At 37.4% G+C, this 53,743-nt stretch overlaps 1 protein-coding gene across 1 annotated transcript; it reads left to right on the top strand.

The window, feature by feature from the left end:
• The first annotated feature begins 1,385 nt into the window (after positions 1–1,385).
• On the top strand, positions 1,386–27,839 carry LOC150077212 (carcinine transporter-like). The gene is made up of 10 exons (XM_090386108.1): positions 1,386–1,980; positions 2,962–3,065; positions 10,251–10,405; positions 12,023–12,191; positions 13,789–13,915; positions 19,765–19,877; positions 21,113–21,327; positions 21,699–21,880; positions 22,101–22,264; positions 27,033–27,839. The coding sequence occupies exons 1-10, from the start codon at positions 1,576–1,578 to the stop codon at positions 27,094–27,096; spliced, it is 1,698 nt and encodes a 565-aa protein (XP_090242234.1). The 5' UTR covers positions 1,386–1,575; the 3' UTR covers positions 27,097–27,839.
• The last annotated feature ends 25,904 nt before the right edge of the window (positions 27,840–53,743 follow it).

Consider the following 53,743-nt stretch of genomic DNA (forward strand, 5'->3'; position numbering starts at 1 on the left):
CTCCAAGCCAGTCACACAAATAGTAGGGGCGTCCCGCAATGGAAGGGGGGGGGGTCTTCTTGGCGTTCCTTTCTGCACAGACACTTGAGTTCTTCCTGGTGTCATATCGGAATTGCACCTTATACATAGACGAAGTAAAAGCATTCATTGTCAACAATTATCAACAGTGTGGCCTAACACTCAAATTACCGCAAACTAACAAATCAGAAATTTCGAGAAATGCCTCGATTTCATAGGCCCGGAGCTTAATCCTCACAAAAATAACTGGAATTAACTGTAACTAGAAAGCAAACGAAAAACAACATGAATCTTAAAATTAATGATCAAGCAGTCGAAGTTTCCACTCGCGCTGATTTAGGAGTCACGCGATTAAAAAAACTTCCTTGCAATATTTCGCTAATGTGAAAGTCAAAACTTATGGAGCGATTAGAGAGGAGCTAAGTGGCGTCAGAGACACCAAATCCAAAATCCATTACATCAAAGTTGTCTTCTGCCAATCTCACCCCGTCTATGCAGTAATAATTTGGTCCCACTTTTCAACTAAATTTTACGGAATCGAATACTGGATCCTGAGATGATAATAACAACCTCAACGGTCTTTTATGAGGTTTCTTCCAGTTGCAGATTAGGTAAGGAAAACGTGGGAAGATGCAAGTTACCATAAACTAAGTTATTACACGTGGTTGTCTACGTATTTGTTCATTCAATGGTCAATAACCAGGAAGCATTACGACTCTAACCTAATGCTAGAAATGAAATCCAAACTGTTTTTTTTTTTTTTTTTCCTTCTTTGCTAATAGTAGACAATGAGTAACTCTCATTTGTTGTTAGGGGAAAAAAATAATTAGAGAATAAATTTGGAAAATCAATCACTAATGCTTTCTGTTATTTTATGAATATTACAAAAAAGTTCTTAATATTTTTCTCATATCAGTAAATAATTTTAAATAATATTATAGAAAAAGAATTTTATAAATTTGCAAAATTCTGAATGGGAATAAATGATTTGTTCATAATTTAATGAGGAGAAAGAGAGGGTGAGTTAGAGATTGAGATATAGAATAACCGATCTCTACAGAACTGATCGAAACCATTTTGGAGATGGCGTGAGCTTTGCCTCGCTGCTTACTGTCTTCTGCTCACTTTATTTAGGAAGCTGGTTGGGTGCCAGGCAGTTCGCAACTAACCAGCCTTCTAGTCCGCCGTTTGCTTCCATCGATGTCAGGGTTACTCTCTCCCTCTTTCTCTTCATGGGTCGTTCGATAAGCGAAGCGATCTTCGCTGCGCACGTGTATGACGATAATGAGAAGCGCTGTGACGTCAACGTTCGCCATAGCACGTGAATGTGTGTACGCTACTTAATCTCTATAAAATGGAGGTTTGTAGTATTTTTGGTGAAGTCGCAAGAAAGTTGCAGACAGTGTGGTTCCTACAGGATCTTGTAGCTCGATGCCGTTGTGTGAGAGTGTGTGCATACGTGAGTGCATGTTCTGTCTCTGACTCACTTGTGAATCCTTTTAGCAGGTGGCGAAGAGTGGATTTTCCGAAGCACGTCCTGTTATTGAAGCTCTGAACATGGATTTTGAAGAAATACTGGTAGAAGCAGGAGACTACGGGACTTACCAGAAGTCTCTGGTCTGGTATTTCATGATTCCAACAACTTTTATGAGCGCTCTTTATGTGATGAATGTGATTTTCATGGTTGCAGTCCCAGATCACTGGTGTCAGGTGCCACAGTTTGCTACAACCAATCTAACGTTATATGAACAGAAGATGCTCAGCATCCCACAGGTGTTTATGCACGGAGAAGAAAGGTACAGCAAGTGCCATATGTACGACATAGACTATACGCAAATGCTTCTGAATACATCCGGAAATAATGGAGAGCTCCCGTCACCTCATCCGGACTGGCCAACAAAAGCTTGCTCCGATGGTTGGATGTATGATAGCTCCATCTACTGGTCAACAGCTGCATCACAGGTAAAGAAAATTTTCTCTCTCTCTCTCTCTCTAAAATTAAAAATTATCTGGAAAATTTTCCCAAAATATAACTATCAAAAGTTTAAACTAAAATGTTTAAAATCAAATTAATGCACAGCAACTTTTTCACTCTGTTCATTTATTTTAAAATACAGTGTCAAGATATTCTAATATAGCTAATACGATAAGAGATTCTCTCTTCTGGAGCTTTGAGTATGATTTATTTTCATATACTGTACATTGTTTAATGATGTAGATACAAAGATAAGCTTGAATTGAAAATAAAAATTATTATATTAAAAATGAAAATATTATTATACCTTTTTGAGTTTAAGTTCTTGGAGATATTATTTATGCTTTTGTTCATAAATCGGAAAAGTGAATAAACCGTTAATGTGGAACTCTTTTGAAATTATGATCATGTCCCCTTTTCGAACCGTTGCCCACCAATTTTTTGGAGATATATCCTGTTCTGTACCTTTGCCAAAAAAAAAAGGAAAACAAAAGTGAATTAATCGTTATTGTGTATAATTTTTTAAATCGTATTATACGATAATGAACTGTTGATTATATTAAAAGTTGATATTAGCATATATGTTAATATCAACTTTTCTGCTTGTGAGCAAATCCCCACAATCATATAATATATCTGTGGCTTGGTCCTAAAAGGGCCAATGTCAATTTTTATGCATACTGTGTTTATAATATCATTGAGTTAGTATTTTGTTTACCTTTCGTATGCTAAAATGGCCAATGTCTAGCTCTCTTCTGTTACTACGAATGCCAGAAATTCGCTGTCAAATCAAAAATCAGGAGGGGTACAACAAAATAATAGCTCAATCATATTATAAACACAGTATGAATAAAAATTGACAATGTTTAATTTTTAACCTTTCTAGAATCGAGCCACAGAAATAATTATTTCTGAATAATTATTCTGAATTACTGCCATTTTTTGATTGCCAATTTATATCATTTTAGTGGGACTTGGTGTGTGACAGATCTGGGCTTCCTAGTCTGGTTTTAACTCTGGCGAATGTCGGCAGTGTAATTGGTACTTTTGTGTTCGGGATGATTTCTGACAAGTAAGTGATCTTTCAAATTCTTCAAAGGGGCCCGTCTCTTCGAAGAGAGTAGGGACAAGGCTCTTAATTTACACATCAAGAAATTTAGCAATTTTGAGAAAAGTATTTATAAAGTAAATTCTTAGAGAAAGCAGGGGATATTTAATAGAAGTGGCCCTGTCATACAAAGTCAAGAACTGTTTGAAAACTTAATTTTGTACGGCGAAATAAAAAACACATGCAAAGGAAACAGTTTAAAAGGGGGCGGGGACACTGGTAACTTATACATGTAAGAGTGATTTTTCATGTTTCCAGAATGCCTTCATACTATTTTCAAGGTCAGGGTTAAAAATTCTCTCAGCTGTCAACCGTCCATCAGTAAAGCTAGTAAATAAAATAAAGACCTGAAACACAAATCTGCCACGTGCTGGTCTGTAGCTATTTTTGTCCTGGCCTTCGCCTTGTCAAAGCCATCCCCCAGTGCTAGGGTAATATCAGAAGCCGATATTCTTCGAACTGCGCTCTCTCTAGCATGTCAAATGGTTCTGTCTTCGCTTATTACACTATTTAAAGCCTGCTATTTATTAATGATCTCTCTATTAACAAAAGAGCAAAAATCGATTCTAATCCCTAAGACTTGAACAAACTTATTGCTTATATCTTTTGATTTGAAGAATAAAATGTATAGTAGTACAAGCCCTTGTTGTACCACTTTAATACACCAGCCAGCGTTTATTCCAGGTCAGTTCACTCTTAGTACTACTGGGCTTCTCAATTATCTTATGCAGAGACTGAAAAACCATAAACTGAAATATTCTTGTTATGTGTGTGAAATAAACGTAGTTTACAGAGATTGGGAAATAGTTGTTGAATTGATTTGAAATGTGATTAATACTGAGCACAGTTTTACGCTTTTGATTTTTTTTTTTTCTTCCGAAATATGAATTTTGACGAGCTGAATCCAGATTTGAAGTCAGATAGTGGCTAGCACTGTTGGATTTAGCGAGAAATGCAGGTTATGCTTATAGAAATTTTTAATGAAACTGTAACAAATATTGCAATAATGAGCATCAAAATGAAGTCAATTTTTTTTTTGTTTGCTATTTTTTGTGATGATCAGGAGCCTCTCTGATCAATGTCCAGTAGTAGTCCGTCAGCATGCAGAGTTTTCACCTTCCTAGGTAATGTTTTTCAATGATAGCAATATCTTGATGAAAACGTTCACCGTATTCATCATTAACGCACTGAATTCAAATGGAAATGGCGGAAGTGCATTTTTTGGTAGGCGTGTAAAAATTCTCCATCAAGATTTTATCGTTGTCTGCTCTGTTGTTGCCCAAAAAAGGTTCAAACATTTTTGAAGGATTTCTAGAGCATTTAAGATTCTCAAAATGTTCATCTTTCATTAACTGTTTGATCTGTGGACCGACGAATACACGTTCTTTGCATAGAAACTTTAATTTAAACATTGAAAGCCATCTCCACTCCTGTCCATAACTTTTACGAAATTCTTCATTAAACCTAACTTTGTGTGAAGCGGTGGTAAAAATGTTTGTTCGCTTAGCTAGTGACTTATAGATAGCATTTTTCTATCCAAGTACAAGATTCATATGAGGAGGACCAAATATAAGTTTGGTAAAATCCCATGCGCGCGCGCGCGCAAGCACACACACACACACACCCACAAAATATTTTGTATAGCCAGATTGTAAACCTAAAAGGATCTCGGTAACTTTGAAATTTCCGCAGTTGCGCCACTTGTATTTATCTTATTGTACTTTTCTTAAGAGAAATTACATGTTCTCATAGGGTTCTTTCATGTGGACAGCATGACCGGTTGGTACAGATGGATATGTACTGTATTTCAGTTGTGGAATAGCACAGCTTCTAGACTTAATTTCGAATACCGTCCGTTCTTCTAGTTTATGTTCTCATCCAAGGGCATCAAACGGTCCATCAACATCATTACAATAGCAAAGTGAATCTTCCATAGAAAAATATGGAGAAAGCTCTTTGTGGAAATCCTTCAAAACGATACATATACGACAGATATATCTGTATATTTTTGCAGTAAGTTCCATTCCTTCAGCCTAGATCGCAGAAGCTCTGAGTGTGCCTTAGAGAGAGAGAGAGAGAGAGAGAGAGAGAGAGAGAGAGAGAGAGAGAGAGAGAGATTTAAATCGCACACAAGATCATTTATAAGTCAATTAACTTCGAGTTATGAGCAGTGTTGTAACTAGAAAAAAAGTGGCTCCCAATGCAAGGTTTAGTGTGGACCCCCTGAAAATATTTGTTTTGGTAAAAATAAATCCTTAAAAATTGACCTGGAAGCAGCAGCAATGAAAAAAAATTATTGTTCGTAGACATAGTAAATTTTATCATAAACATAACTAAAAAACTTACATTTTTACTCAATTAAATTCTTTTCTGTTTCGGACAGGAGGGCAGTGGGCCCCCCCTTTTGGTCGTGGGTCCCAATGCACTGCATTGGCACAGTTACGCCACTGGTTATAAGTCAATTAAATGAATTAAGCGATGAGGCTTATTTGGGTTTGGGCATTTGTACTCTGAATTCAGAGATCGTTTAAACTGTTTCCATTGGATTCATCTGTGGTTTCCTCTTCTAATGGCCAGGTTTCTGGAGGAACAGTTACAGGTAGTCACTGTAACGAACTGATCTAATGGCTTTTGGGATATTTGGGTACTTTTTTTTTTTTTTTTTTCTTTTCTTCCTTCAATTTGGGTATGCAAAAACAAGTCTTTGAAACGATTAGCTGGCTCCCTCCACGCCGCAGAAACAGCGAATAACAGTGGTATTTTAAGTTAATTTTTAACAAGTCTCTGAGATGAGAAACACAATTAGTGCAGAATATGAGGATCCACATCTTGTCCTGAGCATCTAATTTGCAGCCAAAATAAATTGAAATGTTTTCTTTAATTGGGGACGCTAGAGACTCTGAGATTTCTGTAAACATCCACACATAATAAAAGCTATCTGTTGAACTGACGCTGACGCGCGTTCAACTGCAACTGACACCAAAAACTATGAGCATAAGATTACTAATATGTAATACCTTAACTCACACACACTTATAATTCTGACTTACTTATCTGTCTAGAAGGATCGCTTTATACTCGTATATACGTCTGACATGCAAGGAGCAGGTGGGAGTAAAATAGCCCAGAAACTGACCAGTGCAACGAGGTCTAGAAAAACCTGGATTACAGAACTCAAGTCAGCATTCACAACTAATATGAACAGATAAACCAAAATCTAAGTATGTTAAAACTAAATATTAAATATCTTGAACCGAGAATACTAGGGAAAAAAAAAAAAAAAAAACGGGCTGCACATGCGAAATCAGCATTAAAAAAAAAATACACCAATTCCGCCATATTTATATTGAAATACAATTACGACTGTTTTGATGCATAAAAAACCGGGATTATAGGGTACCTCGGGTTATAAAAAATAATGAGATAAGTAATTACAAGAATTAAATTACATACGAATTTAAAAAAAAATCGAAAACGTCTTGAATGCAAGGCCATTATTGAAAATATTTCATTGTGTTGTCTTGTGGTAAACCTTTATTTTTATAAAGTAATTCATGGGTATGGCACAAAATGTTTTGACTTTTAATATGCGCAGAACTACAGATGACAATAGCAGAAGCCCCGAACGTTGCTTGGTGGCATGTTCAGACTGTTTCTCGTCTCTGTTTACTTCGTTAATAAGTAAACAAACTCGTTTAAAAGGCTTCTCTCACCTCGCATCACCCCTGGCCTGTTGCTATCGCCCTTTCACTGAAAGTAGGAACTTATTTATCTTGGCAGAATTGGATCACAGTGCTTGGAAGAAGTCAAGGTCTTTCTAGCGTCGGAAATAGATTCAGAGGAGAAAGCGAGGTGCCTTGTAGGAATGAGAATAATGAACTACCCGTCTTTCAGTTTCCTTTCGGTGATGCAATCTAGTGTTGAGATGGAGTGATGTTAACCCAGAAATAGGTCCTATTTTATTCATAGTTACTAGTGGATAACGTAATTTTTGTAAGAGATTACGGTCTTTTCTTTTTCCTTTATTCCACCTCCTTTTACTCTATATTCCTTTTTTTTTTTTTTTTTTTTTTTAAACTTGGTATTTCGTACTTTTCTTCACCATTGGATCTTGTAGGCATAGCTATATTACTCTATAAAGTTCGTTTATTAATATATTTTTAAAATCCAGTCTTTATATCCTCGTTACATATATGAGAATGCTTTAAGGAGAGGGAGGGAAAGAGAGAATACTGTTGGCTATTCTTGTGTCTGAAACGTCAATCAGTGTAGGAGGTACAAAACAGACAAATATCACTGTTGCCAACTGTGCAACTGCAATAACAGATCAGTTTCTTTATTAAGAACTTGTTGACCTCCTATGAACAATTACCACTGATTTTGCTCTATTTGAATCCAACTGCGTTTCTTCTGGTAGCACACAAACACAGATACTACGTCATTCAGAAATGCTGTTTACTAGTGCGAATCTGAAAGACTAGAGATATCAGCATCCCATCCACTGATAAAAGTTCTAATATACTTTCCATCTCGGTAAGCAGATCAGAATTCGAGTTTGTTTCCCACCTTTTAAGTTTTTCAACAGTATTTTAGGGTCTAAAGAATGTACAAGTAGCACAAAACTAAATAAATTAATTACGGCAGTGATATTTATTAAGATATCATTTCCGCTTTTATAATGTCTGTAATACTGTATATGAAAAAGGTTTGGACTATTTATATTAATTAAGACTAATGATGTTACTTATTAAATTTATTAGTTACTAAACACAAATTTATTCAGACAAGTTTTTCTTTCTCAAAGATGGCGATTACAATTAAAAGTACAGTAAAGATTTTAACGTGATGTTTGTCACGTTACACCTTTTGGCCAGTTGTAACATGGTCTGGAGTCTCGACCTAAACATAGTACGCATACAGTTATTTTGTCGAATATAAGATCATTCTTGTGCGTTTGCAAAGATAAGGAATAATCTTTTACTAATTAGTAAAAAATAAATTAGGATTTTATTAGCTAATTACTTAGTTTCACATAACCGGTTAACTTTAGGTTTTAATCAGTCAAATACAATAATAATAACCAGTCAATCCCTAACTGGATTAACACCGAATAAGTTTTACATTTCCTCCAAATGCGCTTCTAACAGTAATGCTGTTGTGCAGACAATGGCTACACTGAAAAAAATGCCCAGTTGCTCTTGAAATATAGAGCCTGATGCAGTTATGTAGATAGCAAAACTTCCTTTCCACCTTACGAAAGACTAACCGAAAATGGCACAGAAGTTTATTGAGACCGGAAGTGATTGTGGAAGAAAGGTTATGGTCGACTGAACAACAGTATCAGTGACACAAATGTGAAGTATATACTCCATACTCAGAGTTTTCAGCAAGAAAAATTTGTGCATTTCTATACATAGTTTTACATATAAGATTTAGGATGCATACAAAGTGTGCAGATGGCAGAACAGCTAATTATCCCAAGTTCTGTACTACAGTATACCCAAATGCAAGAACTTCACAGTGAGCATGCTGCCTCGTTTGGACGAAGGTGCAAGCATTCCTTCCAGGCACACTTTTCATGGAAGAAGCCACCTTTCATGTTCCGGGAAAAGTCAACATGCACAATATGCTGATATGAATATGGATTCCAAACATCCTCAAGCATATCATGAAATTCAATGCGATTCACGGTGTGGGCTATTTCATGATTGTGTCACTGGAATTGCAAATAAACCAACATTTCACTCTAGACAGATAGTACATCCACCATACTAGCTTCCATTACGCATGTAACTGCCTCAATTAAGCACAGATCAGATGTAAAAGGCCAATGCCCTGGTCCCCCTCATTCATTTAACACAACTTCCCTTTCTTTTTTTGGGATAAGTTAAACGCCGACTTCGAAGAAGTCAAAATTACAGATACGAATGACCTGAAATGTTGATCAGGGCTACAGATTGTGCTTTTGAAATAAAGTGGATAGACATCAAGTACAGGTTTCATATTCTTCATGCCATCATTTTCGACTTTCTCAGATTAAACTTAGGGTCACTGGAAGATAAAACTGTTACCTTCTTTTTGGAACGCCATTTATTTAAATACATTTGAGAGGGGAAAAAAATTTAAACAATTATATTTGTCTTATCTAAATTAAATAGTATTCACACATCTTTAAGAAATAAAATTGTTTTATAAACCACATTGGTAAAAAAACAAACTTCCCCCCCCATAATGGATAGATTCAACTGACATGATATCCGAGAGATGCCTGGCTTGTCGAGTTTAGTTCTCATAAACAGATATAAAAGTTGTTTCCAAAATATGTACAAAAATTCTGGAAAGTATTCTATGGTCCAAAATAAGAGGCATAAAAAGAATATAGCTGCTTAAATTTAAAAAAATGGCTGTGGAGTTTTGAATGGAAAAAAATGAATAAGAATAAACAGACACATACTCACTATGAAAAAAAAAAATACTGTTTGCTTACATTTATTTATTTTTTACCAATCAAAACTTCGTAGCCATTTTTAAAATTCAAACGGCCAGAGCTCCATAAACGTTCAGAACTAGACACATTCCTATTCCTATGTGATCCTTTTCCTTTTCCTAGCATACTTCCCAGAATTCGTTTTTGCATACACTTTTGAAACACTCTGCATACAGGGTACCAGTCTGTTCTTTTTAAACTAAACCCACTCTTCCGTTTAATCTAGAAAACTCTGCAGTTGTCAAATGACATTTTGGATAGGGAACTTAACTTGTGATCTTGGGAGGAAGAGATTTTAAACGTCAAAAACTTGTTTAGTTTAAGAAAAAAAAATACTAAAACTCAAAATCATTGTTTCAGAACTTGTGTTAAAGATCATAGAGGTACTTTCGAGCAGCCAACTGAAGACCCCTGCTTCAGGTGAAATGAATTGGCTGAGGATATTTCTGAACCTCAATTTGTTTACAAAAATAATTTTTAATTGTGCATATTCAGAGTTTTGAGATAGGTTTTTTTACCCCTTTTTTGAGAAAGCCTTCTATGTACACTTTAGTTGGTACATTCATAAATGTTTACTTTATATTAAAATAACTTTTTTTTTTTGGAGGGATGAGCAATTTTGAATTTAACGAATCTAATTAATGAACTGTACTATTTTATAGGTATGGTAGGAGGATGGCATTCTTTGTTAATATCGGCATGGCGTTGGTGTTTGGGACTCTCTCCGTGTTCTCTCCAACATTTACCGCTTTTGCTATTCTGAGGATGGTCACTGGAGCTACTTCGCCTTCAAACTTCCAGATGCCGTATATCATCAGTAAGTAAATATTGCTAAAGATCTCTCTATCTCTCCCTCCCTCTATATATATATATATATATATATACGGGTATTCAATGTAACCCCTTAAAGGTAATGTTTAAAGAGTTACATATGAAAAGAGGTATACGTTGATGAAATTGTTTCAGTGAATGCAAGATTAATAAATCAGGTATGACAGATGCACCGAAAAGCGTAAAGCAGCATTAAAGGATGCAAGAGTATATAACTTATATATATATCAATTATTATATATATCAATATATAATATTGAATTAAGTATGGATTAAGTATGGAAAAGTTACACAAAGTGCCAGGACTAGAAAGGTGAGGAATGTAGGAAAAGAAGTGGAGCAGATTTGTGAAAGAATATTAATATCCTAGAGGTTATGATGAATTAAGAAAATTATGGGCTGAATTGGAGAGCCAATATAAAGTGGGGGAACTGTAAAGTAAAATTAATACATCAAAATACTAATAAAATGAAAATAGTATATCTGTCATCAGATATGGGGGGGAAACATTATTAGTAAATGGTCTAATATAGATAATGCAAAAAATGCTTGATCGATGTCAGCTGAAATAAATATTAATACATGATCAGGTATTTGATCAGGGAACTACACCTAACCATGTATCATGAACTGCGTTTCTATACTTGTCCACGGTAGGAGAAGAAAAGTGAAAGGCCAAAAAGGAACGCGAAAATGAAATCAGCACTTTCTAATACAGTATGGAGAAGGTAGAAAATAAGTATCGAGTTGAGATAAAAATGATTAATATCAATACGTTTAATATTAATACAGTATGTAGAATTTAGTGTAGGATTTAATTTTGTATAGATAGGAAATCAATGTATTTTAAAAATAGCTTGTCCTTGTCCATACATGTATTAGAAAGTGCTAATTTCATTTTCGTTCCCTTTTCACTTTTCTTTTACTACTATGGACAAGTATAGAAACGCAGTTCCTGATACATGGTCAGGTGTAGTCCCCTGATCGTGTATCAATATTTATTTCAGCTGACATCAGATCAAGCATTTTTGCATTACCTATATTAGACCATTTACTAATAATATTTCCCCCATATCTGATGACATTTTATTACCATTAAATGAAAATTACCATTTTCATTTTATTAGTATTTTGATATATTAATTTTACTTTACTCCCACACTTTATATTGGCTTGGCAATCCAGCCTATAATTTTCTTAATTCATCATAACCTCTAGATATTAACATTTTTTCACATTTCATCACAAATCTACTACACTTCTTTTTCTACTTTCCTCACCCTTCTAGTTACTGGCACTTTGTGTAACTTTCACATCCATTTATCCATACTTGATTCTATATATATATATATATATATATATATATATATATATATATATATATATAGAGAGAGAGAGAGAGAGACTATTAATAATTATATATAAAAAAATTTAGATTTTTAAGTTTAAAGTAACACAATATAATATGGAAATATATTTTGTAGTGGAGTTCGTTTCCATTTGTCAGTTTTTTCTTTAACTTAATTATTATAATTTTGCTTTTATTTATATATATAAATTAGTGTGTCGCAGATTACAATATTCCTCCCTTGTTTAATTACAGCTGTGGAACAAGTGGGACTTAAAGCTCGATCTGTTTTAGTGTGCCTATCGTGGGTGTTGTGGACTTTGGGAAGCTGTTTCTTAGCTCTGGTTGCGTATATGACTCATCACTGGATTACCCTTGGACTTGTGAGCACGCTTCCTATTGCGTTGTTCTTCTGTTACTGGAAGTAAGTACGAGTCATGAATTTTAAGTGAATTACGAAATTAATGCACTAAGAATTATAATTCATGATGTCACTGTATTTACAAGCAATTAGTACAGTTTTTTTTTCACATAACAAAGGGGCTCCTAAGAACTCTTTCATTCTTTCAATATTTTAAAGTATACAGATCTCCGGTCCCCCGAACAACTAAAGGGTAATTTAGCACAACAGGCTTCAGTGTTGCGAAATAATCTCCTCTTTACTCTCGCTTTACTCATTCAAAAGAAATTTCGCTACTTGTAAAGCCTACTGTGAAGTCAGCGGCGGTCACACTGATCAAAAGGACGCAAAATGACCCACAAAGGTCAGTGCTCGTCAAGAGAAGTGGGTTATGGAAGGGCGCATTGTACAGCTTGTCCCATTTCTTCCCCTGGCGTCCTTACGACCAGTGCCACAATGCTGAAGATATTGTATACGTTAATTAATGTTTCGTGTTATAAACTTAAATTATTGCCTGCTAACCTTTCACTCCACCGACCCAATAATTGAGTGACATTTCCGGTTCAGTTACATTTTTAGCTTGAACTTTAAACTCATACTCTCCTCTGATCGACTAGGTACTTTCCTCTGATCGCATGTTTATTAGCACTCTTAGCAGCATACAAAAGAGACGAAGTTTGTATGTTTCAGTCAAATACTTTTATCACTGTTGTACGCCACACTTTTGTGCTGAAATGCTCAGTACACAGTGAGATCTACATTATTAATTAAATACCCGCATTTCTTCATCTTTTTAAAAAATGATTCCTGGACGTCATAGAATCTGCTAGACTACAAGCGCTGCTGGAAATGCTGCAACCTATACGCATCCCTCAGTATGTTAAGTGTAGATATCTAAAAATCAATGATGGACACCAGCTCGAGCTCGGCACTAAGTCAAGTGGTCAAAGTTTAAATACAAAGATAACTATCCCCCGTGGTTGAATACACGTGTTACCGAAGTATAGTAAATATCTTATAGTCCTATTCTGTAAATTCCTCTGACCGTTATGTGGCGTCAGAAAAACTTCCGCTCAGAGAAAGTATAAGAATGGATATGGACTCATATTCTACAGTTAATAGGCAGTCTTGGTCCGGTGGTTAGCTGCAAATATGCTAACTACCAAAGTCTGCCTAAAAGATTTAGCGAGTATGTCATTGAATGTAGAGTCCAAAATAGCTTACATCAACATAAAGATAAGATAATGTCACATGAAAGCACATTTTTATTTCTTTGAAAATGCAAACCTGAAGTTGCTATTCATGTATTATCCAATAACACAACATTTTTTTTTCATTTAAATACGGTTCGGGAACTTTTTTTTGATCGTATCACTGTTTTATTTCTGTATTGCAATGCAAACACTGTTGTTGACAGCTGGTAACCAGTAATACTCTGGGAAGTTGCTATTTAAATAAGATAGGAGGCGGAAATTGAGGTGTCTCAAAGATCCCCATAAGGATCATAGAGAGAGAGAGAGAGAGAGAGAGAGAGAGAGAGAGATACTTGTTGGAATGAGATTTGCACGTTTCATCAGGTGGCTCGCCCTTATTATTTTGACGCTCGTCTCTCTATTTATAGCACCCTTCCGTCTTCTCCGAGATTTCTGCTGTCTCAAGGCAAGTACCAAGACGCAGCCTTGGTTATAGAAGAAATATGTAAGAAGAACAAGAAGGAAGTACCTCGTGACCTCGTAGGAAAGTTAAAGGTAAGCATACGATGTATTTTTTTACTCAGCTTAACTGATCACCAGACTTTTTTTTTTTTTTTTTATGATAGTGTTGGACTGAGCCAGAGGTTCCCAACCTTTCTCGGTTCGTGGCGCCCTTAATGTCCAAGTAATTTTTTCACGGCACCCCTAGGCAAAAAGAAATACCTAACACAGTGGTTTTAGACCTTTTTAATATATACCTATATATAATAATTTTATTCTTTATATAGAGGTACTAAATAAAAGATCAATTATAGATCACCACAAAATTAAAAAGATACGGTACAATGGATATTGTACCGTACCCTTTATATTGTATCCTTTTTATAATGAAATAAATATATAAATTTCAAAATAATAATAACTTTAAGTAACTTAAACCCAAATTACACGGCACCCCAAGAATGTTGTTCCGGCACCCCGGTTGAAAACCACTGGTCACTGAGCCAATCAGCAACCTATTCTTATAATTAGGCTTAACTATTTGCTGCCTATGCAGATTGTCTAACGATAATGATGAGCTCATAAAATTTTCCTCTTTTAAAAGCTGCTGCTAATCCTTTTCAGTAAATACAGGAAGAAAAGAGATCGGTTTTCTTGCATTTAGAACAGTATTGCTGCCACAGTTAAATTTTAGTTAAAATAAATGCTTATTCGGGTTTTTCTGTCATTGAAAAACAAACACCCGCTGCCAACAAAAGCAACCGAAAAGCACAGCAGGCTGTAATGTGAGACAGTGAAGGAGTTTCCTGTCAGTGCATACAGAAACTGTTTCTTCATGGCAATGCTTTATTGAATTTATTATTTTTTTTTAAGTTTATTTCTTCCAACATTTATTGCATCATTAATCATTATTCAAAGATTATGCAACTGATACAGTTCAGTGGGAAAATTTCCTCACAATTTCAGTAGCGCTGTGAAGCGATTCCGAATTAATTTTGGTTCTTTAATTGAATAATAATTAAAATCTTCAGTAACACTGCTTTAATTAAGAGTTATGATACATAGTGGATGAGAGTGTCTACTGCGCTATGATAGTAACGCTATTAACAAATGTCTTACTCAGATATTTTTTGAATAGTTTATAAACTTAGAATACATTTTTTAACATACATAATTTAGTACAGTAACCTCTTCTCGCAGTCTGAATCATTTTAGCCCTAAATCCTATATGTATCAAACTACATCCAAATTGGCATCTCTCATATTGTGAAATTTATTCCCAACTGGGTTGTTAGCTATTACACCATTGAGATACTTACCTACTAACCGATGAGGGACCAAATAGCCTTGAAACAGCCGTCTGGGTGAGGGTACCCACTACGAATAAGTAATAGTAGTCTTCTCTACCGAGAAGTATTACTTATTCGAGATAAAATGAGACAGGCAACTCGTTATGAAGACATTCACAATCTGAGATGTGATGTAATGATGCCACTTCCCAACCCCGGTTAGTTTACGAGTGTATAGAAATGATGTTACGCACCAACCTTTTCGGGTGACACTCAAGTCAAGTGGACCTAATTTCGGCGAAGTCCGGACGGTCTGTGACAGCCGAATCCTCTGCTTGCACCTTCACGATGGTGGGACTGTTAGTAATCCTGGGTATAACCTCCATGCACAAGTACATGGTGGGTGACCACCCAAGTGTGAACCAAAGTAAGCAGGGTCGAGGTGTGGCGCCCACACCACATGGAGGAACGCCGCCCCTCTATGTTACCAGACAGTACTAGGTGGTAGATGACTCTCATCAACCGGTGCAATAGCACCACTTTGCTTATTGGAAGCTTGAAGTGGTGGAACCCATGTTTAGTCTCTAGAGCTAAGTTCCGGTCAACTCTTCCCTATCTCTTCCATCATGCAGTATGATTGATGACTTTTGAGGTTATGATGAACATCGTGGCGAGATCCAATCTTCCTTACATGTTGAGGGTACAGCTCTAAAACGGTGTTCGCAGGCCGGTTGCTAGTTAGTACACCGGACCGAACCTATTGGTAACTCTCTAGGAGGCTTCCGGATCAGCTAGTATATAAACTTGCTGCCTCTACTCTGCGAGATAGTGACTGGAGGGAGTCCGGGTAGTGTGTATGCGGGGGGCATTGTCGAGGCCACGTTATGTCAAAGAGCTGGGTATATTCTTACCATGTGTACGCCATATCCAAAAATTTCATTACTTCATACAGCATGTCCCACCCCCCCCCCACATTTTCTTACTATTGAATACACCATGAATTGTCAAACTAATAGGGCAAGCTTATCTGCGAAAAGATCTAAACCTCCCAAGCACTTCCTAATTCATTTCACAAATATACGTGGTCCCAATTCTAATCTCAACGATGTCCATTTCCACTTGCAGTCTGCCAAATCCCATGTACTTTTTCTGACAGAATCTCAGTTATCGGTTGATTCAACTACTGCTCATCTCAGATGCCCAAATTATTCGCTTTATGATTCCTTTCGCCTCAAAGGTGGTACTTTTTGCATATGTCTGTTCTGATATTCCCTGTCAGAGACTTGGCAATTTGGAATCTCCTCTCTTTGATCTTCTCTGGCTCAAAATCTCTTTACCTCATTGTGTCAAATTCATCTGTTGTCTGTACCGTTCTCCCAATTCCACTAATTACTTGGAGCTCTTTGACTTCCTCTCTTTGCAACTTGACTTTCTCCAGTCCAACTTTCCTAACAGTGAGCTAATTTTCTAATTTTCCTTGGTGATTTTAATGTTCGCAACTCCAGCTAGCTTCCGTTTCCTAGTCACACCGACCCAGCTGGTCGAGAAGCTGAGGCTTTGGCAATTACTAATGACCTTGCACAGATTGTTCATTTACCTACAAGAATACCGCACAATCCTAATCACACAGCCAATACGCTTGATCTTTTTCTCACAAACAACCCTTCTAAGTACACGATCGAAGTGAGAGGTCCTTTACGCACTTCAGATCACAACTTGGTGATTGTCTCTTCTCCAATGGAGACTTTATCTCATGGTTATTCCCAACCTCGTGTTGTTTGACATTACAAGAATGCAAAATGGGATGACCTGCGAGACTTCTTTTCTTCTTTTCCTTGGTCGGATTACTGTTTCAAAACTTTTGATGTCAACGTTTACTCAGATCGTGTCAGCGAAATTATTCTTGCAGGAATGGAATCCTTTATCCCACATTCCACTTTAAAATCGCGTCCTTTATCTACACCTTGGTTTTCCTATAAATGTGCTAATGCTGTTCAAGAGAAGAATGTTGCATATCGTAATTGGCTTGTTTCTAATTCTCCAGTTTCATTTTCTGCCTACACCAAAGCTCGCAACAATTGTAAAGCAGTTATTAATCAGTTCAAACTAGAGTTCGAACAGGCTAAGAGTAGAAAACTTGCTTCTTGCCCTAATGGTAGCCGAGCATTCTAGTCTCTTGCCAAAGATATTGGCAGCAACTTTTGCCCATCTCTGCTCCCACGTCTGTCCAAACCAGATGGTTCTGTTGTCACTTCAGCCAAGGATAAAGCTGACCTGCTAGCATCCCATTTTCTTCCAACTCATGTATCAATGATCTTGAAAAACACCTCCCACCATTCCCAACACGCTCCATTCAGTGCCTCAAAAGGATGTCAGAAGGATTTTGACGAATCTTGATGCTAAGAAAGCTCCAGGTCCTGATGGTATTTCTCCACTTGTTCTCAAAACCTGTGCTCCTGAACTTACTCCTATTCTTTGCGGCCTTTATGCACTTTCATATTCCAAAGGTGTTTTTCCTTCTGCTTGGAAATTTGCTTATATCCAGCCAGTTCCTAAAGAGGGTGACAAATCCCTGCCATCCAATTATCGTCCCATTGCAATTACGTCTACCCTTTCTAAAGTAATGGAGAAATCAATTAACCGCCGACTCTTAAACTACGTAGAAACCTTCTGTCTGATCAACGATCGCCAGTATGGATTCCGTCAGTGTCGATCCACTGATGATATTCTGGCTTGTGTTACCCATTTATGGACTAATTCAATGGAAAGGTTCGGGGAAACACAAGCAGTTGCTCTTGACATCTCAAAGGCTTTAGAACGTGTTTGGCATAAAGGTCTTCTAAACAAGGTTCCATCTTATGGTTTGCCAACTGGTTTTAGTAATTGGTTATCCAGTGTTCTCTCTGATCGCTCACTGAGTGTGATGGTAGATAGCTCTCTGTCTTCTAACTTCTCCACTAATGCCGGTGTCCCCTAAGGTGCAGTTCTTTCCCCCACTCTTTTCCTCTTGTATATTAATGACCTTCTTCCATTGACTGGTAATCCTATCCATAGTTTTGCCGATGATAGCACATTGCATTCCACTTTCCATTTTGAGAAACCTTGTCCTGCTCAATCAGCTTCAATTTCTCGAAAATCTGCTACCAAGTCCTTAAACGTCGATCTTCAGGTAATTCTCCACTTGGACAAAGACAACTTTGTTGATTTCAACCCTTCTAAAACTCAGTCTTGTCTTATATCTCGCAAAAAGGATTCTTCTGCTCCTATGCTTATCTTTAGTGACACTCCGATTTCTAGGCAAAATGATATATCTCTTTTGGGGAGGTACTTTTTTGCATATGTCTGTTCTGATATTCCCTGTCAGAGACTTGGCAATTTGGAATCTCCTCTCTTTGATCTTCTCTGGCTCAAAATCTCTCTACCTCATTGTGTGAAATTCATCTGTTGTCTGTACCGTTCTCCGAATTCCACTAATCACTTGGAGCTCTTTGACTTCCTCTCTCGGCGTTACTTTTCTTCCAAACAAAACAGCTGCTCACTCTGTATAAATCGCAAATCCGCCCTGCCATGGAATATTGTTCCCACATCTGGGGTGGTGCTCCCAAAACCTCTCTCAGGCTTCTTGATTCCATTCAGAAGAGGGCAGTTAGATTAATTAATGATTAATCTCTAACAGAGTCTCACCACTCGCTCTCTCATAGACGTACTGTTTCTGCTGCATGCCTCTTCTACAGATACTTCCATGGGCACTGTTCTTCTGAATTGGCTTCTATAATTCCCGCTGCCGACCGGGCTAGCCGAGTGGGTAAAGTACCTGCCCGGCAACCCAAAGGTCGCGGGTTCGATTCCCGCCTCGGGCTTGGATCACTGTACTGCAAAAACCTTTGGAGGTGCAATATGGCCACAGAAGCCGATGCGCCAACAACTACCAAATCAAAAAAAAAAAAAAAAAAAAAAATAATTCCCGCTCTCTCTTTCAAAACAGTCCGAACACGTGCCGCCTCCAGCCAACATCCATTTACTGTCCAACTTCAAACTCACAGAACCAACTTTTCATCTTCCTCATTTATTCATTCAACTGCCATTTTTCTGGAACAACCTTCCTTCATACGTATTTCCTGAAAATTACAGTCTGCAGAAGTTCAAGTCCAGTGTCAACAAATATCTTCTTTCGTCTTCTCAACCTCCAACCCAAGCATGGTACTAAGTACTATAGGTTCTAATACCTCTCGTGTTTGGCGTTTACATAAACAAAAAAAAAAAAAAAAAAAAAACCTATAAAATGACATTAAATGAGTTATGTAATTCTTTAATTAAATTAATTTTTACGGTTAAATAAATGAATAAATTGTAAAGTTGCCTCTGTAAACTGAATGTGTTCTAAGATTGCCTTAGTCTGTTGAGAGTAGTAATAAAATAGCATATTTGGAATACGGTGAAATGTCACTGGGGGTGGGAATTTAATTTTAAATACGAATAAGAATAAAAACGTGAGTTAACTATACATACACATATGTACATGTGTGGTTTTTGTTTTTTTTTTTATTTTGAAAGCTGTAGTTTGTTGAATGTATGACAATAGTCATTAAGGTCTTTTTCTGCATTTTTATTTAGAAAATCTGCAACAGCATGAATACGGAAGAAAATGATGATAGCCAACACTCCGTCATAGATCTACTGCGCTACCCCCAGCTAAGAAAGAAATTGTTCGTAGTCACATTGAACTGGTAAGGAACTTAAAAGGTTATTTCATTTGACTTTATACTTAGGAAAACGAAAAGCAATTAATAATTTAAAGATATAATAAAGATACCTGATAAGAAATCCATACTTCAAAATGTGAGGTGTGAATTCTTTAAAGAACTGAATAGGAAAACGAAGTAACTAGACGCACTGGGCCAACTCGTAGATCCAGAATTTTCGGGATCTTGAATCTAATCTGAAACTACTTGACCAGTAAAAAGGCGGCTATCAGGAATTCTGAATTACACACATTAGAGCCCAAAGCTGTAATCTATTATATTATCAAAACTATTCTTGCATATATATTTATTCACGATACTGGCCTCGAGTTGATGATATTAACCAAGATTTAATGAGTTAATTTTTAAATATGAAATCAAGTAATTGATGAGGTTACACAAAGTACTAACTGATACTGTAAATCATGACATTAAAGCACAACGATAACAACCTGTAACAGGATATAATATCCTGTAATGCATAAAGGAGTTTCATTGCGCGTTTTTATAATTTCGGTTAGGCGTGGTCAAATCCAGATGCAGGCGTTTTTCTTTTTTTACTAATCATTCTTTGATTCTTCTGACGGAAAAAAATTGAACGAAGTGATATACAGTGTATATAATAGATAGATATAAATAAAAAAGCATTTCACTGGGAAAGAAGGGTATTTACTGATTAAACCAACCGCCGAGATCCTGATGAATTGCAAATTTCACAGACAAGTCGATCATAATCTGGCACACTTCCGGATAAAATAAAATGGCTACTTTGCATTTGTATTATAGAAGTATAATATATATTCAATCATGTAATAACTCTTAACTTTTATAACATGCATTTTCAAATATCTTTGAATACTATTATTATCATCATCATCATTAGCCATATGGTGCAAGGAAGCCTGAGGAAATTTCAGAGTTACCCTGAGAGAGAGAGAGGTAAAAGGGAATCACAAGGAAGAGAAGAATGTTGATATCCAGCTCAGGACCCTGAGCTGGATATCATCATACTCACAAAATGTGAGCCCCTGAGGTTACAGTAGACTTTTCAAAACATTTATTACCAAATTAAATCATCACAATGTTAAACCGGGCAGAACGTCAGGGTTAGGTCACCTTATTTGAATATATAGTTCATTAGCATATGTATAGTACATTTCATATAATTTAGGATGCGGAACAAGACGTTCAATTTTTATTTATTTTTTTCTCCTGTACAGGACTGCTATTGCTGTCACCTACTTTGGACTCATGATCAACGCCACCAACTTAGGAGATAACGATTTTCTCAACTACTTTTTCCTGTCAATTATCGAACTCCCGTCTTTTCCGATTGGTTGGTACGTGATGGACCATCTCGGACGCCGATGGGCCAACACGTGTTTTGTCATGCTGGCCGGTATTTCGTGTCTGGTTCCAGCCTTTCTCCCTCCAGGTGAGTAGAAAATCATATAAAATTTATTTAGAAAATCTGCCACCACATAAAAACAGTGATGAAATAACACTCCGTCACTGATCTACTGCGCTATAATAGTAACGCTATTAACAAAATAATGTCTTAATCGGACATTTTGTGAATACTGCAGTTTATAAACTTGGATACATCATTTAGTGCAGTCTTTTTTGCAATTGCATGGGTTAATTTTTTTTTTCTGAGTAGTGCACTCCCCGCTATAATAATACTGCCACACATAACATCGCTACGCTTCAAGAACATTTATTAATTCGCGTTATGTCGAAAGCATAATTGTAAAAGTATCAATAATCGACACCAGATGTCTCTTTTTTTTTTTTTTTTTTTTTCAGAAATGACAGTGATGACCATAGTTGCTTCTCTGATTGGAAAATTCGGTTCGGCCGCTGCTTTTATGGTGGTCTATCAGCAAGCAGCGGAGTTATACCCCACTCCAGTGAGAGCACTTGGAATGAGTATAGGGTCCACAGTGTCCTCCCTTGCTATCATATGCATGCCCTACGTGATTTATCTGGTAAGTACATGCTGTCTATTTTGACTTTGACTAGAAAAATGGAGAATTTTAACTGAATTAATTCGTTATAGTAGCACCTAACTGACTAACTTTTTCTGAACATTTAATTTTGAACTATCTCTGATAACCAATCAGAATTGTGCAATATTTTCTTATTTCTGTTGTCCACTCTTTTCTCTTCCCTATTGAGCCTATGCTAATGTCATGTATTATATTTCAGGGTGTCTACAACCGAACTATTCCATTCCTCATTATTGGAGGTATCTGTGTCACTGCTGGGCTTGTGGCGCCATTAGTACCTGAAACGCTGAATGAACGTTTACCGCAGACCATCCAAGATTCTGAAGAGTTTGGAGTAACACAGACATTTTTCCCCTGTTGTAGGTAGGTATCTGACAGTCGAAATACACACTTATATGTATATATATAATTTATCATTATCTTTAATTGCTTAATTAATGGTCTCATTAAATATTTCTTAACAGTCTATAAACAAATCTTAATTCCAAAGTATTTTATGAAATTTATTTAAAATTTTCTACCATTTCATTTAACTAATCTAGTTTCCTCCTAGACGAAACTAGGAGAAAACTAGATTTTCTGCGACTGCATCCATATCATATTGTAGAGGCACCTTCACCACGCTTTAAATAAAAAGCACTCCACCAGTGGAAGAGTATATGCGATTTATTTAAAATGTGTCATTATCAGACCGCAATTTTGGAAGTAAAAATAACTCCAGACCTCGAGGGGGAAAAAAAGACCTCTGACAGACAGTGGACGAAAGCAAACAGTTTGAAGATAGAAAAAAGACGGAAGGATAAATGAAGAAATGCAGCGTTAAATAGAAGAAGCCAAACTCTATCATCTCAGTTTGTAGCTAAAGTGACAGGTTTACTACCACGATTTTAATTTCAGGATAAAAAAACAAACTGCAACGTGCAAAAGCAAACAATTTGAGAAGGAAAGAGGAGATAGATACGAGACGAGAAAACGCACCATGACACAGAAAAAAAAAATAAAACTCTAGCAATCCAGTTTGTCTCCAAAGTTAGAAGTCTGTTATCATGGTTTCAACATTTTTTCTTTTAAGTTAATATGACCGAACCCCACTTTGGCTCCAAATTTATGAGTCTACCCAGACCTGGATATCAATTCTGTCTGAAATCTCAAGTAGGTACCAAACCTACTTGCCCACCGATGAGAGGTTGTCAGTGAAGACCTGACATCCGGAGCTAAGACAAACAAATAGTAGGAAGGCAAAAACGTAAACAAGTGCATTATATGCCCAACAATTTACAATGGCGTATGAGATGTAAAAGTTATTTATTGTATATAGATAATGTCCTAGTATTGATCTGGATGATTTTTGCTCTTTAAATTTCTGGGGGAAGCTGTAGGCATTAAATTTTATATAATTTCAAAGCATGTATTAATTAAGACTTAAAGCCTCACGTCTGTACGTAGTTGTGATTAAGTTAGGTTTACTACGAATTCATTGATCTCTTATTGTCGAGGCACCTTCACCACGACTTTTCTCCGGTATTGTACTACTAACTTTAAATAAAAAGCACTGCTCCAGTGGAGTTCCCGCGGTAGCACAGTTGGTAGAATCACCGTGTCCTCCCTACACTTGACGGAAAACACCAGAGTTCGAATCCTGTCAATAAAACGAGGAATTATGGACCTGTTGTTTTACAGAGTGACCTAGTTAGTTGGTCTCAGGCAAAGATAGCATGGGTTTCTTTTTTTTTTTTTTTTTTTTCTCCCCCCGAAGCTGTTGTTGTTGGGTTTTAGTTGCTGATCCGGCTAAAACTCAACAACAGCCCCAGTGCCGAAGTATGTTGCTAATTATTAAAAATACTTGGTATTACTCAAACCGTGATTTCGATCCTGGCTGGGCTTTCGTCGGTGGATGAGTAAGTACCGCATAGTGAAGACCTTGAAGACTCAGGTCTCGATGCATTCGTAGCAAACCTAGTTTGTTCACAGTTATGTACAAACTGTGAACTTGATTTTCCCCTAACATATACTATATAATGTTATGTGGTTGTCGTGGCTTGAGACTTTTGTCCTAAATATTTATTTGATGGATATTTCTCATCATTGGGTACAGGTTGTTCAAAAGTGCAATTACCTATCTGCACGTTCCGAATCCCCTTCCTGTCCTCCCCATAAAAATGAAATGTGCTAACCGTGTGATGGTACCAACTGCATCATGGGCAGTTTATTTCAGCTCCTCATCTATGCGGTCTTTGGGGCACTTTCTATTTAATGAACTTCGATAAAACATTATCACATATCTGGGCTTTAGAGCAATCGGTGACGAGGGGATGGTAAAATTTCCGAGTAATCGCCAATCTACTTTTCTCTAAATACGATATTAAGATATTGACGACCATCCAACCGGCTTTGTCTAACAGTGCAGTGTATGACCAGATCAATCATAACATTATGGAGCTATTAATATACTTAGAAAAATTAATATACTTAGAAAAATCCACAGAAGACTGTAAAGATGGTGTACGCTCTCAAAATAATCACCTACACTCGTACATCCAGAACTAAATGGCACACCTATCCCAATTGTCACAACTCATAGAGATCTGGGAATAATATCTGACACCAAACTTACGTTCACGGCCCATGTTGACAGGCTTGTAAAGAGATGAAACTGTCTATGTTGGATAACCAAACAACACCTTTTGCACGTAAAACAAACTGCGACAATCGCAAGATATATAAGATATACAACCCATATTAGGAGTATATATGTGACTGAATTCTGGCTCTTGAAGTGGGCCAATAGTAAACACCATCTCCTCAATCAGATAAGGACCACGCAGTTTGCTGAACAGCTGAAAATACAGCGTTTACCAGACATTATTGCCTGTAAACGACTGATAATCACAATCAAGATGATGACTGGAGTGATAACATCACCGTGCTTCTGGCAGCTTTGTGAGTGGCACATCCCGCTATCTGGCCTAAGAGGCACCAAATCACCTGAGGATGAAAGCGAATAGGCTGAAAATGACCGATAGGTTCATACCAGCCAAGTCGTTGGAATCAATCCACAACTTGTCTCAAATTGGAATTGACCTTGCAAGGCTAATAGAAGATCCGAAGTACAAGAAACAAACCGCGATGTGGCTCGCTCAGGCTACTGTCGCCTAACAGTTTTGCGCGTTCTGGAATCACTGTGACTCAATGCTGTGCTTATGTGAACATGCGTACACGTATACATACTGTATTCAGTGGTGGTGTTGTTATTCCTTTATATTGCATTATATGTAAATCCCCTGGCATATACTGCCGTGAAGGGAATTTGTCTCTCACCACTTATGTATCTTGGTAGGACAAATAAAGATTTCGTTATTTGTTTATTGCTCCAAAAATTCCCCCATACTGATGGAAAAATGAGCCGTTTCCCATCTTGTTAACATCCACGTGATCAAGTGGATCTAATATATTAATATTATTAATCTCAACCAAACATCGTACTGAAATAAGTTGTTTGGTTGAGAGGACAAAAATGTAAAGTGTGTTTAGAGTCAAACGGCACCAAGGGTTCCTCCCATCTCCGCATAGTTTACATTGTCGTGTGATGCAGTTCGCTGTAAAGGCCAGAGATTTAAAAGTGTGTGGATCTTGTGGTGAGTTGAGAGGACAGTTAGAGAAAGACAGAAGGAACAAGATAGATGTGGCGGGCATTGCAACCCATATCACAAACTGTGGTGGGCTGCGTCTCAGAGACTCGCAGAAGTTCTGTCTCCAAAAACAAACATTCTTATTTCTACGCTACGGTAAACTGCACGTTCGTCGGAGAATAATTTTTTAAGTGGCAGTTTAAGAGATTCTCAAAAATTGTTGGAAAAAACTTCCAGAAACGTTGACAGGTGTCATATTGTTTCTACATTGCTTAATTCATTATACAATGAACGTCTATATAACTTGGGGTTTTTAACTCTAACTCACAACTTTAATGTGCTTTCATATTGAAATAGTTTGCTGATGTGCTCTCTCATTGTGTACAAGGAGACACCATGTTCCTCTGACCGTTTCAGAAGTGATTTCTTCGGTGAAAGATCTACAGATGCACTTACGCCTGTCTATTATTCTTCTCTTGTTGACAGTCGGTACTGTTGACATTCTTCGCGGCCGTAAACTGGACCACTTTCAAACAACTTATTTCCCCAGGCGAAATACTGCATAGTTCTTTATTTGTATGAAGGTTGCGTATGCAACCACCTACCGTTAGGTGGTTGCATACGCAACCTTCTTGGGTGCTTGGAATGGACGTCGGAACGCCTTTCCGGTTCGGTAATGTTAGATGTGTTTACTGCCCTCTGCATGTATTGTCCTAACGAGTGTTCTGTTTCTTAAAATTTTCGATTTCGAGCCCTGAACGAAAACAATTAACATCTAGATTTGTCATAAATTAATTTTTGATGACAGTCACAGGACTTTCCGAACATTCTGTACAAGTACACACAAAAAAAAAAAACTTATGTACTGTTCAAGTACATAAGTTTTGTGGAAGTGTACAGCAATAATCCGTGCATGCACCAATAGAGTAACTTTATATAACATTACGTATTTGAATTTAAAGTAATATAAAGTAAATTTTAAATTCTTCCAATAGATGGCACTACAATACTTTCAGCATAAAATCAGATTGCAAAAAAAGAGTAATTAAATACTGTAGTATCAAAACGGAGAGGAAAAGCAAAATGTATAATTACTATAGAGATAAAAATATTATTAATATTTTATGTATAATTACTATAGAGATAAAAATATTATTAATATTTTAAATTCCTTTTAAGTTTTTTTTATTTCATCATGAAAATACTCTAGTATTACTATACTGTATATTACTTATATATACTATTTTTTACACTATATTCAAAAAATTAAATATGCCATCTTGATTTCATTTTGCATTTTCACAACAATACGCCATTTACGCTTGCCGAGTGCTTCACTGTTGTGAAATGTGACATATTTCTTTACGAGATCTCGTGTAACATGCGTATTTTATCTCATTATTACGCCCTGTTAACACATGCGCGCGTTTATTTATTTTTTACACTATCTCTTTCAATTGTCTTGAAATATCATCAAAACTTCCTATGTTTTATTCCCACAGACGGAACAAAGAAGGGGAGAATAAGGTGAGGCAAGACGTTGTCGACCAAATACCACCAGTGTAGGCGAATATTAAACCCACCAATAGGAACGCCATTTTTCAACGAGACAAGCCACCGCTGTACCATTATCATAAAAGGATATATCGTCACCTACTTTGATAGGATGAATGGACTTTCTCCGAGCAACGAACAGGAGAGTTGAATCCCAGCGTCGATAGTATCTGATCTAGTGTATCACTATACTCAATCATCATTGGAGTGAACTCGTCAGTTTATTTGATTCTGTAAGGTAAACAATGCTTTTCGCTAAGCATTGTTCAGAGTTCGTGAGTTGCTATTGCATAAACTCTTCTGGGAATGGCTCACAGGAATAAACAAATGCATGCACAAGTGGAGGAAGCTCGATGGTGATTTAAATTTCATTATTTTACAGGTTAACCCAGTTAGTTTTATAGTTGAGTTAACCTGGTTTCTCAGTCCCTTATGTAACTGAGAATAAACGTTGTTGTATTCTGCGGCGTTATTTTCCTGTTACATAAGTCCATTAAGATGCTCAACCGCTTGTTTTTTCAATGTTTGCCGATTCTAAGACTTTAACAAAAGGAAAAATTCCACCGAGGCAGAAAGAAATCATTATTAATAGATAATGCCTGCGTATAATTAGCTTGATTGCTTTATATCTATACAGAAAAGAGTTGCAGGCACCAAAAATATATCTATTAAGCAGCTTCTACTGAAGAACTATTGTTTTATCTCTCTGTTTAATACCATATTAGGTGATGTGTGATGCAAACTGGAATTTGCATTTATTAGTATTATTTTTTTTATATAAAAAAAGATCATTCTTATATTTTCGTTGCCAAGTGTCGAAATAATGTCTATTATATAGACATTCTTTCTTTTTAATATCTAAGGTCTGGTACCTACTATTTCACAAAGAAATAATGTAAACTCTCGCGGTTGTTATGATCTCTCAAAGTAACCATTTTATTTTTTAATGGTAACATAAAATGTAATTTATTTTTTTTCTTGATAAGTTTTTATATTTTTAAATATGAAGTTTGTATATTTACATCTTCTGTGATTGTGTAAGTGCTATGAAATGCTGCTGCCAAATATTTTGTAATACAAAGTTACTTGTACATTTTTTTTTTCCAATAAAGTCGAAAAATTAATATTTACCTGTTCATGATCAAACACTTGTTTAAATGTTTTCTTGCTCAGGTGATTAACTTCAAATGAGAATTTACACAAAAGTTCTTGTTACAGAGGGCAATAATTCTAACAATCAAACTATGACACTCATTAGTCACACTCTGAGTACCATGCTATATTGTGAGTGAAAAAAACCCCACACACAAAAAACAAATCAAATCAAAACGTACTTTCAAGATCGACAAGCAATACGAATAACTTCAGCCCTATAAGAGCACTAGAAACGGATATATATGGTAAAATTTCGCTAACCACAGGTCTTACCTCTTAATCTGAATACTTCCTCAATTGCTACAGTAATCATCTTAAGTTAGCTTTCATCGAAAAGAAGAACAGAGGAAGAAAGGCAATTTTAAGAAATTAATCCTTTAAGATGAAAATACCGCCCTGTAATAAGATAAGTAATTTTCAACGAGAATCGGGAGGGGCTAATAAGAAATATTTCTAAATAAAAATCAAAATTATATTTGGCTTCGCATGCTTTTTCATCAGGCATCACAAAAATTCGTAATATCGCACGTATAATCGAAATTGTATTTTACCATTAGTTTCAACTTTTACTTAGATATTTTTCCGAGGCCCATACACTCAGCGACCATTTTATTAGATATACCCACCCTTTTCGTTAAATGGAGCGTTCTTTCACTAACAGCATCACGTGTTCGTATCATGCAATGCAAAGCAAGAGGGCAGATGCCTAGGGATGACTTGTTTTTGACTTATGTAGGGAGACTCCTGAACAAAAAAACGATGTGCTACCCTGGAAAATGACCAGAAATAAGCACATGTATAGTGTTATGTATGTGTAGTATGCATCTTGTTGCGTCGTTTCTGGCCTCTTTGCTACCAGAAAAAGGTGGCGGGCCGCAATTATTCTCGTACTGTCCTTAGTAGAATAAAATCCAGCACCCATAAATAAGTAGCAGAGCAAGTCCTATAGGTGCCAGCAAACCCCGCACCATTGGTGACCGATCATGGTATCAACAGATGTAGTGATGTAGACACGTATAGTATCTTATGCAGGGCGGCTCCAGAATTTTAGTTCAACTCCCCCGTAACTGTGATGATACAAAACTGAAAAAGGCCAGAAAGGCGTGTAATATTGTGTTTGTGAAGTGAAAGTTTTGTTTAGTTGTTTCTGGCCATTTAGTCAAAAGGAAAGCCTGCCCAGCGTCCGTCTACACTGCAGGGAGGTGGGCCACAACTAAGTATGTACCGTAGCCCACCTTAACAGTCTCGTGTGCCGGTCCTGAAAGGGACAACATCCCGCACCTACTGGAGATATTGCAGTACCAGTGGGTGACAGCCATCGCGCAGTTAAGACAGACATACGTCTCAACTACCAGCGAAAAAATAAATAAAATTAAAAATTAAAAATAAATAAAAACAAGATGAAGGAAGGAAGGAGAGAAAAGGAAGAATGGAAAGTTATATAATATAAAAGCCATGCGACTCGCAGGCGCAATTAAGCGCATTAACCAAACCAATATAGTAAAATAAACAGTCATTAAGTAGGAATTGCAGTCATCAGGTTTACATAAGTTATATACAGAGAAATGGAATAAGTCCATTGACTCAGAGCTATCATTTCGATAGAAATAATCAAATCAGCAGGCTATAATAATAGAATTAACACACAAATCTCAAAAGTTATGTTCTATTTTGAAAGTCAGAATAATCGTCCGAAACACGCCTAAGTACTTTTCAGTCAAAGCTACAAGTCCACTTACAGTTTATGAAGGTTGTAGGTTATTGGTTGGTAGAATTAGTGTCCTCCGTAATGAGAAGACCTCAAGAGCAATGTCTTGCAGTGCTTGAAAGTTATTTATAGAAGAGATATTTTCTTGACTAGGTAAGGCAGGACCAGTTCTTGAAAATAACCTTTGTCTACTAGAGGATTCGTAAGTTGGACAGTAGAATAATAGATGGGGAACATCCTCAGAAGCTCCATAAAAACAAAAGTGTGTTGTGAAAAGACTAAAATAAAATAGCTTGATATTAAATGAGCCATGGCCGAAACGGATTTAAAAAGTGAGAGAGCTCAGAGTGAACCACTGCAAAGTAGCCTTCCAGAAAACGGAGACAGACGAAAAAAAAAAAAAAAAAACACTTACAAGTAGTTTTACCTTTGGATCAGAAAGACCAACGTCCTTGCCCACGAGAAATTAAAATTTGGAAACAGCGAGATTTTTCTTCTTTAGGAGTTGCTTCAGGGTAGTTGAAAATTCCATCAAATTCATAAGAACGACCTTGTCGGATATAATAAGAAAGCCTTCTGTATACTAAGAGAAGATCAAGGGGAAGGGTACCAGCAAGAATTTGAAGTGCGGGAGTGGAGACCGTGCAACAAACACGAACAAGGACAAAAGGAAAAGTTAGTACGCTGAATAGAATTAAGTTTTGACTGAAGGGTAAGTAGCCTGTCACGATGAAACTAGGCTCCAGCCCCATAATTAACAATAGGAAGAACACCTGTTTTGCACTAAGTCTCCACTCCTGCCTAGAAATACGAACGAGCACAGCTATAAACTTTTTTAATTTTATCCGCAAGATGAGTAATACAGGGTAGAAACGTTAGTTAATTGTCAATTTTAAGACTCAAATATTTAGTTGTTGCCACAAAAGGAATAAGCTGATTATTTTTATTATTTTTGGTAGTTGTTGGCGCATAGGCTTCTGTGGCCATAATGCACCTCCCAAGGTTTTTACAGTACTTTGATCCAAGCCCGAGGAGGAAACCGAATCCGCGACCTTTGGGTTGCCAGGCAGGCACGTTATCCACCCGGCTAGCCTGGTCGGCCAGCTGATTATTAATTTTCATTAGTGCAGATCTATGTGCAGAAAGACGACCCCTTCAAAACCATCATACAAGTTTTGGATGGACAGATTTTTAATTTTTTAACAGAAGCCCAATTAAAAAGATCCTTTAAAACATAGTTGGCATTAACTTCCAGCTGAGCTCTTGAATTACCATAAAACATAGGGAAATATCGTCATGAAAGGCTAACAAGGAAAAGGAAAACGTTCATACTGTTTAAGAAGTCACTAATTGAGGATTAGGTTCCAGAACAAGGGAACTACAAAGGAGCTCTGAAGACACCCACAAAACAATTCTAGTTATGGAATAATCATGGCAGCTAGTGACAAATCTGTTTGAAAAATTAATCTGTAATGGTCAGATAGAACTGCTTAGGACACTGAAGAAGATGAGGACGTTTCCCCACCAAAGGGTATCAAAGGCACCCTTAAAATCCATAAAAACAAGATTGTAAGTATGGGTGGTAAGGTGAATGAGTCTCAAAAAAAAAAAAAAAAAAAAACATCTTTAGATCCACGAGCAGAGAAGAAGCAGTTTGATTAACAGCAAGGCAACAGTTGTTCAGAAAAAGTGTGAAAAGTCTAAAGGACAGCAATCTTTCAAACACCTTCCCCAGGACAGAAGAAGCTCTGCTTGGCAGTAATCATTAACTACTCTACCCATCTTTACTTTACATCATCTTCAAATTTAGACATCACGCCCTATATCCCTTCATCGATGTCATTTAAGAAAATCAAAAACAACAGTGGTCCCACTACTGATCCCTGTGGAACCCCACTTTTTACGATAACCCAATCTGGGGAATAACCATTTACCACAACCCTCTGCCTCCTGCCTTGAAGCCATACTGATATCCATCTAAGATTTTCCCTGTGATTCCAATCTGTTCCAGCTTATAAAGTAACCGCTATGTGGTACTGAGTCAAATGCTTTACTGAAATCTAAATAAACAATGTCGAAATTATTCCGTAAATCCAGCTCATGAGTGATCCTGTCAAAAGCTAACCAGAATTGTTAAACATGATTTTCCCTTTACAAAACCATGCTGCGTATCCTTCGGAATTTCATTTCTTTCTCAATGATCCTGAATTCCACCCTTGATCATTGCCTCCATAATTTTCCCTACTACTGAAGTTAGACTGACCGGTTGGTAATTTCCCACTGCACTCTTAGACCCACCTTTATGTATTGGCGATACATTGGCACTTTTCCAATCCAACTGAATCTCTCCTGAGTCCAGTGATGCTTTCATAATTAGCCTCAATGGTTCAATGCACTCACTTGCTGCCTCCCTTAAAATTATAGGGTATATTTCCATCAACCTCAGGTGTTCTGGATCATGCGCAGACTGATCATTAGAAGGGAACAGGGAGTCGAGAATAATGTTTACTATATCACGCCATGCAGTCGATTCCATATCGTTGGAGATTACAGTGGAGATTGTAACATCCGCTCAAATCAATCTTTTCCTCGCAATTTTATAAATTACACCCCAAGGATCATTGTTACTCGAATTTGAAACAAATTTTTGCCATGATAATATTTTACTTCTAGTAATAGCCTTTACATAATCCTTTTTCAGATCACGATAGATGTCCTTCAATCTTTGGACGTCGTGAGGAGACCGGGTAGCTCTATGTCGTTGATAGGCTTTTCGTGCACGATGAACAGCACGCCTGGCAACCGAAAGTTCCGAAGTCCACCAGCAGTTGATTTTAGAGCGACGTATTTTTAATTTCGAAGTGCAGTTAGCAGTTTTAATTAGAGCAGCCTGAACAGCAGAAGCAAAAATTGAGCAGCAGATAATTCATCAAAAGATTGAGTGATAGTAACTAAATCAGTTGCAAGAAAGAACTCTAGAAAAATTTTCCTAGTCCAGAATTTTCAGAGATTAATGAGAAAGGGATTTCAAAGGTGGAGGTACAAGATCTTTGAAAGTAGGAAAAAATATGCCCGAACGTGCACAATAGCGACAAGAAGGGGAATCAACAGAACATGACTGGATCGTGTGGCCAGACTACCAAAAAAATAGAAATAATACGGAGATCAGAAGTAGTTTTTTTCATCAGTTTTTTCAGTTCTCAACATGAATTGAACATGTTGGGAAGATTAAGAAAATTTAACTTATTATTAGGTATTAGGTATATTGAGGGTCTGACGGCTCCTGGGATTTCTCCCATTTCCGCGTATGTTCTATGTATCGGACAAGCCAGGGATTTAAAAATGTGTGGGGTATGTACTAAGTAGTATGTTGTGCCCATTATTCGTCCGGCCTGTTAGCCGCCGGGCCCCTAGTGAGACCCGACGTTACCAATACCGGCCACGGGGAGGCTGGCCGGGTGTTACCAATATTTGTACTCTGACGGGTCCTGCCACTTACCTTCCTGAGATTTCAGTGGCTAGGACAAAAAAAAAAAAAAAAAAAAAGGATCGCGGTTGAAATTAATGATACTTAACAAGTTAGTATTAACAGAATACGACATGGGGCTGTACGATAAAAAGCGAGTTTTAAATGCCAAACAGGTTCGGGCAAGAATTTTGAGGGGTTTTTTTTGACGTGTAAGGCTAAACGCTGTGGAAGACAAAAGTTTGGGGGGTTGAAGACTGGGAGAAGAAATTGGAAGTAAGGGGCCGAAAGAGTATCCGCTCAAGCGAGTGCGGATTTGCGTCACCAATAGCTGTCCCGATGGGAGAGCGCCACCATTTATGGTCTCCGTCAGTTTTGCAGACCTTGAAAAGCGGGACATTCAGTCCCGTCCAAGTAGGACACTAATTGAGGGGTTAAATCTGAGATGTCATCCTTCCAGACTGCGTGTGGCTCGGGTCCTATTATCTTGGGCTCATAATCAAGTCTACTGGCATCACTATGGGGATTTATCCCTTCCGTGATGTTTTACTAGTCTTTACACTACCTTCTGTCGTTTTGTAGTGGGTCTATACTACAAGGTCTTGGAGCAGTGTCACTTTGTTCTGATGTCATGGCTATTTAAAGATGTTTTTCGCTTCCATTGGTAGCAATTATGCGCCTTGTGGTTAGACAATATATTGTCACTTGTTTTTTCTAGCGCATTTTGTAGTCAGTCCAAGGTCTGTATAGTCGGCTCCTCTGTGTCGTTCACTTCTATAAGGTTTGGTTTATCTCATAGAGTTGACCACAAGAATCAGAATAGGAGCTAAACCACGATGGAGACTTAGCATTAAAGTCACCGCCAATAAAAACTTTTGAAGCACTCAGCGTTCTTAAAGAATAATGAAGAAATGTGAGATTAGTTTCGAGATCAGAATATGGCGGACAGTAGACAGAAAAAAGTAATCATATCCGGAACAGCCAGTAATGAGGGCGCATGTAATGATCTGATTACAGAAACCAGTAATGATTGTAACATTCATGCATTGATTGAAAACGATAATAGCAGAAAGAGGTGCAGGAGGGTAAGCCGTAATTATCCTGGCAGTGACTGGATAATCAGAGAATCAAAGCAATATCAACAGATTCTCCAAGAGAATATTGTCGTAGCACGTCAGAAACAATACTAGCTCGGTGAGAGTAAATTTGAATCACCTTAGCAAGATCACTAGGGAATCAAAATTGATAGCTTGTTGGAGGGGAAGGAGTAACCTACGAGTCATGTTGAGTTCTAGATCGTACGTTATTCAAAGCTCGAAGGTATTCAGGGAAACTGACATCCCTTACATAACGCTTATAATGTTCTTGTTTATACTCCGTCACGACCACCAGGTCAGTGGAGTTTACAATAAATAATAAATTAATCGTATTTAGCAGTCAAGGGCTTGAACTCCGATCCACCCAAACAGTGCGTGCTACTGCACTCCCGCTTCTGACCACTCATCAACGTCAGGCTTTCTTTTTCTTTATCTTGCAATTACAGCAAGTGGGTGGTTGATCTTTATTAGAGCACTCGGAAAAAGTATGAACTGAACATGCACAATGGCTACAAGAGGGGGAAATCAATAGAACACGACTAGACCGCGTGGCCATAGCCCAAACAAGAATACCAGCGTGTAACTATTGTAAATCGCTTTCCGATGTGGAGACGCTGTTGGTTCATTGCAAATGTATAAAGAGAAGCTGAGAGACCTAGAACCCAATTAAGTGATTGAGTGGATCGAGAAGTTGAAAATCTGTAGACGATTTGTCCTTTAAACTGTTCAAAGGAGAGACCAAAGTCTTTAAAATTCTTATAATACAAATCGTCAGTTATGTCTTGCTTAGACATACTTTTATCCAAGTCATAAATTAATAATGTAGGTTTAAGTTGTCTAGTGGTTTCAGTGTTAATTCCTTTGTCAGATAGTATAGCACTTGCTGTAATTTTATCTAAGCATTTTGGGAAGCAGTTTCCACAAAAACACCTTGTTTTCAATCAACTTGTGAGCCTTTGCACTTTATACTTCTAAACCCTAACAATTTCTTCTTTAACATCAAAACTGGATTTTAGCGAGCTGTCCTCAGACGCATTTAGAAGGGAGACCTTAGGTTTTGATTTAGATACAGCAATATTAGGAATAGCATCACAACTGTGAACATTGAAGGCAAAAGGACCTGCAGCATTGGTAGAATCAGTAACTAGAGTGGGACACCGAACAGTATGTCCAATATCCAACCTTGAAGAAGAAACGGTGGTAGACGTTTGCCCAAGTTTATTCGCATAAGTACCATTGCATAGCGCATTAGGAACAGTTTAAAAAAAAAAGAGAAATTAAGAATACTGACAGTTCTTTGTAATTCTTCCACACGTTTAGACTTCATTGTAAGTTATTAAATTATTTGCAATAATTTCAACTTCACACCATCTCTCCATAACAAACTTTATAGCAGCTTTAGTACCTCTGTTCTGTTTGTTACTTAGGTATCCATTAATTTGCTTGCAGATATGATATACCTTCTGTCGGGTGTCAAAAAGGGAGCAGAGCTGAAGAAACAGTTACTCCAAAGGATTTTCTTTAATTTGAGAGGTTTCTTAGAGTTAAAGGGGACCTTGCTCGCTATTCATAAAGTGGCTACTCGATGTATTTTGATTCATTAAAATGAATATCTTCTGCACACAGACGATCGTGTTTTATAAGCCACAAACAACTACCCCTCAAATTTTAAATTAGTAACGGAAATGCGCTGTTCAGAAAAAAAATATTTAGACCAGTCATTGGTATATCCTTTGTTTTATCGTCCCATTCACCCAATTTCTCCCAGGAATAAAACCATTTCATCGAACAATAAGTTTTATCATGAATTTTACAATAACTCTCCTTGCAGTCGTGTCTTCCATCGGGAAATTAATGTCTGGTTGCCATCAGAGAATTTCTTGTGTGTTGCTTGTTGAACTCCAGAAGAATCGATTTTTTAGTTATTCGGAGAGATTTTAAAGACCGGAGACAATTGAAAATGGGAATATATTTTCATCAAAACGAGTTTATCCATGTGGCTCACAGGAAGAAGAAAGGAAGGAGACTCGAACGGAACAGCAAACCCTCCCTTCAAGAAAATTATCACGCATACTATCTCAGATACGAGTTATTCTTAATTTTCCTGCAGGATTTAAATGTGGAGAAGTAAAAAGCTCACGTTTCACTATTCATCATTAATTTTAAGAAGAGTTTAAGAAGCATTATTTCTCAGTAAAAAATGAATTTGATACAGTGTGTTCAGAGGCAGTAATCTGCTCTTTATTATTCAAAGGGTATACAAATGAATGCGCGATCACCCTTTAATGCATGTTGTAAGGAGACACAGTGGGTGACAGTAACGTTATCAGATTACCTATAGAAATTTCACGTAATACAATCATGAATATGTACGGAAAAGATTTCAACAACTTTTAACGATCGTTTTACACAACCGTAATTCTAGATGGCGCTCACATCCTTTGATTCATTCTTCCCTCAGTTAGTTCCAGCAGTGCAGGTCTACCAACCGGAACACGACATAATAGTCCCCATCCTGTGTAAAGCTTAGGTGTCCCGAAGTTGACTGTTGTTAAGAGGCCGATTTCCTTGCGCGGATTGTGGACTGATGACACAACTGTTGCAATAGTCATTGTATATGACGAACTGTTATGTATTAATCTTTTTTTGACTATTAGAAATCTGGTGGCAAACATATTAAGTTTACACACGTAAAAGTGACGTAGTGTGGAAATCAATTCATCACTTACAGCAACGTGTTGACAGAACCCAACAGATGAATGCGAGTTATTGCATCTGGGACATTGCATCGGTAATAGGAAACTCATCGAATTCGAATGACTATGCAGTTTGGCCATTCTGGGGGACTGAAGCATAACTTCAGAGTTTTGTGTCAGCATTGACTGACTCGCAAAAACTTCGTATACATTACGGTGGTAAATTAATAAATCCCCCCCCCCCCAAGGATATAAATACCAATTATAGAATTATATTTTCAAAACAAAGACGAGGTTTACCGTTCAATATCATAAAAATAATAATAATAAAAAATAAAAATATTTCGAAATGCGCATAAAAACTCAAAGCTTCTGACAAACTATGATTTCTTAAAAGTTATAAATAAGAAGTATCTCAGACCTCAAATGATATATATAAATAAATAAATAATAAAAACTACAGATACGTCAGAAGTCCAATGAAGAATTCGAATTGGCAACGGATGAAATAAATTGCTCTATTAACTACAAGTGAGAAAGATTTAATAAAATTGAAAATAACAAACCATGAATTACTGATATTAGAAATAATAGAACTAAAAGGATAAAAGAAAACAGTACATAAATATAGTGAGATAAATAGCTAGATAAAAAAAAATATGGAACAAAAAAAGCAACAGAACAACTGGCTAAAGAAAAACTGAAAACAAACAGAAGACTCAAAGGCTAAACCCAATGGAAAACTTGCATATGACACTAAAAGAAATGGCTCACGGTTTCAAGATAAAAATAACTATACATGTAACTAATAAGACGGTGAAACTATAACTGACTTGGATGGGCAAATAATTGTGAAAAAAATGCTGATGAGGAAAAGCAGTAAAAGAAGATGAATACTACCTTACTGACAGGTCCACCACCGCTGTGGGTCCCGAGGAGTCGAGAGGTCCAACGGCTGGTTTTGTATGGTTTATAAACATCAGGTGGAGCTGCCTGGCATCTGGTGGTGGGAGGAGAACCCAGAATTTATAGTTTCGATCCTTTATTTTAAATTACGAAGTAGAGAATGTTATTAAATAAGTTAAAAAATGAGAAGTGGAGCAGGTAAAGATAACACCAGTTCTGAGTATTTAAAAGCATTAAATTATTTTAGAATCCAGAAAGTTTGCAAAATAATAAATGAAATATCATAAATTCATTCATCGAGTACGGTATCTACTGTATGCTGAAGGTTGGAGATCACCACATATATTTAAATTTTTTTTTATTATTTTTTTAAATTATGATATTAGGGTCCCCAGTAAATGATTACATCTACCCCTATATTTATTTGTCCGTAAATTGCGTGTATTCTCGGATCGATTTCCTGTTTGCTGGACGAAAAAAAAACCCCAATTTCTGGGGGAAAAGATTGCTATTTAAGCCTGAGACCGACTAACTCAGCCACGGAGTGAAAAAAGCCCACTAAAGTTCCTCTCGTCATAACATATGATATATCTGTCATAAGCTCAGTGCAACCGTCTTCCGGTATCACTCTCCGTTCAGACTTTTATATCATTCAGCCACGTGCTTGTATATCGCCTCTTTCCTGTTGCTTTCCTTCTCTGTAGTTTCCTAGTCAGAATTACTTGTGGAGAGTGTATTCTTTCTGACAGTGAATATGATCAAAATTTATATCAGCTTAATTAATGCTATCATATTGTGGCATCTGTGTACTCTAATTGCATGTTCTTTGGTTGGCTTGCTATACGAAAACCCCATTCAATCCTCGCCGAAGACAACTAATTCAGCAGTGCTGCGGGAAAAAAAAATTCCAGTAACTGATGGGATTCGAATTCAGACCATTTCCACTCGTTGTGGGAGAACGGTGATTATAGTGCCACCAGTGCCATCTTGCGCTTCCGTAGCCAGGTGGGAAGGAGCAGCAGTGCCTAGCACACGCTTCTTGATTAGACCGGGGTTCGAGCCCGTCACCACCAAATACGGAGGATGCGGAAAGGTCAGGGAATGACCACCGCATATTCCCGGAGCAATATGGCCTTAGTTGCTAATGCTCCTAAAAACCAAACAACAACAGTGCCATCTTAACGAAAAGGCGTATCCGCTGGTCGCCAGAGACATTGCTAGCATCTTATACAAGATCAGTATTTATAAAACCAAAATTTTTTCCATTGTTTTATAACGTTCTCTCATGTTAACAGAATGGCAGGGGAGTTCCAATCATTGCTCTCTTCTGCTTTATAAACTTGTTAGGAGTTACTTTGCTGATCGCTCTGCCAACGTCATCACTGAAAGCCAGCTAATCAGATAATTCACAGATATACCTTCCAGGATTATCCCCAAAGATCCATTTTGAGGTTCCTTGGTTTGGAACCTCATTCTTGATGATTCACTGCTTAGAACTACTGATTTTCAAAGTGTGGAACATATTCCACATGCTGATGTCCTTGTCATTTTGGTTAACGGAAACTCAAGATCTGATTTAGAACTGTACGCCAACAAAGTATTTCTTGAACTGTGTCCTCTGAAAATAAACTGAAATTTTCCCCCAAGCAAATCCAAGATAACAATTTTTAAACGTAGATTATTATTATTTTATTATTATCACTAGCCACATAGTTCAAGGAAGCCTGAAGCTTATGCCTGAAGCACCAGCCAAAAAAAAAAAAAAATTCCGAGTTATCCTGAGAGAGAGAGAGAGAGAGAGAGAGAGAGAGAGAGAGAGAGAGAGAGAGAGAAGTAGATGGGAATAACCAGAAAGAGAAGAATGATGGCAGACCACCAGTTGTAAATTTAACAACAAATCATTTATTTTATAAAGCTGCAATAATCCCAATCACAACCTATGCTGCCAGTCTTTGGTTTAGACGTAATGTATTTAAAATGCACAAAGTTATCCACTATTTAGTGTTGTCTTCTTGTCATTCTTCATGTTTGCCGAACAGTAACAACACCCAGCTCTACAGATTCTTGAGGGCACTTTACAACTAGACCTGCAGGTGGCATTTAGAAGCCTTTATTTTGACATCTGCGGAAGCATCTCGGAATTTCAGGGAATTATTGTTAATCCTCAAGCTGATCACAAAAGTAAACGAACCAGATGCTGGAATTTATTACTGGACATCTGGCAGCAAAGATGGAATTCTAATGAAAAAGGAACCATCACCAAAAAAATTGTTTTCAATGTAACTAAACTGCTTCCACCATTCACCAGGAAATAGTTTTCATCTTCACTATTTACCTGCTATATACTAACTGAACATGAGTGTCCTCTTTATGCGAAACTTACCAATTTAGACTTTATATTACTGTTTTCTATCGATGCGAGCTACCTGAAGACTCTTCTCATGTCCCTTTTGAATGCCATCTTTATGAGGACCTAAGATAGGCTCTAAAAGTAACAGTTCCAAACTTGCCTGCTGGATGCAAGTAGCTACTCATTTCTTCTAATAACTTCCAGGCCCTTCAAACATTCTACAATGCTGCTTTTAATGGTAGGAAAACCTTCAACCCCAATGTTAATGCAAGCAATCAAACTGAAAGCACATCAGAAATGTAAATACATCTTGTTGCATCGAAAGTCGTATTGACGTTTTCTGGTTTTTCAACAACACGCGAAGCAGATTTTTAACAGAAGTTATATTTTTCTAGATCTTCCTTTATTAAGCGACTCCCTCCGCAACTCAATCCTTCCTCTGCATAGTGATACCGTTACCAACTAGTGAGTTTTGATAACATTCCCGGTTAACATCTTTACATTTTAAACTTGTTCCTGACTTGCTGGACTTGTTTTTGGTTGTAACTTGACTGCTGTTTTTAATTGAAGACTTTTATCCTTTGTGATCTGCTTTTGGCTGCACTGGATAAAGACATTGTAGTGAAGTATCCTTTATCGTATTCCACTTTTTTTCTTTTTTTTTTTAAATGTTATTTTCTCTTCTTTGTTTTCTGCTGTCCTGTCTTCTGAGTGAAAGGTAATGGCTGTGCATGTGTATCTGTAGGTGTTTATTTATTTATTGTATTAGGCGGTCCGAGTCAGCTTTACAACCACTAATTAATTAATATCCACTCCATTATAAGACTGACTGTGTGTGTGTGTGTGTGTGTGTGTGTGTGTGTGTGTGTGTGTGTGTGTGTGTGTGTGTGTGTGTGCGCGCGCGCGCGCGCTGGTGCCGGCTTCCCAGCACGGGACTCTTTCGAATGGTTCCAAACTCGCTTTGGATACTCAGTACGTGATAGTCGAGGTCAGCCATGGTATATTCGTAGTTGTGGTCCACCTCCTCGTGGTGTAGACGGGTACCGGGCAGGCTTTCCAGATAATCCTGGTTGCAAAGCTGATCCTCAAGTGACGACTAAACCACACACATAACACTGCCCAAACATAACATTAGATCAATTTCTGGCCTTTTACAGTTCTGTATTCATCACAGTATACCAAGGCGGAGTTAAATGGACGTTCAAGTGCCACCCTATACAAGGTACTATATATGCATACATGTTAACAAAATCGTTAACTTCTACTTGTCTGTCAAATTTTCATCCTGCCAAACTTTTTCTTTGCGTCGAGATTGCAACGTAGCCGCAGCTCGATATGTTGTTTGGTAGGCCGTACGAAGATCCATGTGCCACTTTTCCAAGTACACAAGGGCCGAACAGTTATTGAAACGCTTCTGATTATTACTATTTACTATTAAAATACAACATTGCGTTTTTGGTTTGTGTTTGGGCTTTTGAGCACCAATGTAGTTAAACATTAATCACTTAAGGATAGTGGCAGCGAAAGGTGGTGCTGCTTTGAACAATTCCTATAAACAAAATGAGATCATTAGCATCAAGATAACGTGATTTGGCCGAGGGAAGAGCTGGAACGTGTGCGTCACTTTAATATGTACTGTCTTTGTATCTCATAGCACAATGAAGAGGAAATATTTTTGGTATAACGCCTGGTTCTCTGATGCATACAGCAGTTATTATAACCATTTAGGAGATTTGGTTGAGTACGTGTTCACAGTGGAACAAGACACCAACCAAATAAAAGGGCTCATTTGTTACGTCTTTATGTACTATATCTTTATGCGGCTATCTTTCATTAGCATATCGCATAATAACACAGCACTGGACACAATGGGATTTTATAGTGATGTCTGTAGTAAGGTTGATTCCAAATGACGTCATAGCACCTTTATAAATTCAACACATGATGGAACTTGAATGACGGAACTGAATTACGGCGCGTTTATGGAATTATGGCACGTTTTGCTAGTATGTAATTTTGAAAACTCTCATTATTAAAAAGTCCAAAGATATACAAGCCGCTTCAATGCATCATAACAATTGGCATAAACGGAGCAACATAATTCTAGAGAAACCTGATGATATGTCGACAGAACCTAATTATACCTCAAGGATATCCATGTACTTGATTTGGATTAGTGGGGTCGAGTCTTGATTGTTATTTAAAAGTTATAAAAAGGAGGAGATGGCTTAGTTACCCCTTCTAAGAAAGAAGTGACTTAGGGTGATGTCTCATGAGTTTCTGTCTAGAGTTAATGATTACTGATACTGAAATTCATCTAAAACTATATCCAAATGGATACTACGATGAGCTGATAACTTCTAGATGTGATCAAGACAACTGTGAATTTGTGGGCAGTAGAACTTTTTCCAAGGGAAGCATCACGTACAGGATCTCGTTGAAAGAATATCAAGGTACATGACAACTACACTTATGCTCAAAAGCTAAGGAAAAAAAAACGCGAACAACTTTAAATACAAATAAAAAAGAGCCCAATGTCATTATCGAAGCAAAAAAATGTGTCTGGGTCCGTAAACAAAGTTGCGGACGCAACACGTGGAAATATGCATTTCAACCAGATCCAGCCTGTTGTAGGAACCTATTTTTTGGTTGTCTTTCACACTATTGATTTAAAGATGGCCATTATAGTGAAAATACAAGACATCGTTTGGATAACTCTTTGTGATGGATAGAAACAAGGAAAGTCGAGATAGGGCAAGTCAAACCTCTGGCGCAGTGATTTAATATGACTCGCTTTATTGTAAACGCATCATCGTTTCAAACTGTGCAAGCAGTTCCAAATCCCACACACACAGTCTATGACGTGTCCGAAGTTAGATGGTTAGGTGTGTGTTAAGCGCCAAAGCATCACTAATGATACCATCCGCGCCAGATGCCAACAGCAACCAACCATTGCCGAACAAATCCAGAAGCGAAGGCTTAGATGGTTTGGCCACGTATGTAGAATGGGCACGAACAGAATACCATCCACACTCCTTTGGAGACAACGACCCACCCAATGGAGCATCCAACGGACCGCGCCTAGGAAAACGTGGGCCAAGGAAGTGGAAAATGACTTGAAGAGCCGACGTTTCAACCTTAACCAGGCCAGGGCTGACGCCATGGATCGTAAGATATGGAACATCACAGAGCAAGTCCGAAACCCTGCGGCACCTACAGCAGCATACTGGTTGCGTGGCCAACCGCCTCCCCCAGCTGCCAGCTAAGGACCAAAGAAGAAGAAGAAGAAGCGCCAAAGAAACTAAGTAGGAAGTGCCAATATTTTGTAAATAAGTGCTATCCTTGGTCGGTTTGCTCGAAAAAAAAAAAACCCTCGGTTTTCCGAGGGTTCGTGGAAAAACCCATAAAATTCCTAGAATCATTGACAGAATTTGAATTCATACCTTTTTCACCTATTGGGGCAGGACTCCGATTATAACCACTGTGCTACGCACGCGAGGCCATCCTCTTGTTACCTCCATTCAGCCACTTTCTTCACAGCTTGCTGGACGTACAGGAGGGCTTGTTTAGGCACACCGTCCATGGCTTCGAGAGGGTGGGGAATCTTTATGCATGACGATCAACTTCGTCACTTTGATCTCATTACATAAAACTGTCCGTTTTGAGGGCGCACCGGCGCCGACGTGTTCTCGCGAAGAATTCTTACAACTGTAAGGTGTCGAGTCGAGATGAGACTGCTGATAATGTTCGTCCTTTAACAGGCACAAATAGTCCAGCTTTCTTTTAATGGATAATAATGCATATCTTCACAGAGCTTTTCTAGGGAACCAATGCTTTCAGAAGAGATTAAAGCCCATATGGAAGAGGTAGCCAGATCAAGGTTTTTTTTTTTTTGTTCCTCGGCTTTTAAGGAAAAAACACGAATTTTTATTTTTTAAGCATACTTGAACCGTTAGGCCCAATCGTCTATAGTTTATATATTACAAAACAAATAGAGTAACTTCTATGGGCTATACACAGCCAGAGTGCTTCAGTTTGGGGACTACTGGTGTTTATATATACATGTACTGCATTTTGTTAAGAAACACTAGGATCCCAATCCACATCGACCAACCCATTGATGCTGCATCTTACTCAAACTACTTCTTTGCAGGCCAGATTATACTTTAATTGTAAATCACTAAGAATTTTGCAAGGATGGCTTGAAGAGCACTCCAAATATATTCAACATTTTGTACCAACCACAATCTCGGGAGTGAATCCGATCGAGAATTTGCCAGTTCATCTGGCAGGCCATATCAACGGCTGCAGACAACTATGTGATACCCAGAGTGCATTTTTATAGGAATGAGCAACACCACTAGGAACACGTGTGCATCATACCTTGTAGAATCAAGGCAGTTATCGCTAAAGGAGGAACAATTCGCCAAGGGAGATGTCTTTGTGCCCGATGCAAGGAGTGTAAGGATATTAGGCGATAATTCAGCGTTGTTATGGGCGCTTGAAGAACAGGGTGGATGCCATCGAAGGAATTAAATTGGACCCATCAACCTCTCAGCTGCCCACACCGCATCAACACCAGAGCTTGCATTTGATCATACGGCAACCCCTAAGGCCGAATGTACTGCTCCCACAGGAACCAGTTGTTGTCGGAGACTCTATTGTCAGGGAAACGGCAAATATATTGTGCAAAAAGGACAGGTAGAATAGGACTAGGGTATGACTTCCAGGAGCCAAACGTTGATGATATTGTACAGCAGATATCGTCTTTTAAGGGTACAAAAGGCGATATTGTTGTACACGTTGGCACTAATGACTTTAAGAGCAGGAGATCTGCAGATTTACTTAACAACCATAGGGCAATGTCGAAAAAAAGTCAAGAGTTAAGGTAAATTTGAAAGAGTCTGCAATTCTGCCCAGACACGATAAGAGGGAGCATATGATGAGAGTTTTGTCAATCAATTTTGCCCTGGAGAGATTTTGCAATGCTCATGGAGTAAATTTTTCCCAGCGTGGTCTGTCCTTGTTAATAGGAGAAACTGCTTCTACAGGGATAGGATACACTTAAATAGAAAGGGCGCAACAATATTTGCTGATGCTAACGAAGCAGTGTTAATTGGGTTTGAAAATTGCTAGCTTGTGGGGGGGGATACGCAGACTAATAGATTAACAACAGCCGCAGTGCACGAATCACTCTCAGAGGTGAGAGTGATTCTTGCACTGTTTCTATTGGAATAAGAAGCAGCCTGGAAAGCAAGTTGCTGGGGAATTTCAGAAACTGCTGGAAGTCATCATGAAACAAATATATGGGCTGTATTAGGGTAATTAAGAGTAAGAGCATGTTCATGTATACTTGCATGTACATAACTGCTAGGAGTATATTAAATAAATTTGATGAGTTTGAAATGCTGGTGAAGACATCAAATGAAGACATTGTTGGGATTTCAGAGACGCCATGTCACTCAGATACAAGGGATGCAGAATTTGAATATGGGAAGTACACTGCATATAGAAAGGGCAGACAGGATAGGAGGGACTATGCTCTTAGTTAAGAAGCACATAAAATCTAAGGCAGTGCAACTAGTTGATATGGGCAGCCAGTGCAATGTTGAGTCAGTTTGGTGTGACATAAGCACTGGGAAAGTAAAAATGAAAGTAGGAATGTGTTATAAGCCTAATGACTCTGATAAATACAACGAACAGCTGTACAGAGAAATATTGGGTCAGTAAATCAGAATGTCTTATAATGGAGGATTTTAACTTTCCAGATATTGACAGGAACTTGTATTTGGTCACTAGCACACCAGCAAGACTTTTGTGGATTTATTGGATGATTGTTTTCTATAGAAACATATTAAAGAAGTCACAAGAGGGAGTAATACTCTTGATCTGATTATCAGCAATGATTATTCATGCATTAGGAATCTGCAGATAAAAGAACCACTAGATGGCAGTGATCCACAGTGTACTGATTTGGGATTTACTTAAAGATGTAACTATCATCAAGGGTAAAGGGAGAGATTTTGCTTTCGTAAAGGTGACTACAGTGGTTTCAGCCAGTTTTTCAATTCTATATAGTGGGACCAAATGAAGATGTTACCATCAGCAAATTCTAAATGGCAAGCGTTCAAGAAATTAAAGAAATGATTGGCCAATAGCCATGAAACAGTGCTGTCTGGGTGGTGGTACTCAACTGAGAATAAGTAACAATAGTCTTCTCTATCAGTGAAGCGTTACTTATTCGAGGTAGTGCAATATCATGGCAACTCGTCGTGAAGGCAGAGCACAATATGAGAAAGAGCAAATGATGCCGCCAACAACTACTTTGTAGTTTCTTAAGAGTTATCTATGGTGTATCTAAACACCGATATCATATATAGATACCAAACTCTTAAAGTATTATGCCTTGTGCATTTATTTATTTTAAAAGAAATTAAACATAAAAGCTACTATGCTTTTCATACAAACTAAGAAATACACTTCAAAGTATGGGCCTAAACGAATGTCCGATGAACTGATGAAACTCGTGGCACAGAAGTGCATGAGATGCAAATAAATTATCGGGCGACACAAGACGTCTATGGTAGTTATAAACTAGTCTGTAATCAATTCATAAAGGAGGCCAGGCAAGCGAAGACATATTACGAGAAATCATTGGCAAAGGTTGCACAGAAAAGCAGCAAAGACTTCTTTACTTATGTAAACTCTAGAAGGGAGGGGATGAATCAAATTGGTCCACTTGATATTTTATGGTTCGACTGTTGATGATCCTGCTCAGGTTGCTGACAAACTGAATGAGGATTTTGCATCTACATTCACATACGAGGAATTCTTTAGGGAAGGGGTTGCCAGAAGTTTATCAAGCTCTAACAGGGAGATAAATTATTTTGATGAAAGAAGAACTTAAAGAAAAGTGGAAGGGAAATTTTTGAAGTTGTTTATGTACTCTTGTCAATGTACTCTTGTTTATTGTACACTGTGTTCCTCGCACCTTAGTCTGTAAATATTCACACCCTTCTGGCACAGAGCCGTCTCGGGGTGACCCAAGGTTTCTTGGGAAATAAACTGATTTTAATAATAATAATAATAATAATAAAGTTAAACATAGGAAAGGCACCTGGGGTGGATATGATTTATCCAGTTATATTAAAGAAGGAGGAAGTGAAAGAAGTAAGCAAACCCATAGCCATAATTATGAGAGCATCCTTGGATTCAGGGGAGTTCGGAGTTCCCCGCGGATGGAGATGTGCGAATGTATTCCCAATTCACAAAGAGTGACATGAGGAATTATAGACATGTTAGTTTAACCTCCGTTCTAGGGAGTCACTGATACAAGAAGTAATTCAGGATCATCTAGATAAATATACATGCGTGCGTCCGCGCCGCACCGAGTGGAAAAGGCCCGGTTCCAATCCTTTCAATAACGCGAGGAACTTAGGGCTTTTTTCAGTCTGCAGCTGAATTAGTCTGTTTATGGGCATAACACATATGAGTGGTTGTGGTAGTTCTCGAGTATCCCTAATATGATAAACAAAAAAAAACTTGCATATGTCATATCTTAGCAAAATACAAAAATTCCCAGAAGCAAGTAGTGCCGTTAGTATTAGTGTCGGCAATATGATGCAAGGAAGTAAGTTCTTATAGAGATCCAGCAAAAAAAAAAAAAAAAAAAAAAAAAAAGCACATTGAAGATTATGTTGTGCGGCTTTCAAATTCTTCGAAGATTATGTTGTGCGGCTCAGAGTTACTAAGGTTTTTTTTTAAATATCCCATAATTCTAAGTATCACTCGAAATCATTATCTGGAAATTAATACAGTTAAAAACAGATGTTTAATTTTTGAGTTCATCGTACTCACTGCACAAACTTCATTTTCAGATGAAAATTAAAAAGTCAAGTTTCTTTCATTGTTTTTATCTGAAGCTAGTCATTGACCCATGTTGTAAGCTATAGTGAGTTCATGGTCCTCTTCCCATCACTTAGTAATTATAGCTATTGTGCTGATCTCACTTGGTTGTTAGATATAATGAATCCAGAAGTACAAAGCTTTATTCATGGACTAAACACATGAAGGGAATTGGTCTTTCATGTGCGAATACACTGCACGGGAGGAGTGTCAAGGTGGTTTATCAGCGTGTCACCCTTGACACGCAGATGTTTACAGTTTGCTTGCAGTCGGGTCAGGGAAATCGAGACAGCGTGTGCGATATATGGAATTCCTATTTCTACATACTTGTTAGGAAGAACTGCTTCTTTGAAATATCACGTTTGAACATTCTCCCATAGGAAACTGCGAGGCTGCTAATGTAGTTCAAGATTAGTGTGTCAAACACCTTGTATTGCATCAAGCACACGATCATTTGACTAGCGCAGACAGACGTTAGACACAAACTGCATACTTCAATGCACTCCATTGCCATAGGTTTTATTTCAAGAGATGGACCGAGTGTAATGCTTACTCTTGAATTATGAGTGCATGCTATAATAACTGCTGCCACGTCTGATCGTATACCAGTGGTATTGTTCTTAAAAAACAAAGCATTGCGTATGTTTACACACACATCGATAATATACATATATATGTATCGATGTGTAGAATTTTAAAAATGTACGCTGGCTATATATCGATTCATTTTATTTTACTTTATTTGGTTAATTTAATTTAAAGTGAAATAAGTAAAATTACAAGTTTATTACAAATTTAGAGGGAATACCCCTGTAGTCAGAATAAAATCTTTCAGAAGAAATACAGGGAGTCTTGAAAGATCTTGTATCTAACAATGACACCGGCCAATTAGGAGCTAACTTCAGGATAACTGATAAACAGAACTAAGTACAGCTGCCTCACCCAGAGGAGTAATTGAATTTGTTCCAAAATTTCAAAATTTGTTTCAAAATTTACCTATAATCATCCTTATTGACAGGCGTAATTATCTTCACACTATAAGAAAAAGAAAAGGCCATAACTCGGAAGGGAAGTATTTCTTATTTCTGGCCCTATGTCCGAACTTTGTCTCATTCCTATATGCTCAGCAAACAGCTCCCAAAGTTCAACGAGACATTTCAAAAACACCTTTTCAAAATAAATTTTTCAGCATTAATCATTTTCCGTTAATCAGGTACATCTGGCATTGGCTATTCTCCTGATTCCACTATTGTTATCTCCAAGTAAGCTTCGAAGGAAAGCAGAAAGAAAACTCCAACAAATTGCTATATTAATGTCTAGTGAATGTCGAGTAGCACTCAAAAAAAGGAAACAAAACAAAAACTACCCTTAACAAAAAAAAAAAAAAAAAAGCGAAGAAATAAAGGATGTTAGAAGCATCCCCCTTTCAGAACGTTAGTTAAGAATGTCAAAATTACTAATTTCGAAAAAATAAAAATAAATAAATAATAATAATATAAATGTATAAATGGTTGAAAAATTCCGTCCATTGTGTAACATGTACGCTTCAAATATCGTTGTCTCATTTATTTAAAACAATTTATTTTTAGAAAAATAACGAATAAAAAAAATTAAACATGCAAAATAGCATCACTTTAATATATAGTTGTAAATATGTAAATAAATACGGATTGATCTGTATCCATGTTTAATGTGAGCTTCATAGTTTTCTTAGCTGAAAAGAACCATGGCATAATTCCTGTTTGCTCACTCATATCTCTAGTATTGAAGTGGAATAAAGAAGCAGGTCGGTCACCTGTTTTTCGGTTGTTCTTCTAGTGAAGAGAGGAACAAAGATGAATATAAAATTGTGCTGAATTCCAGTTCCTTGTGTTTGTTTTGAAAGGCGTTTCCTCCTTCCCAAGAGCCAAGTGAAAATGAGACAGGAGAATGGCATTCTAATGCCCCAGCTCCCACTCTCTATACCACTGGTATCATCACCCCCAAGAAAACTCTTTTGATACTCCACTGTTTAGTTACATTTCATTTTAATTTAAATTAAATTAAAAGGCTAAGTTAAATTTTTACGCCAGACATCAAAACGGCTGCTATCCAGAGTGTCATTTTCGAACACTATGGGATTTTGTTGATTACGAGTGGATAGCGTCGCTGTTTTCTCACACGATGCACAGTGTAGAAAAAGCCTGGCTTTGCTTCTTGTTTGACAAAGGTTCAGAAGTATTTTCGAAACTGGAGGAACTTTTATAGACTTTTACTCACACCGTCCCTGAATTAGTCGGTCTTGGGGAAAAGTTAGAAGGTTAGCCCTCCAGGTAACTCGGTTTCCCGGAGTAAAAGAAAATCTTGTATAAATGAGTCGGACAAAATGATCACTGAGTAGATGCAGTTTATTGACAAGATACTTGTAAGACACAAAGTCTTACAAGTTAAATTTAAATATAATTTAAGAAAGAATGCTAGATAGTGATATTGTAAACCACAAAGGAAAACACTTAAAGTCACAAATATTGTTTAAGATAATGGGTCTCGCGCTAATGGAATTAATTTAAGAGAAGGTTAAATTTAATGTACAAGCAAATATACCTTGAAGAAAAACATTAGAAACAGATATACGATCAGTGCCCACACCGGAAACAGCAAGCGAAGATAGCAAGACGGAACAGTGGGGGGTCAACTGATAGTATGGCAAGGGACGGTTTGGTCCAGAGATGACAATAGGGGTACCAGCGGGGGCGCTCTTGTTTACTGCAAACAGAGCAGGTGTGGTCATTTTATAATAAGGCGAGACGAATCAAGAAAATGGACGCAGATGTTTTCCGGATGGAGTCTGAGCTCCGAAATTCTGGTCATTTCCAGAAGATTCGAGAATTCTATAGAAACGGAAGTTCTCTCTACACCGGAAGGGGGACGATGATGGTCAGATAGAAGTGATTGGTCGAGGAAAGGATGGGCGTTACTAAATTTTGGGAAATAAAAGGGGAAGAGCGCGTGCAAAACGGGGTGTGGAAAAAGTGAAAATGTGATAAGATGTTTTAGATATGTGATGAAGTTTTTCGGAGATGATTTTTCGAGATGTGATAAAGTTTTTTTGGAGATAATAAAGTTTTTCGGAAGATGATAAAGTTTTCTTCGAGAGTGATTTTTTGGAAAGATAGGCCCAGGAAACAGTCCCCGGAAGCGATCCACCAGTAGAACCAGTTATGGTGAGTTCACTAAATTCTGATAGTTTAATGAAGTATAGATGAGTTACAGAAAGGGGAACTTTCTCGAGACGAATCACAGAAGTCCGAAAGCGAGAAGAACACCGTACCGTCCTGTGGAAATAAAGCGATGGGAAGCGACCCCTACTGAATGATCCGGCACAGCAAAGAAGGATACGAGACCAGGATGATCGGCAAAGCGAAAAGTGTCCCTGGCAGAGTTTAGCATTCCAGATGAACGTTCCCAAACCAGTGGAGGACCCGATGCAGAGTAGAAAGTCACTGGCCACACGTTGTATTAGCGGTAAGATCCAAATCCCCAGAAGTAAGTGGTTAAACAACGAAGTTACCTCTATTGCAAAGGACTGCAGGGAAGATAGATAAATATTAAATGAGATTTAGGGAAGCATACAGTAAAGAGTTAAGTTAAGGTATAGATAAGTAAGGAAATATCATAGAAATAGTTAATGAAGGATGGTTTACAGTTATGATTTATTTACTGATTAATCAATGGAGTAAAAGTAATAATTTTGGACGGGTTAGCCTATAGAGCAGGTACAGTTGTATGTTATTTATATAATGTTACTGAAGTAGAGAAGTTAGTCGTATATGCTGAAGTTTACCTGAGGGAATGAAGAAATAAATAATCCCATGTATATTTCATTAACATGTAACTTTAAAGTGCTGGGGAGAGAATAGAATAGAATAGAATAGTTTGTAGAGTGGACATAATTCCAGAAGAAGAATTGTTTCAACCATGAAGAAGAATGTAGGATTGTGCTAGATAGGTATGAAAAAGAAAGATATAAATAGATAAATAATAAATGTCAATTGTAATTAAGAAAGAGTTAAATTAAACTGATTGTACGAGATGTTAGTGGGCCTATAGTAAGAAGAAGATGATGGATGGGGGAGCCTAATGACCAGGAACGTGATCCATGCCCTGTACCTATATATGAAGTGAATAATGTGTAATGATTTGTCTTATCTTTTATTTGTAAGTATGTATAATAAACTGATTGTATTTTACTTAATGCAAATAGTGTTTGGTCATTTCTGAACACACAGCAAAGCCCAAAGGAGGAGTGCTCTAATATAGAAACTCCCCCAGAACCGGAATTCTTCTGTGAGATAACAAGTCAGATGCAAGTGGGGAATTTTAAGAATATAATTAATAATAAATATAAATAACAGATAATAACAAAATAAAAAGTAATATAAAGATATATATAAGTAAACAACCCCACCCCCACAATTGGTGACCCAGCCAGGGATAAATAGAGATAGATTGTTTCATCAAACAACCCCCACCCCCACATACTGCACACTGATGCCTCATGTCCTTAAAACTCCAAACACGAAAGTATTAAAACCTATAATACTTAGTACCGTGCATAGGTTTGAAGGGGATGGCAGAAACTTTGCTGTGGAGGTTAAACATGGGTTTCACTCTTCAATCCTCCAATAAGCAAAGTGGTGGTATTGCACCGGTTGGTGAGTCATTACCACCTAATGTTAGTATTATGTTATTAGTGTTATATTATATTATTATTGGTAGTGGTACTGGTTATTATTAGTAGTACCGTGCATGGGTTTAAGGAGATGGGGTGGGCATATGACGGAAACTTTGCTCTAGAGACTAACATGGGTTTCGCCACTTCAAGCCTCCAATAAGCAAAGTGGTGATATTGCACTGGTTGATGAGAGTCATTTATCACCTAGTGAGATATCTCGGTGCAGATTCTTAAAACACCTTTCTTGTGGCATCAACAAAGGGAAACCTGACTGCTTTTAAGTGAACGTCATGACAAGTCGAAGGGATGTGTTGTGAAACTGACAGAAAATGCAGACTGCTGAAAATCTGATAATTTCACGTTTCTTTTTTTTGGGGGGGGGGGAAGAATCAGCTTCAGTATTCTTTTCTATGAATGGAATTTTGACTCCATACCAGCTCTCTCAGGATTGGTGATGTTTGTTTTGTCCAACGATTTCCGACTTCCGATGTTTTTTAACTTGAAAATATAATAGTAATAGTCAAGTAGTGCAAGGAAACCACAGGCTTTTGCTGCACACAGCAAACTACTCAATATTATTCAATACTCAGTATATTCAATACTCAGCATATTCAATATTATTCAATAGTGAATCACCATTTTTAGGGTCCGTAGTCTAACAA

The sequence above is a fragment of the Mastigoproctus giganteus genome, chromosome 12 (assembly GCF_048544385.1).
Source record: "Mastigoproctus giganteus isolate SK-2022 chromosome 12, ASM4854438v1, whole genome shotgun sequence".
In the NCBI taxonomy this organism is placed as follows: Eukaryota; Metazoa; Arthropoda; class Arachnida; order Uropygi; family Thelyphonidae; genus Mastigoproctus; species Mastigoproctus giganteus.

What these genes read in the sequence shown, in the direction of transcription:
- LOC150077212 (XM_090386108.1), top strand. Translation starts at nt 1,576, where the DNA reads ATGGATTTTGAAGAAATACTGGTAGAAGCAGGAGACTACGGGACTTAC. An exon ending in TTGTTCTTCTGTTACTGGAA is followed by an intron (nt 12,192 to 13,788) that starts GTAAGTACGAGT and finishes CTCTATTTATAG; the next exon opens with CACCCTTCCGTCTTCTCCGA. An exon ending in TTCGTAGTCACATTGAACTG is followed by an intron (nt 19,878 to 21,112) that starts GTAAGGAACTTA and finishes TCTCCTGTACAG; the next exon opens with GACTGCTATTGCTGTCACCT.